This window comes from Malus domestica, chromosome 02, assembly GCF_042453785.1.
Source record: "Malus domestica chromosome 02, GDT2T_hap1".
NCBI classification, from domain to species: Eukaryota; Viridiplantae; Streptophyta; class Magnoliopsida; order Rosales; family Rosaceae; genus Malus; species Malus domestica.
This window is the reverse complement of record NC_091662.1, coordinates 8750467-8820760: the sequence shown is the minus strand read 5'-3', so window position 1 is coordinate 8820760 and position 70294 is coordinate 8750467. Positions and strand designations below refer to the sequence as shown.

The window sequence follows — 70294 nt, the reverse complement described above, 5'->3', positions numbered from 1 at the left end:
TTCTTCTTTCTATTTTTATACAAACGATATTATATGGAGCGGAAATTTAATTGAAAACTTTGAGTATAGTGAATGTTCTATTACTTAATACTACAGTCTACAATTATTTTTATTTACTTGTTCATAGGAAGTTTTATGTTTGAATATTGATAATGAACCACCCGTAGTTTAAATATATCATGTATATAATGAATAAATAAATTCTTTAATCACTTTTATGTGAGAAACCTTTATTTTGAATATGATACTATGATAGGTGTTGAGTTTTATTCACTTTATTCTCCACAATTTAATCTACATATGTTGTATAAAAAAATTAAAAGAAATTTAAAAAATCCTTAAAAATCAACTTGAATTAACAATTATCAAACACTTTTTCTTCTCCGTGGATTTTCCAGTCCACTTCATAGTGTAGCCCACAAAAATGGTTTTTTTTTTTTCATACCACCAATCAATGTGAATGTGACACAACAAAACATATTAAACTCTTCAATTAATGCAATATATGCTCGAATAGTTTGATGTGTAAATAAAACATGTAGGGCACTCACCTTACATTACATGGCCTCCTCCCTCCAATCCATCCACAATTGGCCCACGTCTTATTTTAAAGAAAGAATCCTCTGCACCTGGGTCCATCTATGGATCAATGTGAATGGATGGATATCATCAAGTTGTGCTGCTTTTTTTATTGTTTATTTTTTGGATAAATAATCAAGTTGTGCTATTTATTTATTTATTTATTTTTGGTGAATCATTACGTCGAGCTTGGTTGGCAGATTGACGTGATATCACAGTAAATTTAAAAAAAAAAAAACTTTAAACTTTTCATAGAATATTGGCTCTGGATTGGCTAGTGAGCTGACCAATCTTTGATTAAGTCCATAATTACCTTAAGTATTCATGTAATTCTTGAATTAGCAATGATGCCACACAAAATTATTTTGTTACTAAAGAAAGCTGATGTTACATTATAAAATTAATTGGTAATAAATAAGTAGCTTAATATTTTATAAGTCTTTACAATGTTTCTTCTTTCATCGATGTAAAATATTTTTTACTTTCACATCCTCACACGTCTCCTTTTATGTATGGTGAATATCTTATATTGATTTTTTATAAAAACAATAACATAAAAAATAATATGTAAGAGAAAAGAAGGAAAGGGAATGAAAATAAAAGAAGAGAGAATCATCCTTCTTAATCGACATGGAAAGGGACGACATCGACAAGAATGGAAAAGCTATGTGCTGGAAGCTGAGTTTACTGCTGAAAGCAGAGTTTGGTCAGTTTCGTACAACCTTTCTCCTGATGATGCATATGGCAGATTAGGGAATTTAAGATTAAATTGGAATACGTTGTTGTAATTTTCTAACGTGAGATTCTCGGTACCTTTTTTCATCAAATAATCACGCAACGAGAAAATGTGATAAAAGTGATAATAACATGAGATTCACATGTATCGAGTTAATTTTTTTCACCAATAAATAAACGCCATCTTTTACATATTATTTGTGACACGATCAATCGGACTGTAAGAAAAAAAACCCTTTACATCATGTATTCATGCATGCAACACTTTTTTGCTAATATATGGATGGAATGGAAAGGTATGTATTATAATTAAAAACCCCCACTTGCCTGCAGGATCCGATCCTCTTCCTCTAAAAAAGGAAAAGAGAAAAGATCTGATCATTGATGCCATTAGTTTAATCACCAAGTTGGTGTTCTTCTGGTCCGAATTGGTGGGTAATAAACTATATAATTATTTAATAAGTTGAAAATATAATATAAATTACAATTATCCACGCTTTTCCATGTCATTTTTCTGTTTTATTTTTTGTTTTTTTCACGGCTGCCAAAGGGGAAGACCTGATTCGTCAGCCAGCCAGCCAGCCAGAGAGCAGTGCACCAAACCGAAGAGGTAATCCCCGAGCCCAAAGCGTCTGTCCTCAGCAACTCACCTTTAATTACATCGATTCAAACAATAAATTTGTCCTTAATTCAGAAAAACACTGCCAACTTTTTTAATTAATTTGCTTAATGTTTTGTTTAACCGGGTATTTAAGACAAAACAAAACCCTTTGGTTACTATTATTTGCTCTCATCCTTTCACCAAATCAAAACTGCTGCTGATTTAAATAAAAGGAATTATTTAGGGAAATGGGGTTTTCTTGGTCAAGAACATAATCCAAAAAACCGTGTCCAAATCACCAACTCAGCATTCTCCATTGTTCTTAAAGCCCCAGTCTTCAAATTTCCATCTCTGCAGATTACGCATGTTAGTGTGTGGTTTAGAATATCGTTTTGTCAAAAAAATAAAAATAAAAAATAAAAAATAAAAGCCTTAAATCTTGAAAATCCAGAAAGGAAATACATTTAAGTCACCATCTTTCCAAATATTAGGTTGCCCAGATTGTTCAATCACAGACCAGCCGCCTCTGTTCTCTCTCTGAAGCTCAAGATTCGAAAAGATGGTGCCTTTCTCTCTGCTGGGTGTGAGCTTATGCCTTGTTGCTGGGTTGCTGGATACAGCCATGGGAGCAGGAAAGACCACCTCGTACTCGAGGGAGCTCGACCGTACACCCACCTGGGCTGTTGCTGGTGTCTGTGCTGTTATCATCATCATCTCATTGGTTTTGGAGAAGGTCCTGCACAAAGTTGGAATAGTAAGTTTAATTTCTCTGTAACTGCAGTTAAACAATTTACCCTTATTAATTTTAGTCCGTTTGACTGAGTAACTGGTTTTGTTCACCTAGCTGCCATGGTTAATTTTCTTCAAAATTTTGGATCGCAGCTCAAGTTTTCTGTGTGCTAGCATAGTTTGACTTTCTGCTATATCAAAGTAGATCAGTGATTTTTGCATGGTTTAGTTTGTTTCTTCCTCTGGAGTAGGAAATTTTGCCACAATTGACTATGCTTTCTGTTTTTTCTGGGAATATAAAATGAAATATTTATTACATTTTGTTTGAAAGAGAAAATTTAAAATTGCTAAGGAACTTGAAAAAACCGAAATTAAAATGATAGAATTTTATTTTTTAAAATTTGTGAATTTTCTTGTTTGGTTAATAGAAAAAAATTGTGGAATTTGAATACGGATTTTTTTTTTTTTTAACTCTTACTCATAGAAATTTGAAAACAATACCTATTTACATGGAATTTAAACTTGGGAATTTGAAGTCCCAAATTTCAAGTTTTTTATCCATACAGAAATTATAAATTAAGTTGTTTAGTGGAAAAGAAAGTGTGAAATGCTTGAATTTGAATGAAAGGGAAAAGGGTTCATATCAATATTTCTTAATATATTTAATCTTACATATTTATCTGCTTGATGGTGGTATCTTGTTCAATGTCATGGCTGCTTATGAATTTACAATTTTACATTTACTTTTCACATTCTTTCATTTTCGGTTTTGTTTCAGTACAAATGCTTACTTGAAACCAGGAACTTTATGTGTTAAGAACAATTTGCTAATTTGACAGTGTGGCTTTACGCTTCTTTTGATTTACTTCTTAATTAAAAAAACTTTCGATTCAGTGGCTTACAGATAGGCACAAGAGAGCGCTGTTTGAATCTCTTGAGAAGGTTAAAGCAGGTAACAATCATGGTTGTCCATGAAACTGATTCAATGGTTTCTGATTTGAAACTTTGCAAGAAGTATCAATTTATGGATAGACATTTGACTTTGTGAAATTGTTGCAGAGTTGATGATTCTAGGTTTTATTTCGCTGATCCTGACTTTCGGGCAGAGTTACATTGCCAAAATATGTATTCCACTCAATGTTGCAGACACTATGCTGCCATGTAGAGTAGATGATAAGGAGGAGGAGGAGGAGTCAACTAGTCACCGGAGACTCTTATGGTACGAACGCAGATCTTTAGCTGCTGCCTCTGATTATAAATGCAAGACTGTAAGTTCATCTTCTTCATCACCACTGAACTTCAGCAGTTTTATTTACAATTGAGAACTGGTCATAATTTGATTTTTGTTAACAGGGATACGAGCCACTTATAACAGTTAATGGATTGCACCAACTGCACATCCTCATATTCTTCTTAGCCGCCTTTCACGTGCTATACAGTCTTATCACGATGCTGCTCGGGAGGCTAAAGGTATAGCAATTAGCTGGATATCAGCATATGGATTCTCTTGTGCTCTTTTGAAACTAACGAACTTGAATCAGACTATGTTTCTTGTTAATCAATCTACCTTACTACGCTAAAAGTTTTATTAACTTTGCCTTGAATGGTATATTCCATATTTGCTGAATGCTTCTTTGTACAGATTCGAGGCTGGAAGCATTGGGAGGCAGAGACTTCAAGTGATGACTATGAGTTTTCCAACGGTATATCAATCCCTTGATGCATACATACCCTCGTCAAATACATATTCTAATATCATGCCTTGATAGCGAAGATCCATGTTGGAAGCTAAACTTGATTACGTTTACTTGGCAGATCCTTCGAGATTCAGACTTACTCACCAGATATCATTTGTTAGAGCACACACCAGTTTCTGGACTAAGATTCCTTTCTTCTTTTATTTCGTAAGGCATCTTCAACTCAATTTTTTATTTTTGCTTTTCTTTCCTTTTGACTTACCAAAATACCTCAGGTTGGTAATCTCAGGGTTTTTGGATTCGCTCTCATAGTATATGTTAAAACTGAGCTTCTTATAACATGTTTTGCAGGGATGCTTCTTTCGACAATTTTTTAGGTCTGTTAGTAAGGCTGACTACTTAACACTGCGCAATGGATTCATCACTGTGAGTTTCATCAGTTTTACAAAATTTCAGAACCATATTGAATGTGACATTTCAATTTATCGAAATGCCAAATGTACAGGTCCATTTAGGTGCAGGAAGTAAATTTAACTTCCAAAAATATATCAAGAGATCATTAGAGGATGACTTCAAGGTCGTCGTTGGGGTTAGGTAATATCAAATTTGTTATCTGCTTCTTATTCTATCACCAGCTATATTTTACTAGAAAATCTTACCTCGTTTAGTTTGTCCTGAATTATTTCTTCATGTCGTTGGCAGTCCTCTATTGTGGGCATCATTTGTGATCTTTTTGCTCCTTAATGTTAAAGGTTAGCTACTTCTTTCCGAGAAAATCCTTTTGCAGAATAGTATTATAACTTTATAGTTCAATTTAATCGACTGACTTTGCTGTATAATAATGTTCTTTCAGGATGGCAGGCACTCTTTTGGGCATCCTTGATCCCTCTCGTTGTAAGAAAGCGTCCTTCATTAGAAAATTAATCTGGTTTAGTTTGAAAACTGTAGTTTCTGACAGTTTGTGTAATTGCAGATAATTTTACTCGTTGGAACAAAACTTCAGGCCATCCTGACTAAGATGGCCATTGAAATTGCAGAAAGGCATGCTGTGGTTCAAGGGATTCCTCTAGTACAAGGATCTGACAAATATTTTTGGTTTGGTCGGCCTCAATTGATTCTTAATCTTATCCATTTCGCGCTGTTTCAGGTATTGGATTGCCTTGTCTTTGCAGATTCTAGATTCGGGATTTAATCTTTTGTTCGAATAGGATCATCTTAAATACTTTCTTGAATGAAGGTAGATAATGGCGTTATTGTTTGCTGGAAACTTTAGTAAAGAACATCCCGATCTTAAGAGTTGTTGATCTGGTGTTTAAAATGATCTATTACACTCTATGTTCAATTTTCAAACAAGTCTTCGTCTTTTTTTTAGTTGAGAGATTGAAAAGTTTCTGTTAAAACAGATCCTGCATGTTTGTGGCTGCATAATTTCAGTTCGGGTAGATGTTATGCACTTTAAACAGAAGAACACAAAAGTATTCATCCTAAATTGTTGCTACCAGATATCTGTGAACCGGTGTTAATAAGTAGTCAATATCTAAATCTTGTATCTGACCTGCATTCCGGCCAACCTCTGAATTTGTATGAATTTCTCGAGAGTTATGTGTTGATTTCTCTCATATTTTCTTCTACTGGTCGTCTAATCGGTATTCTGGTATGTGCAGAACGCATTCCAAATTATATACTTTTTCTGGATATGGGTAATGCTCTGTTCCCACTTACTTCATATTTCTTTCACTCTTTGAATTTTGAAGTGCACTTCATGTCGAATACTCAAATCTTGGATGAAACTTTGCTGCAGTATTCATTTGGGTTGAAATCTTGCTTCCATGCCAATTTCGAGCTCGCAATCGCAAAAGTAATTCTCGGGTAAGCCTTTTCTCCCTTGATTTTTTATGTTCTTGGCTGGCTCTAACTGGAGTCGTTTGCTATACTATTGATTGGTGAGGTCAAATTGGTAAGTATATATATATTTCGTTGGATTGATATGTAATTATATGCAAACAATTTTGCAGGGTTGGTGTTCTATGTTTGTGCAGCTACATTACACTTCCTCTGTATGCCCTTGTAACTCAGGTATTATTTTCGTATATTTTCTCAGTACTCGGTTTATCCAGGTGGTAAAGTCACTAGAAATTTTACAGGGAGGCATGGCATCGAGCCCTCCACCACCCCCGGGTGTCAAGATGCATAGTGTCAAGCACTAAAAATCTTAGTTCTCTTATTGAGTTTTTTTTTTCCCGGTCCAGTCTCTTGCTTTATACGATTGAACTTGATGTAAAATTGTTGTGGCGAACGTTTGCAGATGGGTTCACACATGAAAAGGTCCATCTTTGATGAACAAACATCCAAGGCCCTTAAGAAGTGGCACATGGCGGTGAAAAAGAAGACGCACGGAGGCAAGTCCCCTACCCGAACCCTAGGTGGTGAAAGCTCCACCATTTCAACGATGCGCTCCTCTACCTCAGGACACACGCTGCATCGCTTCAAAACAACTGGTCACTCAACTCGCTCAGCCACCTTTGAGGACCATGAGACATCTGATCCCGAAACTGATCCTCAGTCACCTTCATCAACAACACACTTGATTGTAAGAGTGGATCAAATTGAGCAACAAACCGAGCTAAATGAACCCCACGACGGGGAACAGACCAATATTCCAGATGATTTCTCGTTCATCCCACCTGCCCCGGGTAAAGAAACATGATACCAGGGAGAAATATTAGAATGATTTGAAATGCAGCTACCTGTAGTTGCATATTTTGTACATTAAATTTCTTGTTTCTACGTTACTAGATATGTTAGTCAACAATTCATTTTCTTTGTACTGGCCTGATTTTGCTCAATGATTTTGATATACTGATTTTCAAAACCCTTCCCAGTATGTTCCCAATAACGTCTCCAATTCACGATCCAATATTTCTTGTCGAGATTCTAAATTTGCTCGCGATTCTGGCTTTGATCCTTGTTGAAATGAGTACAAGGTACTCTTAAGCACGTTGGGTTTGCGAAACAAGGAAAATTCGAAAAATTTGAGACCTGAATGCGAATGGACACTTTTTTCAAGTGTTGAGTTGCAGATTTTTACATTAGGCACCAGTGAATCGAGGGAAGTGTTAAACCCAAGTCTCCTTGGGACTCAGCTTGCGGCCCAGTCTTATCTCCAGAGTACATGTCTGCTGCTCAACTAAACACAATATATTGGTTGAGTTTGAAGAGTAATGCTAATTGTATTTTGGTGTTTAATGTTGGAGATGAGAGGTTCAGTGCAATCCTACTTCCCGAATCATTTTCGGACTTTCAGCCTCTCGGCAGGCCTGCCCTTGGTCGGAGGTTTAGTTGAGGCGGAAGAATGTGTAGCTCTTCTAGGTTAAATCATGTTTGGGAGACGAGGGAAGAAGACTCTAAGTTGTTGGCCAACAACCACTGACGACAGAAAAATTGTGTAAATTAATCAAACAAGCCATAAGCATATATAAATTGCATTCGACGTTGACTGTGATTTTGGAGCTCCTAAAGATGATACTCGAACACTTCGAGAGATCGAAACTTTTTCTGCAATGAATAATGATTGTTCTTTGTACCACTTCTCTGTGGCACGCTAATAGTAAAAAATCTATCCCATTACCAAATTGTAATGGGTAAAGAAACAATTTCTATTATGACATTTGTACAGTAAAATGATGTCACCTTGTCATGGAATGAGGAATGAATTCTTCCATTTGAATTGGCAAAGATGTGTTTTCTGAGTTTACTTTTGATTTTGCAGAAATTTATAATAATATCATGTACTTGTTTTCCATGTTTGAATTCTTGTAGATCAGATGTGTATGTTAATAGGATTAGAGTGCGGATTCAATTGGGGAGTTTTACTCAAAAGTTACTGACAACACTTTTTTTACCTAAAGAGGGTTAATTAATTATTTGTAAATACGCTTATATTTTCATGCAAATATCAGGATGTTAAAAAATTTAATTACTAAAACCCTTAATTATACTCATTCTTTGAAATGGGGGGTTGTTGACCCTAGAAACTACAAAGCCTACGTGGCGCGCAGACCGAGTAATTAATGAGCTAACTACGTCCTTCGGTGAATGCGGGGCGTGCCAACTCGTCGGCCAAGCTCGGCCGAGGAGTAAATTTGTTGATGTTGCGTTGGGTCGCGCTACTAACTTCTGCGTCTTGCGATTGCGGCCGAGAAAGGAACACGTCTCGGCCTCTTGGGTTCTCGAACCTGAAGACAAGGTTACTATTCTTACGAAGTTCAGAATCAAATTCGGCTTTCAATGTGCTGAATGTAATAACTGTAACACCTCACTTCGCCGAGAAAGCTGATGAGATGACCTCGACCAATAAGGATTTAGAAACCCTTCTCGACCGAGACTTGGATAGGTAATCAATCGTTCTCGCCGCAGTGCTGTTGATGCCAACGGAAGATACTGCGAGACCGACTGACTCTACGGTGACAGAGCTATCTATGCCGACTTAAGATATCACCGGTTGCTTCCACAGTGCTGTTGATGCCAACGGAAGATGTGTCAGCGAAAAAGGAAAAAGAAAAATCACAAGTTGTGAGAGTTTGCGCAGGGCAATTTTGTATTGATTTGTGGGGGGCTCTCACAGTTGCTGAATGGCTTGTATTTATAGTAGCAGCACATCGAGCCCGAGTTCCAATCCTATTCGGACTAGGTCTCCTTCTCCGGATTAACATCCCCTCGATCAGTCCTATCTCCGCTAGGACTACGAATCTAGTCCTTAACTGAGCCGGATTCACTTTCTAGGTTATTGACCTCGTCGAGAGTCCCTATTGCACTAGGATTCGACCTCTTGCGTTATGACCTAGCCGACCTGGGTTTGGAGGCCCACATACTGAACGATCCGTGATATTCTTGCCGCAAGGCCTCCAGGGCCGAGAATGACCCTACACTCGGCCCAAACTGTTATTTTGGGCCCAAACAGGGGTAAAGTTTAAACGTCATCTTATATCGGAGAAACTCTTAAAATTAAGTTAAAAATGACAAATTTCGTCGATATTTCTGACATATTGGTTAAATATCGACAAACTGTCATATGATATTCCTTAAAGTTTCATATGAAATTTTCACATTTTTTAGTGTGTTTCCATCGTTTCCATACAAGGCAACCGATATCGATATTGATATATCCATCGATATTTTCACAAATTTGCATATTGATATTCCAACCCATACTCATATTTTAAACACTGATTATACCCAGTTATACTTCTTGAAATTAACAAGTTTCTGAATATGAGAGTTGAATACATGTATTATGTGTTTAACATACATACAGTGTATCCACTTTGGAAATTTGCTATCTATGATCTTGTATAACTCAGTTCAGTGTTTTAGGCATGCATGTGGTGTTCTGTACTGTAATAGACTATAATTAAGAGCCTTCTCAGTTGAACCAAAAAGGATTAAGAATGGGAATTTATTAACAGTTAATTAGAATTAGATGCCTCATTTTAGATTTTTCTAAATTAAACATCTTTAGATGCCTCATTTTAGATTTTTCTAAATTAAACATCTGTTACATTTCAACTTTTGATTAAAGTGCTTTTACTTTTAATTAAACTTTATATTCTAGGTATATTCTTAATTTAAGTATTTTATAAATTCTTTTAAATCCATTTCTATGTAAAAAAAAAAATGCACTCAATAATATTCATTAATTTATTGCTATTTTTATGGAATCTCATCCCTTCCTCAATTTAAGGATTCAATTATATCTATAGGGGTTCAAGATTAATTGGATGAAATATAGTTTTTCCAATTTCCAACACAACATTTTATATAGATTATAAAAAAAAACAAGAGTTCGTTTATAATTAAAATTGAGATGTAGACTAGACTGACTAATTTCATGCAACTGAAAATAAATTTGAATTTTTTAACAACTACTTATAGTAGAAACGTGAACTAAGAGTTTTCACATTTTTATTTTTATTTAAAATGAGTCCTTATTCCAATAATTAATTATTAAGAGTTGACAAAATATTTTTTACTGCAATGTTTTAATGTGAAAAGTTATCTTTTTTTTGGGTTACACAACTTACACATAACGTACCATAAGTTTTGTACGTACCAAAATAAGGATAATACAACGTACTAATAACTTGGTACGTACTAAATAAAGAATTGCATAACGTACCAAAAGCAATATTTATAACGTACCAAAATACTAATACGTACCCAGATTAAATTTATATAACGTACCAATAACGTACCAAATGATTGGTACGTTGTTTTTAATATATCTGTTTGGTACGTTATATTTAATAAATGTGCATGTTATATTTCATAATTGTATGTTAATAGGATGTTTATGTGTTTTTAGAATTTAAAACAACAAATTATTTGAATAAGAAAAATTCATTTTGAACGAATTATGATAAGATAAGATAGGAAGTTTGTGGTGATTTTAGAATATTTGTTATATTATTTTCTGAACTAGTTGGTTAATTAAATACAATAAAAATCATAATTTTTAATTAAAAATTAGTAGAAGAATGTTTGATCAAAAGTTTAAAAGTTATAGATGTTTGATTAAAAAAATTCAAATTTGAGGCATCTATATCAAAATGCCTCATTTATTAAAGCAAACGTAATTAGGTTAATTAACCTAATCACGTTTGCTTTATTTTATTAGTAGTATTAAGGGTGGATAACCGAACTTGAGACCTTATTTAATATTCAAGAAATTATTGAAAACTGTTTACAATCGATTACATAGATGATTTTCTCTATACAAACACAATACATTAGACTCTCTCTCTCTCTCCCTCTCTCTCTCTCTCTTCACCGCAATTTACAGATAACATTGATACAGTTTAATACCTACCCTGACAAGATGTTTGTTAGCTCCATCATCTTTTATGTTCAAAATCAACACAGGCCATAGTATAATCCATACAGCATACCAGGGGCGGACATCCACCCCTTAGAGTAGTCTAAATAACCTTTACATACGAAGAGTAGCCGTCCTCATATCTGTTGTGCTCCTAAAAGCTCTCAATCATTTCAGTAAAGTGTTGAGATTCTCGCAAGTCTCTTTTGGCCTGAGTCTTTGTATATGTAGTGGAAAACCTTGGAGTTTGAGATAACGACTCTAGGTGGAGTGGACCACATGAAGAAAAAGATTACTTGATCAAGTTCAAAACTATCTTTTGCTTACACGAAAATTCTAGTAAGTTCCCGTGTATGCTTTGTATACGGAAGGCAAGATTCGAAGTTTGGCTCTGCTGCCTTACCCACCTATTCCCTTGTGCACCCAACAGGTCAATTCGTTTTGATTGCATTGTTATGTCACACTATTCCCTAAAACCCAACTCCTAAATTGCCCTTGCATTACCCAACTTCTCCTTTTCACCCAACATATATCAAATTGTTTATTAGTTGGTTCTGTATGGCATTTTGGTTTTCAATTACATCTTGAGCTCGAGCAACCATGTCGTTTCATACATGGTCCAAACCTACACATAACACAAGCATATTGTCGTGTAACTTGTCATATCTTTAGTTGTATATAAGTTTATAACCATAAAGAAACCGCATGATTTAAAGGCTCCTTATGAGTTTCAAATTTATCTTTTCTTAATTAATTAGGCATGTTCAACCCAAATAAAAGGCACGTACGCATGGAACCTTCTAGCTGAAGAAACGTTGAGATCACGACTCAGTTTCTAAGACAAAAAAAAGAAAAGAAAACATATATGCATAGATTTGTACAACAAGAAAAGTAGTAGTGAAATAGATAGATATGAACAACCCACAAAGATAGATTAATTTGGTAGTAATTAAAACAGAGCTGAAATTAAGGACTTAAGTAATTCACCTTCAAGTTTTCCAGAAACAAAATCAATGACCGATAAAGTTGATCGAAAGAGAATACAAAATCAACAAGCAGCATGGAAGTCATGAGTAGGTCAATAAGGCCATGCAGTTTATAATTTGCCTATTGTGGTAACATGTCTCTTGTTGTATGGCATGCATGCCCTTGATGAAATCGTAAGTAGTATAATTTGGATCCGATTTTCCAACCTTCCTCTAGTCTTATGGTTGATTGCAAACCATTTGATTGCCTCAAAGTTCCAACTCCAACCATAAAGGTGAGGAGGGAGGTCGGAAAGTCGGATGATATTTTACATAAATAGTTACACACGTTGCATGAACCTGCACTACCTTTGTAGGCAAGACAAGATTTGAGTTGGGCGTAGCCTTACACACCTTCCCTTTACACCCAACACATTAAAATGTTCAATACGGTAATGCTTGCATTGCAATGTCTAAACCCTAAACCCAACTCAAAAACTGCCCTTGCGTTACCCATGCATCTTCCCCCTTTTCACCCAACACATCAAATTGATTTAGTTCGTTTTGACTGCATTTTGGTTTTAAGTTACATCGATGACATGAGCGTGTACGATCCAAACCGACATTTTGTCCTCAATATATACTTCATTCCTACCTTGAAACCTGCCCTATCACGAATCTATCTTTCTCACATAACCAGCCAAGTGAAAAGCTTGAAGAATTTGTCATAAGCTTCTTTTTCTTCAAAAACACTTTGCAATTGAGATACATAACTATATCAACTGCCAAATTTAAAGACAAGATTGGTTACTCATCTGGTGAAATAAATTTTATATATTTATGGGAATTGATCTCCGCACACATTTTTTTTCCTCTACATTATATATCTCATTTATTTTTTATTTACGAATTGAAGAAGGAAAATCAAGAAATAAAAATAAATAGAGATGAAGGGAAATGATCTTCATGTCTTCCATTATCTTTTTTCTGATGCTATTGGCATTAGACTATTAGTGGTGGGTGCAACACATGTGGAATGCGGTTGGAAGTGGGATTATCCTATTGTATTTAGCCTAATCAAGTGTCTAAATTCATACTAAATAGCTTATCAAAAGATTTCTTGACTAAAATAAATGCATGCATCAAGCTATAATGTCACGTTTTTCCTCGCTCTTTTTGCGGTTTACCAAAAGTCAACATTTTTAATGATTTCACAAATAATTAGTGGAGCAAGTGGTTGAACTTGGCGACTTGGTGCCCTACTCTTTCAACATGTGTGATTTACGATTATGTGTCACACGTACAATTAGTCGTCTCAGTGTTATTTTTCCTTTTAATGTAGAAAAAGATTTCAAACTCGAAATTCTTTGATAGTGAAAAAAAAGTGAAATAATGAATAATCCTCTAACGGTAACGATGTTTGAAATACGTTCTAAAAGTTAATTATGAGACAATACTTTATAATTTTTTTTAATAGTGTATTTTTTTCTTTTCCCACCCCACCCCACCCCACCCACACCAGGCCTTGAACCTGGGACCTAATCTACCCCACCCCTTACCCACATTTCACATATTAAACTAAGTTAATTAGTTTAATCTAAAGATAAATATTATTGTTTAAGGATGTCTCATTAAATGTTATATACTTAAATAATGTCTAAGGAGTCATTTAATACTACGGTTTAGTGTTATTTTTTTTCACTTGTAAGTGAGAGGTCTTGGGTTTAATTCTCATCAAAAGCAAATTTGAACCACATTATTGTTAGCCCATTGTAAGGCTAAGTCCACCTCCATCCTCTTTAGTGTAGATAAAAAATAAATAAGTCTAAGAAATATGTAATGGTGAGAATGTAATCTAAGAAAGTTAGATTCATGATACCTTTCTTTCTCGTATAGACATTATAAATGTTCCTAATCATAGTATTGCTAATTAGGCATTGACAATCCTATAAGATAAGTACATGCTATGTATTCTCTCTTCAAAGAGAGACTAGTCTTGAGTCAATGGTGTGAAAAAGACATCAATATGTAGGTGCTGGATAGAGAGTGAGTTCACTAAACGCAATCAACATGAGTTCTCGTACTCATGTTATATGAGAACTGACTAGTTAGGATAATGCATAGTAATTATTTGACCTAAGACATCACAATTGTCATGTGAATACGTCTTTGATTATTTGATGATGCGTCACAACCTCATGGTTTGTTGCGCTCATTGTTGGGATCAGTGATTTATTCATAGAGGCATGTGAGTGTACAACAAGGGATCTATAACGTTCAACTACTGAATAAGAATACTCTATGATATGATTCAAGAGTCTCTGGTCATAGCACATGAATAGGATTTAGGAAGTATGTTTGATATCACATTCACATGAATCATATAGATAAGAGAATCACATATGATAGTAAACATGAATAAACTACCAACCAAACAATGTGATCAAGAGTATTGACTGTATTGCATTATAATTCCAATTGAATCCAAGGAGCCAAGGAGTAAAGAACCAAAGGAATGAAGGCCTTGAGTGAATAATCTTTGCGTATGCAAAAGAGGTATTTACAAAGGTACAATGAAGACTCTTCCCTTTCCTTTTCAATTTAGATTAGGTCTTAGTTCATCACCTACTAGTCTTTAAATTTCATGGTTAAAAATTAGTTTATTGAGTTCATAGTAACTAATTTTCGCATTTAGTCTTGTAATGCATGAGATACTCAATGGACAAAACTTTCCTTCAAACGGTAGTTTTTTCACAATGTGTCATCCCATCATTTTCCTTTTTGGGGTTAATACCTCCCATTATTTTAAACATAGTGCTTCCTGAAAATAAGGGAAAATTGTGGCCATATGGTAACACATGAGGAAATAAACATGCAAAATTTGCGGTCGGTGCATTCTTAATCTGTATGAAAGTACTGCTTAAAATTATGATTAGTATTAATCACAAGTTTTTTCTTTGATCCTATAACTGGTGTCTAGTATTTTTAAGAAGAGAGACAAATCTTGTAAGTGTAGTTTTGTTTGCAATTTCCAAGTTGGCTTAGTTTAGTTCAGTAGGTTTGAAGGTTCGTTATGGAAAGGTGACTTGACTTTGCCCTAAGATGAGTTTAGTAGTTTTAATTATCCTTCCATAGGCCATAGCCTTTCCCATGGGCAACCTAATCAAGTGTCAATTTTCCAAAGCTAATTTTTTGGACAACTCCCATTTTTCAAAGTTATACCAACTAATACTATAGAAACTTATGTATTTCGGTTGCAGTGTCATTATCTTTCTAACTACCTTTTCATGAAAAAAAATTTCATTGTGTGGAGTATTCGGCTCGAAACACCAAGTGCCCTTTTTTTTAAAGTATCTAATCACTTGTATTATGACACTTGTTATAGTATGATGTTTTAACAGCACACTGAAAAACCTCTCCTCTTCATGCATTTGGTTAGATCGTGAAATAATAACAGAGAAAACTGTTAAATGCAACGGATATAGTAAAGTTATTTCGTTTTTTTTTTTATCAATAAAGTTACTTCCCCAGTCAAGAACATTTTTTACTCATTAATTCTCTAATTTTTTGGGCAAACTCACTCATTCTCTTAATGTCCTTGAAAAACTAGTGATTTGGGCATACTGACTGAGTGTAGATAATATCATAATTATGACTTTAAATCATCTTTGTATTTGTCCTTATCTATGATTAGAATATTCCATCGGTACAAACTACATATCCGCACCCATTCTTTTATTTTATTTTCTAGAGAGATATTTATCTTTTGGGGTGTGATATCCACCCATCCTATTTTATTTCTTACACATCTTTTTAATTTTTAGCTGTCAAATTGGTTGAATTGAAAAAGATCAACGGATAAAAATTATCAAAAAATATATAAAAAATAAGATAAGATATGTGGATAGCACATCATTCTCTTTTATTACTTATAAAATTACCACTGAAGGAGAGGGTATTGGATGCGGCATCTGAATTGCGTGTGATGTGAGAGAGTAGTGAGACCAAAAGTGGGTCAGGGTCATTATGACAAATTAGAGAGGGCGGGATACAAAGTTTTTTGTGTTTGAGTCCGCACAGATACGTGATCCGAATGTCCGATTTCAGAATTTCTCTTTCTTAAGGTCCACCCGTATAGTTTACCCTTCTATCTTTTACCTAGAGATACTGTTTGGGTTGCAAGTTAAGACGTTTTTAAAGTAGATTGGTTCAAACTTTAAAGGCTGATTGGTGCAAGTTATACTTTGACACTTCAATTTTCCTTTAATACAAAAGAGGGGTATCTTAAGACACATCCTTGTTCAGACTTTAATACAAAAAGCAGATTACTTGGATTTAGCATAAATAACATTTTTATTTACGGTCTTGTCTCGATGGTTTTTTTTATGTATAATCTTATTGTGATGGTTAATTTATCTTTCTCGTGAAGTAACTGCAAATTCGTAATTAAATAAGAATTTGAAACAAAAACAGTGTAAGACCCAAATGATTAAAGATGTTAATAATTGTTGAAAATGTAAAAGAACAGGGAAGTGAAGCAGAAAGATGAGATTAAAATTGGATTAATTAGAAGAAAAGCATGGTTTGTCAATTGGTTAATGCAGAAAATGATAGTGGCTAAATCTAGAAAATCCACTGCCACCTGGGCCGATCCTTTCCGCCTACCTCTCTCTCTCTCCTCTTTCTCTCTCTTAAACCCTTATCTTCTCCAAAGTCCAAACATTTTCACTTCAGAAGTTTCGGACCAAACTGCCACTCCTCTACTCTCCCAGCTCTCAAGCTCAAAGTATAAAAACCCTTCGGACCCCCCCCCCAAAAGTCCAACCTTTCTTTCTTTCCATTGAATCTTTCCACCTCTGGTTTCTGAAAACGATATTAGATAATCGATATACCGCCGTATGATCAGCCATGCCTCGCTCTCAGAGATTTCTAGGCAGCAGCACCCCCGCCACCAACTTCTCAACCGTATCGGCAGCTCCACCTCCTGAGGCCGTGGCTCTGGAGTCGGATTTAGTTGTCATACTAGCAGCGCTGCTCTGCGCCGTCATATGCGTGGTGGGTCTTCTCGCCGTCGCCCGCTGCGCCTGGCTCCGCCGCGGCCCCGGCGGCAGAGCCGCTATCGGCTCGGCTTCTTCATCCGCCAACAAGGGCCTCAAGAAGAAGGTCCTCCAGTCCCTCCCGAAGTTCACGTACGGATCCGGCGGCGCCGAGCCGCCGCCAAAGCTGGGTTCGGAGTGCGCCATCTGCTTAGGGGAGTTCGCGGAGGGGCACGAGATCAGGATTCTGCCGCAGTGCGGGCACGTGTTCCACGTTGGATGCATCGACACGTGGCTTGGGTCTCACTCCTCGTGCCCTTCGTGTCGGCAGATCTTGGTGGTTGCTCGGTGTCACAAGTGCGGCGGGTTTCCGGCTCCAATATCTGAATCTGAGGCGGAGCTCAAGGCTCGCCAGGACCACACCAACCATTCAGCTCCTCCTCCGGCGGCGGCTGCACCCACTACTGCCATTAGTATTAGTTCTTCTAATACGGCTCCAACTACAAATTTTCTCCCTTAAAATTTGTTAATTAGGCAAACCAACGTTTTTAATTTTTCTTTAATTAACTCACCCTTTGTTTTCCTTTTTCTGAATTTGTATTTCCTACCAGTCTTTTATGTACAGAGAGAATCAATGGATCATCATGTTTATTCATCTCAAATTTTATTTTCCCCAATTGGCACCAATGCAATGCAGTAGTTGAATGTTTAAGTTCTTCCCTATGTTTATCAAAAAGGGTGAATATTAGGGGAAAAAAAGAGAGTGAGTGCAACCAAGAAACTACTTGGGATTTGACACAATGTGCATATGTTTTTGTTTGTGTTTTTGTTTAGCTACTTTTAATTAAGTGTCAAATTGTAATTTGCAAGTCGATGAAACTAACTTTTTATATAATTGATGCAGGTGAATATTTGCCAACAATTAGAACTTGTATAAAATCTGTATCGTTCAGTAACATATATTATTGTAGCCAGATTCCTAAAATGCTAAAATTTTCATTTTTTTGGGTAAAATTAGTGGAACACGACACGTGTTACTTGGTTAGTGAATTTCAATTTTTTTTTTCAATTGTAATAAGACAAACAATGTTGTTATACTTGATTAGTTAGTTAATTAACATTTCAAATGCATAAATCTCCCACTTGTCTTTCCCTAAGTTAATATATTACAAAAAGAGAGGTTCCTTCCTTCCATGGTTCCAAACCAATACCCAATTATGCTATGTGGCTATTTTATAAAGAGGAATGCTAAGAATACTCTTAAAAGTAAGACTTTTTATAGACTCTATTACCTCATAGTTTAACCTCAATTCTCGTAACAACATTATAAAACATATGGTGACAAAGAGTTCATGAAAAGTCTCATTTTAAGAGAGTCATCCCAACGTTGCTCTTTTATATATGTATATACGATCTTTCCATGTTGCTTAAAGTGGGCAAAGGGTCAATGGGGTCATAGATGCTTGGAAATTTTGGAGTGGAAATTGAAATAAAATTGAGGCCTAACTTAGAGAGGTCAGATGGTTGGACTTTGAAGCACAACCATTGCTCACTTGTGAGTTGGGATTTTTAATTGATTTTGTTCCTACTTTTGTTGAACTTTGTGGAGCACTCTTTGCAAGTTTGAGTGCCATTGAACCTAAACCTTCTCAAAGCTTCAAAAAAATGCTGAATTTTGTAAAAGTAGAGCCAACAGAATCACGACAGGTTTTAGTGATTGCTAGAATTTCTTCAAGCACAAGCATGGTCACTCAATGGAGAAAATATACTCTTCAAAGTTCAAACCCCTTTTGATTTTCTGGTGAAAACTTTTAGTTGCATTTCCTCTTTAACATGACAATACTTGTATTCAGCCTATGACGGAATCGTTCTTTCTACAAAAAATTAATCAAATTGGTGATCACTTCCCTAAACTGTAATAAAATCATGATTTTGATAACAAGTAACATTCTCATATTGAACGTCAGTTTGTTGATGCATATAAATGACTAAACAATCTCTAATTTGATTAAGCTTTTGCTAGAGATGAGGAAATAAATGGATTTTATTACAATAGTTTACAACAACAACACAACCTTATCCCACTAAGTAAAGTCGGCTCTATGAATCTTAGAACGTCACTGCGCTCGGTTTTGCGCCATGTCCTCCATGTCTTTTTTTAGAGTCTCTTTCCAGGGTCTTCCTCTATCCCTTTTGTCCTAATTTATGTCTAAAAATTCGTATCTTCTAACCATAACATCTATAGGTCATACTACAACAGTTTACACAATAAAAATGCTTCCCACTAAGTGAAGTCGGCTTTATGAATTTTAGAATGTCATTGCACTCGGTTTTGTGCCATGTCCTCCATGTCTTTTTTAGAGTCTCTTTCCAGGTCTTTCGCTATCCCTTTTGTCCTAATTTTTGTCTAAAAAATCGTATCTTCTAAGCATAGCATCTATAGGTCTTACTACAACAGTTTACACAATAAAAATACAGTAACCACAACTGGGTGGATAAACATGCCCACTCGTAGAGTGAACGCAAATCTTGTCATTCTAACACTGATTGACTCCTTACAGTTGCCGTTTTCTATAAATCACAAATTAACATGTACATAATAACTTATAAAACATAAAAAATTAAGATGAATACCCATTTGTCAAATTGTAATTTGTCAATAAAAAGAAAGGTTTCTGGCATGTAAAGGAGCCAAAAAAGTTAATTTCTTTTTGTGCTAAAAACTTCTGAGCTGTATTTCCACTATCCTACCTGGTAATCTTCTCTAGTTGAATGTACAGTAAATAAAATCATAAAAAAGAAAAGGCAGCCGTTGCAATTCCCTCGTTCATTTATTTTAAATTAAAATAAAAAAGCAAATGACAAGACCTGGATTTATCTCATCCTCTAAACATGATGAACTTTAGAAAGTGCCGATATTCATCCTACTCAAAAGCACATCAATTTCTCTACTTTCTGCTGCCCTTTCAAGTAACTTACTGAAAATAAAAAGAGGAAAATGATAATTTAATTCAAAGTATAAAGAAAAAAAATGCTCCCAGGGACTGCAGGCCGTATAATCCAAGGTTATCTTTTTAAAGTAAAGATAAGCGTTATCAAACTACGAACAAACCAAATATAAAACTATAAATAATACTTTATCAATTGAAAATATAGAAAGCTATAAAATTGTTAAGGAGGCTAAATAATCTGTAGAGGCCACTTGCCATACTTATTCACAAATAGTTGGCCGTATAATTTGAGGTTTATCTTTTTAGAATAAAGATAGGCATTGCAAGTTGAAAACTAGACTACAAACAAACCGAATATAAAACTATGAATAACACTTTATTAACTGAAAATATAGAAAGCTACAGAATTATCAAGGAGGCTATATCTTGCCAGACTTATTCATAAGTGAATAACAAGCCTTTTTATTTTATTTTATTTTATAATAAACTAAACTCTAATCTCTAAACGAAAACCTAATTATAATGGGTTGGGCCCAAATCCTAAACTTTTTACTCTTTAGCACTGCGAAATTGCACCTTGAGAAAAGTGTTTTCACATAACTAAGAATGTTTCTTTCTTAATAACTTGTCACGGTCTAGTGGTATTCCTTTTCACTTGAAAGTGAGGTATTAGGTTCGAATCTCGTAGATGACGAATTCGATACCAAATTAGGCTATCTATTATGTAGCTTTGTTGAACTCCCTCTTCCCTTAATGTAAAAATATCAATGTACTAAAAAAAAAAAACCATTATTAAGTGCTTTAGATTGAAAATAATACTGAAGATTGTACATAATCACTTACCTACCTAAGTATCTCACTGGTCATGGTCAATTAGATAATAAAAAAACGTTTATTTCTTGATAGTTCATAAGTGCTTTAGATTTTAAAAATGTTACTGATGTTTGTACATAATCACTTACCTACCTAAGTATCCACATACTTCATTTTACTTCTCACACACATTTTGATGATTTCTGTCTGTTGATCTTCTTTAATTCATTCGATTTGACAGCCAAAAATTAAAAAAGTGTGTGAGAAGTAAAATGGGATGTGTGGATATCACACCCCCTTCTAAAAATATCAGAAAAATGTTTTCAAGCTTTCGATTACTTACCTAACCCAAATATCTCACTGGTCATAAAAAAAAAAACCTTAAAAAGCAACTTATATTCCTGATTCCCGTACTCTCTGTCACATCATATTTTTGAAATAATATTTATAATGTTAGTACGAGAATTAACTTTAAACTGTGAGATGACAAAGTGTTTATAGAAATGAGAGATTTTTTATTGTACCCGGAACACGAGGTGATACACCACTTGTCATTAAACAAGTAGTAAGATACTTAACACACCCCGACCTAAATCAAGGCGTGTTGGCCGTCACGTGATGGTGACGTAGCCATGTGCGCAGTGCGGAAGTGACAGTGATATGAAAATGTGAGAAATCAAAAACCAATTTGCTAATGCACACTAGACAGTAAATAAGTGCGAGAAGAAGTGTTAGAGTGTAGATACACATAATTAGAGTGTAAGTACCAAAGTGCAGTCCAACAGGCTAAATACTAATTATACAGGATATGAAAGAAACCCTACATTGATGGATGTCTGTTAGAACCGTCGTAGAATCCTCGTGAGCCACCAACACGAACTTCTAACTAGAACCTGGAGGGGCGCAAAACAGAAAACGTGAGTGGGCAAAACAAAGCTTTTCAAAACAATTTCTCTTTTCAAAAGTAATAACCCCTCACCGTAAAACCCGTGTAGTTTCCCATAAAATAATAATAAATATGTATATAGAAATCATGCTCGAGAGTAGTGAAAATCAAATATATGCCATGTCAAGTGTCTCAGCATGGAAATAAGTAAGCCAAATGAAATAAATCAATGTAAAATGATATGCCAGTAGGAGTTACCTAACGTGACCTGTATGGTTGAACCTATAGCTCATCAGGTATGCCTGCACACAAGTCGGAACCACCTATTGTGGTCAGTAAGACAGAGCTGGGTGTAAATAAGTACGCTCAAGTGCTATGATCACGTGAAGGTTGTGCGAATAATTGCGGGTCACCTACGAGTCGGAACCACCTAATGTGGTATGTACGACAGGGTTGTACACCAAACTTGGATCCAAGGTGAGCGTGCGGTGCGGGAGGTGAATATCACGTGAAAGACTGTGCCTTGGCCACGGGCGGGAGCACTAGCACCGGATGCAGGATAATGAGCTCTAAATGTATCTACGTATAACCACAAACAATGCATCCACTATTATCAATATATACTCACCTGAAGCTTACCTGGGCGTCCGCAGCATCAAGCAACAATATGCATATCTATACTAATGCATACTCTAAAGCAAAACGCAATTGACATGACATTTAAAATCGTAAATCCATTTAAAATAAATTTCTAGGAAAATGCAAAGCATATATTATGTATATATATAGAAAACCAAAAGCCTACTCACTGGTATGTAGCTGGATCGTAACCCCTAAGTCTCGCCTGGCTACGCTCATCCTCCGGGAACGTCTCGCCTATATGTGAAACCATTAATGTAATGTTAATTTAAGCACATAATCAAAATCGTATAATAACTTTTCATACGTTGCTCAATTGGGGTGTTTGAATATACTATCCTGTCCTACTCAACACCACGAGCATCCAATTTTCCGTTGACCCACACGCCCTCACGTGCCTGGCACACTGACGGAATCTTTAACGCCGCTAGGGAATATTTCGTTAAATAGTAGCATATACCGTTAACTTAACTTGACGCAATTGTATATTCCATCAAAGTTGACGGAATATTCCCCTTCCTTCTCCGGTGGTTCGTCGAATTCCGGCGCTGATCGCTGCTGCATTGCCGGTTTATGGAGAAATCTTTAAACCTTAATATTTTCTTCATTTTTCAACCAAATTTCACAAACTATATATCAATTTGAAGCCCTGAACGAGTAGAACATGATCTTACCTCTCAGAGGTCCTAAAACTAACGAAATATGTCAGAATATATCTTGAATATTCAGGTCAACCTGCAACTCAAGGAACTGGCCTATCCGGTGTCCAAAACCTTCCAAAAATTGTTCCCAGGTCTATATGGAGTAGTTTTAAGACTCCCTTAAGCTTTAAAACTCCGTGAAATAACCACGATCATGACGGAGCAACAGAGCACCACGCCGGAGCTCTTAGGTTCTCGGGTGCCTGTGATCCATTCTTTTGTCCAATGGTATGGATGGGTTCATGAAGTCACCAGGAACACGTTGGTGCAAAGCTCAAGCTCGATCGATGAAGTTTGGATGGTTTTGAGAGTTGAAGGCTTGGATCGTATGGACAAGGGAGAAGAGTCGAGAAGAGAGAAGAGAGAAAGAGAAGGTTTGCACGTGGGAATGTATGTGTTGTTATGGGATTGGGTAGAAATAAAAGAAACAAAGCATTGATTGGGCCATGGAATTAGGGCCTAACAATTTGTCCAAGGTTGTAGGAAAAGAAAAGAAAATAATTGGTAGGTTAAGTGTAAAACCAAAACTTATTCATCTACACCTATTTGTTCATAACATTTCCGTTACGAACTCGATTTGATCCTAATTTGCGTCGATGCTCTCGTGACATTGAGTATGATTTAATTATGTCAACGGGAAAATAATTTAAAACCATATACGTACATCCACGTCACTACGACTCGAGGGTATAATCGTCATTTCCACACATTCGAGGATAAAATATATATTAATTCAGGACGGGTCGTCACAATACTTGTGTTAAAAAAGTAACAAAACTTGAAAAATAAAACTACCCTCAGCTTATATAATGACATGTAGTGTACCATTAGGGCACGTTTGTTACACCTCCTTAGGAGGGATTGGCTTGGACTACCTTAAGTAGGACTATAATCCTACGTTTGGTAGGTTGTGGGACTAAAATAAATGGGACTCGCCTCGACTACGAGTCCTTGTGAGGCGTGCTAGCCGGTCTTCACGAGTCCCCCCAAAAACCACGGGATTAGCTAGGAACTTCGCTTCGTTATGCTTGATTCACCTCATCGACCTCGATTTCGACGGCATCTCTCTTCGTCCTGCTTGATTCACCTCCCTGCGAGCCCTTCTATGAGTTCTGGGCTTCTTCCTCCTCCCTGCGAGGGTTCTTCCACCACCAACATCAACCACAAAAAATCCCCCATCTCAAATTTCCCACCACCAACCATCACCCACAAAAAATCCCCAATCCCATATTTCCTGCCGCCACCATCGCCATGGACGAGCCATCCGAGAAGCTCCAGAACCTCAAGTCGTTGAATTCTCTGCCAGCAGCAGGTGGAGTCGCTGGTGCAGGGCAAGGCAGATTTGGAGTTCGAGGAAGATTTGGGTGGACAAAAAAAAAAAGAGAGGAAGATGAAATGGTAGAGAAAGAGGAGAGGGGAGGGATGCAATGGGCGGAAAAAAAAAGAGAGAGGAAGATGTTCTAGAAAGGAGATGAAATGGCAGAGAAAAGGAGAGGGGAGAGCTGGCGGACAAAACAATGAGAGAAGATAAAAGGAAAATGATAATTTAATAATAAAATATTAGTATATATAGATTAAATTAATGATAAAATATTGTAAATATAAATTTAATAATAAAATATATTAGTCTTGCTTTTTAATCCGACACTGCACCAAACGCTTCACTAAATCAGTCCAGCTTAGTCTAGTCTAAGCCAGTCCAGCTTAGTCCCTGAAGCTAGTCCAGTCCGAGATAGTCCGGTGCAACAAACGCACCCTTATTGTTCTGGACACTATAAAAATTTTCTCTATAGAAACTCCCACTTTTAAGAGGTTCTCTTAGGACTGGTTTGGTATTGCTATGCTTTGAAAAAAAAACTAATTATGCTGTACTGTGAGAATAAGCTCATTTTGCTGCTTCACGTTTTCATCTTTTTTTCATCTAAAACTGTGAAAATAAGTTGTTTTTAAGTGTTTACCAAATACGTTTTTGAGCTCAGTTTTTTTTTATATCCACTTTTTATAAAAGTACCTCAATACTAAACTAGTACTTAGCATTCCTTTTGAAAATAGTATTGAAGATTGTACACAATCACCTACCTACCAAAATATCTCACTGGTCAATTAGATAATCAAGAACATTTATTTCTTAATGATTTCTTAATAGTTTATAATGCTTTAGATTTTAAAAGTGTTACTGAAGTTTGTACATAATCACTTCCCTCCTTACCTAAATATCTCACCGGTCACTGGGACCGATTCAAAAGTGCTTCTAAAAATATCAGAAGTAGCGTTTTCAGATGACTAATAACGCTCTTTTCGATTACTTACCTATCCAAAACATCTCAGTAGTTGACCAGCAAAATATCTCACTGGTCAAATAAAAAAACCTTAAAAAGCAACTTATATTCCTGGTATCCATGAACAAAAGAGCACTGAGCACCAACTTGTTCAAATGAGTTTATCCTCTGTGCAGCTTATGTGGTTATGTCAATAGATTAAGTTGATCCGCTCCTCAAGTCACTCTCGGTACATATATCAGTCAAAAGCCTAATTGGCCGAACCCTATTATTCTCCCACTTTCCCCTAACCACTTCTAAACTACTGCCTAGTAACAACTTGACATCTCATCCGGCTTCAAACTTTATTCTCGAATGTGATCAATTACATACCACTATCTCTTATCTCTTCATAATTATGTATAAACGGTTTCTTCCGACATAAAGATCACATTGACGAAAGAATTAGATGTAGTCTGCATGCAACTATGTGTTATTTGTCTCTTGAACATATATGACTGGTGATAAGATAAATTTTTTAGGTCATAAAACTCATAAACTAAAGAAGATTCTCGAATGTGCTAGTTATATACGACTATGTTTATCTCTCTAATTGTCGTATATAACCAGTGATAGAGTAAATTTTTTCCAGCATAAATCGCATTCACTAGAGAAAATTCTCGAATGTCGTTTGTTGCATACAGCTATTTGTTATCTCTCCCATGATTACATAGATATGATTAGGGCAGATTTTCTCAGTGCACAATACCTTTCCGGTTGTCATGAACTACCAAACGCGGCAGTCAAATTTGGCAACTCTCTTATGTTCACAGTATCCTACCATCTTTTTTATCCCAATTAATAATACCACCAGCACTCCTACCACTGATGTGAGTTGTGATTGGTTATTTTCCGCAGGGTAAAAGTCCCATGGGAGTAAATTTTTTCAAGTAAAAATTCTCTTTTTTGGGGTAGTTTCTAATTACTAAGATTGATTTGCATCCGTCATTGGAGGAAATTTGTAATTGTATGTTGGTTTACATATCAAAGTTTTGCAACATCATAACTAATTGCGCTCATACAAAATCGATTCTTCCCTTCGATTTTCAAATGCAATCCCAACATTTCCATTGTTTCATTAAAACACAAGTTTCTTGCAAACTCGGTTCGCGCAGGTTAATTGGTATCGACTATTCTGAACCTACTTATCCGAACTGGTTTGTCCTCGCGTATCTGAAAGTCCAGCAAGACCATTTGCAGAAACCCATTCTTCCGTGTCGTCAAATGGGACTTCATACTCAAATTCATAATCAGATTCTTCATCTGACAAGTCTCGCAGAAAGGATTCAAATTTCAAACATTTAGAATCCTACTTAATGGTAAAATATAGATTATAAACCAAATGTAAGCGGGTATAGTATAAAACCTTCTCCACTTTCAGGTAATGATGGTTCGGCAATCTTATCGCCTGATTTCAAAATCATTCCAGGCCACATGTGTGCGCAAGGAGCTCCAAAAAGTCGTCATCAACTGACAAACCTGTAAAACAGTACCTTTAATTAGCTCAATTTGGTGAAGACGATGACTGACTACTCGGCACCAGGGCTCAGCTTAGGCCTGCAGTTAAAAAACAATTTCTTTTCTTTTTTTTTCCTTCAAACTTTTAAAAGACATTGTAAATTTCTTTTCAAACAAACTTAAAAACAATCTACATTGGTGGAATGAAAGATTGGACCTCAAGTGTAGATAAGTGACGTTTAGGATACGTAAAATTAGTGAGCTTTCCTTTGTAAATAAAATTAGTGACTTAAAAACAATCTACATTGGTGGAATGAAAGATTGGACCTCAAGTGTAGATAAGTGACGTTTAGGATACGTAAAATTAGTGAGCTTTCCTTTGTAAAGAAAATTAGTGAGTCATATACTATTTGTCAAGAGCTGAATAACATCTGATGGGCTAGTATGCAGGTTTGTAGAACAATAATGTCACGCACGAGTAATTTAATTAGTTTCACGAGCTCAATAAGACTATTTTTAAACTTCAATCAGTATCTGGGATAATTTTAAAGGGATTTCGCGAGTTTGTAAGAAGTGAAAAAATAGTCAAATGAGAATAGCTGTGACTTGCATACATAACAGTTCCCAAGTTGACAATGTTGGCAACTACTAGAAGAGTGAGGGACTATAAGGATTGGTAATGTGGAGAACAGGAGTGACCTAAATACCAAGAAAGGCAAAAAAAAAAAACGCTTATTTTTCGCAAATATGCACACATATAGAACTGGTTACAAATTTTTAGTCTAAATAGAACTGGAGGAAAACTGAATAGACCATAAAGGACACTGAACCGTGTTTTATGTACATTTGGATGGTGTTCCCAAGTCTTAATTTTTGTTTAAAAGTTAGTAACCGTTTCTATGAAATTGAAGGTTTTTGAAATATAAATACCTTCTGCCAGTTATATCCATTAGCCACATGGGCGTAGCAATGCAAGGAAGCATTAAGAAAGTTGTAATGGCACTTAAGAAGAGAGATGCATGTTGGAATCAACCCTATGTTAAATAGAAGAACAGCGATGCTGGCTTGCTCATAAACCTGGGGAGTGTAGTAGAGAACTCCATTTATGCCGACAATCTGCGCAGCTGAAAAGAAAAGACATAAGAAGGTTGACAAACAAGAAAGTTTCTGAAAGATTTTTGATAATTTAATAAAATTCCAAGCGCTTTTATAACTCAAAGAACTGTTTAACCTCTTCTACCAAACCTGCTCAAGAATTTGAAGTCCAATTCCAACTATTACTGAACGCTTCACTCCCGGTTAAAGATCTCTCCATGTTGGCCCTATAATAACAGCTTCCGATGGAGGAACCTTCTCTGCACGGAGAGAGCGCAGACTTGTCAGTTCCTTGAGTGAAACATCAGGCTGACTAACCAGACCAGCATGAATGAGTTTACTTTCTTATCTTACACCAGAAATTGAAACAACCGACGCAGGCCGACACCCAAGTGCACTATACTGATGCAAATACACTTATTGAACTCCTCCTTCCTTCTTCCCGTCTTCGCCTACTCGGTCAGAATACTTATAAGCCAGCTGCCAACCTCCACCAGTGTCCATACTACTACTGATAGCCTCGCTAGCTTCTACATTTCCTTTCATCAAGATTGTATTGCATCTCACACCTAAAGCACTGCCGCCAGACCTAGGCTTTCCCATGCTTCTTGTTTGGCACGAGATTAGTGGACTTCTCAAGCTTTCATCACAATAAGCCCCGGCTGCTTCAGATTCGTGATCCTCATCATCTGTCTGGCTCTCTATGTCCCAATGTGCGTTTTTATTATGATACTCCCCTGCATTCAAAATGCTTCCAAGATTTGGATAAAACATGCTGCCTTTACTTCCTCTTTCGGACATCTTCTCGTGGACACTGCCTTTACTTCCTCTTTCGGACATCTTCTCGTGTACACTGCTAAGGAGAGTGACCAGATCCACAAGAGGTCTACTTTCGTTCAACGCGCGCCCGTGGTGAGATATAAAACTCTGTCCAGTTGCAGGTTTGGCAATGTATGATAAGCCCTTTTCGGGACCATATTGCCGTATTTAATTTCCCTGATTTTCAGTAAGCACACTGGGGGGACAATTGATGAACTCTTCCAATGATGTTTCCTTGCCTGTGCGAAGACCCTCAACTAGTGAAGCCAACTCACCTGTGGATCATAGAAGCCAAAAAGTTACCTCGAAAATGTCAATGGCATGGAATAAACGGGCCCTATAAATTTCAAAGCTCCTTTTTTAGCCTCCTGCACCCCGTTTCTGGGAGCAAAGAAAATAAACGGGCAAATCTAATGGACTCTGTCCCAGCAGCAACAGAGAAAACAAGGGACCCATAAATGGCAAAAGGCAGGAGACAGAGTATTTGTCCAAAACCAAAAATGTGTCAAGACACAGTTGGCTGCAATTTTGACCCATACTCCATCCCAGAATCTGCAAGGAATTAATATATAGGGACAGAGACCTGTGAAATTATGGCCATGTTTTCTACATTGTTGTCTCCTCTTGATATTAAAATCGTACTAAATCTTATTAATCAACACCAAAACAAAATTTCCACCTATTCGTTAATTGGAAATGCTCATAAAAAACTCTTGATTAAACAGTACTCCAACAAGTTTTCCATCTCTGCGTGTAAACTTGATTAACAGAGAGAGGAGAACGTGCTCTACATGTTCATCCAAACAATGTAGTTCTTTGATCTTCCTGCAGAAATTTTGTACTCATAATCTCCATTTCTCCTTGTAGGTTTATATATCTGAACAAAACCAAGTTTTAAGATAATTAATCTTGAAATTTGTACTCATAATCTCATTTCTCCTTGTATGTTTTCCTTCCATTGTTGTTTGTTTTGATTAATTAGAATTTGGTTTTATTAGTGAAGGGCTGTGGCCTACTCACTCACAGTCAAAGGTACTTTAGGATACAAATGTGGTTTCTGTTTTTCTAATAATTAGCCAGTAGCCACCTACAGATATGAAATCTTTGTTTCTCCAGATTGAAAACTGTTTAAATTCTTGGGTAAATTATATGTTACCACCTTAACTTTGGTTCTTATACCAATTACCTCATCTTTTGAACATTGCAATGTTTTAAGTTAACTTACGAATTTGTTGCAATCTTAAACCTCCGTTAAAATATCCATCAATTTGTTTGTTAATTTTAATTTAATTTAGAACTAAAAATTCTTTAATTGTTGATATTAAATTAATTTTATAACCTAGATATGTAAGGGAGCGGGCATGTGTCTGTCATGTCAGCATTTAACATAAAAATTGACAAATATATGATATTACAACGAATTTGTAAACTGATGAATAATAGAGCAATATTTAAAAGATGAGATATGAGATTATTATGCGACCTAAAAGTGAGGAGGTAAAATGTAATTTACCCTAATTTTTTTAGGTATTTAATTTAAATTAATTAATTTTATTATATTAATCTAAAAAGGTACCACAAATTCACTATACAAAAAAATAAAAAAATTATTTTGTTATACTAAAACTGAAATGTACGTACCCAAACTCCTAATGAAGAAAAAATTGTGAATCATCTGAAGTGGATTGTGAATCATCTGAAGTGGATGGCTGCTCTTGCTCCTCCTCAATATCGAAAGGAACATTACGATCAATCTGCCTGCGTTTCGGATGATCATCCGCCGGGTTCGAAGATAAGGAAAGCCATTGTCGTTGCCGATCATATTCCTCGTGGACGGTATCTGAGGATCCAAGTGGACGAGGCCTCTTCCCAAGACTACTTGTTGGTCCCAAAGACATGGGAAGCCATTCGTCTTGTTTGCGCAATAGTGGGTGCACCCCGCAACTTCTAATGCGTGCGCCCTTGTAGAAAAGAAATTCAACATTGCAAATATCCCCCTGCTTCTTTTCTAAATCCACTAACTTGAGCCCCACATGAGCTGCCTCCAAGTTAGCATAAGGCCATCCATTGTGTGTAGAGCCTTCTGTTCCGTTGATGATAACATAATAATTATCAAAATTAGAATTATTCGGTGGTTCTAAAACAACAGATAGAATCAATCCTAATAACGTCTCCCCCGCTTGTAAATTTAGAGGAATTTTAAAACTACTGCCTCCAATAAAGTCTCTTCTCCCCCAGCCAACTCGTAGATGTTGAAAGGTTGTGCGATGGCTAGAGGTACAGTTGAACAATTTTGGAACTTCATTGCCGGGATAAATAACATCCAAGATAGAGCGCCGAAAAAATCCCTGCAATAGTGAATAATATGTAGATAACTAATTACAAACAACTGTCATTTGATCGCTCTCATAAGGAACAACAAATTATATATTTTAATTTCAAGAGTAATTAAGAAGAGAGACAAACCTCATTCAACAAATTATTTTCCAACTTTGCCACCCCATGGCCACATAGTCTAAAGCAATTTAACAGGTGCAGAACTTGAAGCTCCGGGGGCAGTTTTGAAATTTTCCCCAATGATGTGCAATCATCCAGATATAACTCGATTAGTTTTGGTGGAAGGGCTTGTGGAGTTTCCCGAAGCCTCTTGCAACCATTCAAACAAAGTGTTTCCAAGTGGACAAATTTGCTAATGCAATCCGGAAGACTAACAAAATTGTTTCTTGAGAGATCAAGATGTGTTAATGTGGACCAGCAATCAAGAGGCAAAAGGAAATTACTTTCTGATAAATTGCATCCTTCGAGATGAAGAGAATGTAGGTTGGGAAGAGCAAATGTGTTATAGTTGTCCTGTGAGGTCTTTAAGTCATTTGAAAGCAGTTGAGATTTGGTACTGCTGGATGAAACTTCATCAAACTTCATCTTGTTCTTCCCAAATGTCATCAGTTTTGGGCATTGACCGAAAGAAACCTGAATGAGATGTGGCAACCCATAAAGATGATGTAATGATGTACCTACAAGGCTCTCACATTCATTTGCTAACAATTCGGCAAGCCCAGTAAGATATGCAATTGATGAAGGCAATTCTCTTATGCCACTTTTTTGTATATCCAAATACGTTAGAGATTCCATCTCATCCTCTATTTCTGGAAAACTCTCGAGCCTCGTGCAACCATGAAGATAAAGGCTTTTAAGGGATCTCAATCTAAGTTTTGGTGCAAACCTTGTAAGCCTAGAGCACCCCTTAAGATTTAATGTAACAAGTTTATCAAGGAATCCAATAGAATCATCAACCTCAACCAAATTTGTGCAGCCATGAAGATCCAAAAATTCTATGTTTGGACTTCCGGATAAGTCGGGGATTTTTTCCAGAAATTTGCACCCACGTAAATTCATATATGTAAGATTTGCCAAATTCTGTAAAACAAAAATTAAAAAAAAAACAAAACAAGAAGTCACATACTTTAAATAGAATAATTAATGATGAAAAAACTTTGGAAATTTTCTCTTTTTTTGAAAATAAAATATATATACATTTAAATTAGGAATCATCCAAATTAATTTTAAAATGTACATGTACCTTAAATCCCTTCAATTTTCTAATGTCACTGTATGACATATTATATGTCACAAGATGTCTTGGAAGATATTGCAAATTGAAAGTAACCGTATGCTTTTGAAGAATATTGGATCCCCAAATTCGAAACTTATCTCCACCCAAATCAATCCACCTTAAATAGTTGGGCATATAATCAACGCATCCAGAAAAAAGTGCATTACGGCTTATAAAAATTTCAAGATTTACCATCTTGAAGAAGCTTTTGGAATTCAAAGGTATCAAATCTGGTTTGGGCCACTTTACCACAATGCCTTTAATTTTCTTGGTTCCCTAAGATGGAAAAAGAAACAATGTTAACAAACAAGTCGTATAACAAACAATTCAAAAGGGTTGTTTTAAAATCTTTTTTTTTCTTTTCAAAATCATGCCAATTAAACCAAATGCAAGAATATATATATTCTACTTACTCTGTTTTCAGTTAGAACACGGTACACATCTTCATGATGCCACAATCTGCTCCGCTTGCCTGGTTCAATGGGTGATTCTTCACTAACTATACGCTTACCCATTTTTTCTAGTAAGTCATGCATCAAAATCGTATTATCTTCAATAGTTATGATGGCTTTCTCAACGAGTACTTCAATACAATCTGAAGGTACATGGAGCTTCGAACTTCTTAATATTTGTAACATATAGCCTTTCTTTTCACCCTTGAAGAAGCATGCAATGTCTAGAAAAACTTGTTGCAGGACATTATCCAAGGTATCATAACTTTTTCGAAGTATGTTTTGAATACCTCTATAAGGTTCTCCATCATAAGAATCGTAATTATCCAATATAGCTTGCCAACGATCTATACTTTTATTACGCAGATGAGAACCTATAAGATTAAGAGCTAACGGAAGGCCTTCAGCATAGGCTATTGCACGTTGTGCGAGTTCCAAATAATTGTCCGGAGGTTCATTTCTTCGGAAGGCATTCAAACTAAAAAGCTCAAGGGCTTTTCCGTCCTTTAACTTTTCGACCTCGTGTATCAACCCAACACCATAAGATTCCAGCAAACCTCTATCTTTTGTGGTTATGATCACTCTACTACCCTTGGCGAACCAATCGACTTCAACCAAGTTGTTTAACTGCTCCAGTTCATCCACATCATCAAGAATTAAGAGAATCTTCTTTCGCCTCAACAGTTTCTTTATAAGACTGATTCCTTGATAAGCATCGTCAATTTTCAACTTTTTACCACATTGAACTTTAGAAAGAAGAGTCTTTTGTAGTTGGATTACGCCTTCACGTGATGCCGATCTTTCGCTAACATCTGCCAGGAAACAACTAACTTCAAACTTATGAGCAATTGCATTATAAATAGCTTTTGCAATTGTTGTCTTGCCTATTCCAGATGTCCCCCAAATCCCAACCACAAAAGGATCATTTCCTCCGACACCTAAAAGCCCTTTCACCTTTTGAACGCAAGATTGTATTCCAACTGGGTATTTGGCCACATTCAAATATGTGCGTTGCAGTACTTTGACTAAGATCTCCATAACAATCTTATCGATAAATGTAGCTTCATACCTACCAGTTTAATTAAAAAATTTAACACATTTAGTCAATCAACTTTTTTGCTATATATCTTTGAAAAGAAAAAGGAAAGTAAAAAAGATGAAGAGAGGATTACACAAAAGAGAAGTGCTAGCAACAACCGCTAGAACACTCACTTCCTCGTTCGCTAGCTTTGGTGAACGACAAAGCGTATAATCTATATTATTATTAAAAGAAGAGTCTTTGTCAACCAAAAACACACAAAAAGACAACTTTACCCTTACTTTCATAATTTGAGTTTATAAACAAGGTCTAGGAATTGTGGATATTCATGTCAAACAATCAAAATAATCATTGTGGATAATCATTAAACAATTAAAAAAAAAGAAATAAAAGTCCAAAACCAATGATAACTTCCCCACTTCCACCTCCAAAGCAATTGTGGATATTCATGTCAAACAATCAAAATAATAATTGTGGATAATCATTAAACAATTAAAAAAAAGAAATAAAAGTCCAAAACCAATGATAACTTCCCCAATTCCACCTCCAAAGCAATTCTTCTCTTCACGGTAACTTCCGCCCTTCCCCCTCAACCTCAACCCTTAACCCAAAATTTCACCCTTTCTCTTTTTGTAAAATAATTTCTATTGCAATTTGTTATTTTATGAAATTTTTATTTTAATTGATTGTTATTCATTTACTGTTCTTAAGATTAGTAGAAGACAATTTGTGGATGAGAGTAGGGAAACTCTCATATTTTAGTGATTAATTCAAAGGTGAGAATCTGTAGTATGTTTGTCATCAATTAATTCAAAGGTGAGAATCTGAATTTGTTTCCTTCATAAACAATATATGAAATTCTTTTTCTATTTCTCTCCTAATTTCAGTCAACTATGCTAAACAAAATGAAAACAAGCCCATCAGATTAACGAAGTCCAATCCTACTCATTGTTCCTTATTGTAGATAGTGTTGTAAGTACATTTTCCACATGTAAATAGTATGGCATATCATATATTCATTTAAAACTTTCTACATGTTTTGTACAGTTTGAAAACCCGCAGCACCGCGCGGGCACTCTTGCTAGTGACAGACTATTACACGAAAGAATCATATAATTAAACAAATTACAAGGAGTGAAGAAATGTACGTACTCTCCCTCTTTGACCGTATGTCCTGACAAATTTGCTACTTCTTTTAGAGCACTCCTCCATAAGAGGATCTTCTCCTCGTCCTTGTATTTGCACTTAAGTCCTGTAAATGCGCTAGCGAAACTACTCGTTTGATTTCGTACATGGGACGGATCCACCTTGTAGAAAACTAGCCAAACTATTTGCTGTCTTGACCTTCTACATTCGAGGATATGTACGAGCTCATTCAAGCACCATCTTGACGATACATAGTTTTCAGAGATTACAATGATTGAAATTTTTGACTCTTCAATTGCTTTTAGAAAAGCTGGTGATATTTCTTCTCCTCTTATAAGATGGCGATCAATGAAGGTGTCGATTCCGTTACTGTGCAAGGCCTTGTATAAATGATCTGTAAAAGTAAAGCGTGTATCCTCACCTCTAAAACTCAAAAATACATCATATGTCCATGAAGGAGGCAAGGAAGAAGAAGAGGCAAGTTGAATGGCCATAAGAGAATTAAAGACAAGTAAACTAAAGAAAAGAGCCTCTCAAAGAATTGGAATATGCAGTATGGTATGGAGTGTGGACAATGGACTCTCTCTTGTTATATATATCAGGCCTTATGCATGCTTTTCTTCATGTGAAGGAAGCAGCAGTTTCCTACCACCTTCAATGTGAATGTGATCAAGTTGAAAGAGATGAAATTTCGTGGCAATTTCATTGACGATTAAAAATTTTAAAATTGTTACTTGACTGTCTTTAATTTAAAGAAGAGGAAGTTTTGTTGCAAACTCCTACCGACTACCTTTGATGTAACAATCCACCATTATAATATTTTAAAATAATCACAGACAACTGAAAAATATAAAAATATTACATATAAAGTGGCCATACCAAGTGGGGGTCTTTAATTTAAGGAAGATTGTGTCTTTTTCCATTATGGAGTTTCTTTTTTTTTTTTTTTGGCGAACAGGAATCAATAACAACCGGGCAAAGATGCCAAAGATACACAGAAGCCTACCCCGAGGCAAAAGCAAGCAACAAACAACTAAGGAGAAGCAGTACAAAGAGGTACAACCGACATCGCACCAAATGCTAAAAATGTCACTCCTCATACTGCTAGGAAGAAATTAATGGGGACAAGGAAGACCATCATTACACAGAACATGAACAAGAGAGGATGGGGGTCTGTTGACCCAAACATTATCACATACCTCCCTACTTTGCCGCAACGCCAGACGATCCGCAGCCATATTTGCCGATCTTGGAGTCCAAGACCAGCGGCAGTCAATAAAAGCCTCCCCCATTCTTTTGCATCGCGCCAGAATTGGAAAAGCTTCCCAACTACCCCTCGTATCCGAGTCTCGAATACAGGATATTGATTCCTGAGAATCTGATTCCACGATGACAAAATTCCATCCCATACTTCTTCCAAGCTCACACCCATGCAGCACTGCCAAGGCTTCTGCCACAGCCACAGACGAGGCCGTGACCCTCCTCCTGATCGCTGCCATAAACCTGCCCTCATCGTCCCGAGCCACCACCCCCACAAAACCAGAAGCTCCACTCCTTAACCAGCTCGCATCCACATTAATTTTTATAAAACCCACACAAGGAGGAGACCACTGCATATCAGAAACCAAACCATTGACAGAAATAGGCAAACTACATACCGTAGCCTGAGTATATTCCTTAAAAGCAGCCACAGATTGGGTGATGACTGCGATGATCTGTCGAGGAACTATAGGTTGTTGATTGAACAGAAACTTGCATCTCGCCTTCCATATAAACCAACAAGTTCGATTGATCACTATAGTTTGTCTGTATTCAATTATTTGTTGATATTGTAATCACCTGTGGCCTTTCTTCACCAGGAATGAAATAATAATTCCGACCCAGTTACCCACTTTCGAAGGCCACATCTTTGTTTTGTATTTTTTTTCGACGGACTTAATTAATTAATTGTTAGCTAAGCTGAATAAATGAGCAACACATGATTGGAGGTAGATTTTCTGTCCTCTCACTTTCCGTGTCCTCCTGTTTGTGTGGTCACGGTTAAGTCACATCAACATTTTATATTACTATTCGTTTTTGGCTTATCATCCTTATAAAAAAAATAATATAAAATATTAACAGGGTTTAACCGTGACCACACAAATAGGGGGCATGGGAAGTGAGAGGGCAGAGAATCTGCCTCCCACATGATTTACCTCTCTCTCATCCTTCGTTATCTAGAGGAAGTTCAAATGTCGTTCGATCTTTCTGGATACAGCCAAACCGCCTTGAAACTTCATTGCCTGGAATCATAATTTGCAATCCAGAGCACTCACAAGCAATACTTTGTAGAATAAACATTGGAGGTCCTAGCGTTGAAGGTCCAAGTTTCCTAGATAGAAATAGAACGAGAACCACTAAAAAAGAAAATTTAGTTTATTCACTACGACATTTCTTGGAACATTTGATGGACTTATTATCATCAACCAAATCATATTGAACACATGTGAACAGATTAATCCACACACTCAAAGTTCAATACTTGGTTGACTTGAACCTTGTATTTAACACCCACAACCTCTGCACTAGTAGAATTTGTTGACGAAGAATGCGGCTGCCATTAAGCTTTTTCTTATTTCCCATGCAGATCTTAGCTTGCTTGTAGGACTTTCCCCAAATTTCTCTAAATATGATCGGCTATGCTGGTGTACTGTCCAGTACAGCATTTAAAAATTTCTCATCACCACCCTTCTGCCTTGTATGCAAATCTGTTTGAGTATTCATGTATTCCTGCTGCTTAGCGGGTTGCCTTGGAGCCTCAAATAAATTGAAATTTAGTGATTGCTTTGGAGCTTTTTCAGTCGCATCCCTTAGCGGCAGATTAATGTGCACTTTTGCATGTGTCCGCATAGAATTTTGATTTTGTTGATCCGTCATGGTCTGCTGCTGCCTTTGGGTCATAACAGGTTCAAGGTCAGTAGGCGCTGTTTCTCCCATTGGGCCTTCAATTTCAGATTCTTCCATTGTAGTATCGTTGGTTCCCCCCCCCCCCCCATCTCAATGTTTGATCTGCAGAGCACTCATTTGAACCCTGTAGGTTTGCAATTGGTTGATTAGGGAAATTTGAATTGGAATCGTTTTCTTGTTCTTCCAATTGATACGTGAGCTACTCGATTTGCTGTGCCAGATTGTCGATTGAATTTATTTTCTGCAACTTAGGGGTACCCTCCATGAACAACCTAGTGGACTCCTCCAACTTAGCAATCTGGTCCTCCAAAGAAAGTTTTTGTGGCACACAGGGCTGCTGAAAAGCCTGTTGATTGCTTACCCACATAGAAGTAGGATGCTCTGTCCACCGATTGTAAAAGTTTGAATATGAATCGTTCTCATTTTCTATGAATTGATACGAAAGCTGCCCATCTTGCTCTTCAATTATCTTTGCTGATGGTTTGGTATTCGGCATGCTATCAACAAATTGCTTGACACACTCTGCCAATTCAGCAAGTTTGTCATCTAGAGTAGATCTTTGTGGCACGGTTGGCTGTTCAAGGGGCTCTTATATTGTAAAGTTTTGAGTATGGATCGCACCTAGGCCTTTGAGAGTTCCTCATATTGATATAATTCCATGAAGGCAACCCTCCTGTTGGTTGTAGATTCTAGCCCATCGTTTAACTGTTCTCAAAACCAACAAAACATAACCTATAAAAATAAAAATAAAATCAACAAGTAAAAAGATATTTACAAAAATAATTAACTAAGAATATGATAAACACAAATTATTTGAAACGATCGTCGGCAACAACACCAATTTCTTGATAGGATTTTTATCACCTACAAAAGTAGGGATAAAAACACTTAAAAATACTTGCAAGAGTACAAAATTATCGTAGTATAGCAGCTCAAGCAAGGTCGTTTTCCGCAGCGATTGAATGAATAATTTGTATTTAAACTAATTCTTAGTTAATTATTTAGAACAAATTCTGCAGTCACCATTAACAATCCTATGTAATTTTACCCATTACTTATGAATTTCTACATACATGCTTTGAAGGTTAGGTTTTCCTAATACATATTTTCCTTGTGATGTTCAAGCGAAAACATATATCTAACATGCAATCCGTCTGTGATGTCCAGATCAAATATAAACATGTAAGACTCATTAAACTTTGTGAAAACCCTTCGAAAAACCATGCAACCCTTAAGAGCGTGATGTTCACCTTAAGTGAACTTACAATTACTAATCACAAGAAGCCCTCCTCAATTTCAGAGTGATGTTCCAACAGAAATTGCATCAAATTGCTTGTCTAAATACCCTAATGATCACGAATCACTAAAACAATTAGATAGTTTAATCGCCGTGATTAATAATTCAAAGCAAGCATGTATCTATTCATAGGGAAATTAATAAAATCACATATTCATGCTAAGGCTTGTGGCTTCACCCTAGCAAAAGAGCTAGTTACGAACAATCATAATAAAAACTAAAGAAAATATATTAACTAGAAAAAAGAATGAAAACACCTTGTAGGTAAAAAGTTTGAAGTTCTCCAAAATAATGCGTACGTTCTCCCCCCAGAACCCTAATGGCTAAAAAATCCTTATTTATACTACTCCCAATTTAAACCCTCATAGAAAAGGTTTCTAAAAACTAGGAAATAAAATAATAAAACGATAACTAGGAATTACATTCCTATTCTGACTATGAAATCTGCCCAGCAAAGAGATAACCACGTTTTTGGACCTTCAGGGCTCCAAAACAAGCCCAAATCGACTTGAATTAAAGGACCTCATCTTCAAGTTCCAAGAAAAGTCCAAGTCCAAAATCTATCATCTTCCAACCCAGAAGTCGCAAATAAGCTCTGCAGCCCCATCTGCCAGCACTGCGCGTTGGACATAAATTAATTCGTCACGATCAAATGCTTCAGGATAAAATTATGAAATTTTGATATAGCCTTCTTGACAGATTCACGAACCCGCTCCAATTGGAATCACTCAAAAATTCCACTGTTTGATTACTTTATGCTCATAACAAGTTCGCATGTCCTACATTAAAAACACATAACAAAGCATCAAAATCTCACCAAAATAATAACCAAAATATACCAAGAATAGGGAGTAATATATAGTATAAAATTGACTCATCAACTAAGATTGATTTGCATCCATCATTGGAGGAAATTTGTAATTTGTACGTTGGTTTTCATATCAAAGTTTTGAAACATCATCACTAATTGCGCTCATACAGGAATCGATTCTTCCCTTCGATTTTCGAATGCAATCCCAACATTTCCATGGTTTCATTAAAAGCACAATTTTCTTACAAACTCGGTTCGGGCACGGTTAATTGGTATCGACTATTCTGAACCTACTTATACAGTAAAAGAGAAGAAGAAGACTGCCGATTCTCCTTTCCTTGCCACCTTGTGGAAAAAAGTCCAAGAAGGAAATTCAGGGATGTGTAACACTTATTGACACATATTCCAGGACATCATAACAGTTTCTGTTATGCTTAGTGTAACTAATAGTTATCTTAGTGTAATTAGTTATACTTGATTAGGTGCTAATTATGATTAGCAGATATATATATATACACAGTTGTAAAGCCTCATAAATTCAATGAAACAGAATATTTCATAACTCTCATATGGTATCAGAGCCTTTGCTTAACCGCCTCTTCGCGATCCTCTCCACCTCTTCGCGATTTTCATCGATCTTCAAGATCCTCTCCACCTCTTCGTGATCTCTGTGGTTTTCTTCAGCTCTTGATCGATTCTTCCCCTTTTCGATCTTTCATCTCTGTTTCTCTGTCTCTCCGATGGCATCTTCGACGTCTTCTCCAGCGAATCCAGACATTCTTGCCCCAAATTCCTCTTCGATGAACCCTAACCCTAATTTCCCAATTTCATCTATTTCTTCAATCACAATCCAAAACATTAGTTGTATGGTTCCCACGAAGCTCAAACGAGACAATTATCTCATCTGGAAGGCGCTCTTTGCTCCAATCTTTCGCCGTTACAAGCTCACTGGCATTCTTGACGGTACTGAAGTATGTCCACCGCCGTTTCTTCTTGATAGTTCTGGCCACAGCACCGGTGCTCCGAATCCAGCCTTTGAAGCTTGGTATGAAAAGGATCAAAACATCCTCATTTGGTTAAATTCCACTTTATCTGAAGAAATCATCCCTTTTACTGTCGGTGTATCTTCATCTCGCGAACTGTGGATCAATCTTGAACAACGCTTTGGTGGTGTCTCCGCTGTGCACATTCACCAACTCCGCACTCGCCTTCACTCTGTTCAGAAAGGTGATCTTTCAATCTCTGCCTACATTCAACAAATCAAAGGAATTTCAGATGCTTTAATGGCGGCTGGAGCGCCAATTTCTGATCCTGATCTTATTGCTGTTACGCTCAATGGCCTCTCTGATGAGTACGAATCCTTCATTGACTCTATAATGTTGCGAATTTCCTCCACCTCTCTTGATGAACTTCATGGCTTATTGATCAACAAAGAACTCTTTATGGATCGAAAGAAGAAGTCTATTGTTCCTTCTGTTACAGAACCATTTCATGCCTACGCTGCTCAGTCTCAGCGTTCTCAGGCTCCACTTCTTCCAACGCCTCAATTTAATGCCTTTCCTCAAGCATTTGTTGCTCCATACTCCAACTATAATTCTTCTAAGAATTATCGAGGCAGCCATCGTGGTCACACTCGTGGCAATAATCGTGGCAACAATCGCAGTTTTACCAATTATCGTGGGACTAATAATTTCCGAGGCAACTCCTACACTCCAAGTCGCTCTTCAGGAGGCTCCAATCGACAGTACTCTGGTAGCCGAGTTCCCTGTCAAATCTGTCACTCTCATGATCATGAAGCAATTGACTGCTTTGAACGCATGAATCATGCCTTTGCTGGAAAAATTCCACCTGCAAAATTGGCAGCAATGTGTGCTCACACCACTGCTAAATCTACCTCTCCTACCTGGATTTTGGATTCTGGAGCTACCTCGCATATCACGAATGATATCTCTGCTATTCATTCTCCTATGCCTTATCATGGTGACGACAAAGTCTATATTGGTGATGGTCAAGGTATGCCCATTCACCACACTGGTACTTCTGTTCTTAACACTCCATCTGCCGCATTTAAGTTGAACAATGTTCTCCATGTTCCTCATATGAAGTTTAATCTCCTCTCTGCATATCAATTTTTAAAGGATAATTACTGTCAATTAATCCTTGATTCTGATGGTTCTACAATCAAGGACCGTTCTACGGGGAGGATGCTTTTTCAGGGGCCAGTTAGCTCTGGCTTTTATCCTGTGCAAGGTACTTCACCTGCTTCTGTTTGTGCTCCAGTTTCTACCTCATCCTATGCTAATATTAGTACTCCAGCTTCCTTACAACTTTGGCATAAGCGGCTTGGACATCCCTCTTCTGCAATCTTCCGGAAGATCTTAAGTAGAAATAAGCTTGCTTACACTGGCAAACCATCTGTATCTTTCTTTTGTCAAGATTGTGCAATTGGTAAAAATCATAAGTTGCCATTTTCTGTAAGCACTAGCAGTACTACTCACAGTTTAGAACTTGTTCATTGTGATGTTTGGGGCCCTGCTCCTATCTCCTCTGTCAGTGGATATAAATTCTATGTACTGTTTGTTGATGAGTTTACCAAATACAGTTGGCTATTTCCTTTGAAGTTCAAATCTGAGGTCTTCTCCATATTTGTGCATTTTAAATCTTATGTTGAGACCTTGACTGGAAACAAAATCAAGACTTTACGGTCTGATTCAGGGGGTGAGTTTACAAGTTCTCAGTTTCGTTCTTTTCTTCTCCAACATGGTATTTTGCATCAGTTCAGCTGTCCTCACACCCCAGAGCAAAATGGGTGTGTTGAGAGGAAACATCGGCATTTAACTGAGACCACTCGAACAATGCTTGCTGCTTCTAAAGTTCCTCACAAATTTTGGGTTGAAGCTTTCTCCACTACAGTTTATCTAGTTAACAGATTGCCAATTTCTGGTTTGGATAAATCACCATGGGAGCTTCTTTTTCACAAACCACCAGATTACTCACGGTTAAAGGTTTTTGGATGCAGTTGCTATCCTTGGCTTAAACCTTATGTTTCTTCTAAGCTTGATGGCAAAAGTACACCATGTGCCTTTCTTGGCTATAGCCTGCAGCATAAGGGGTATAGGTGTTTAGATATGCACACATCTCGGGTCTATATTTCCAGACATGTCTTGTTTAATGAGAGTAATTTTCCATTTCAGCACAAGCCTCTTCCATCCTCTACCCAATCCTCCTTTCCTGTTCCAGATTCAACCTTTCTTTTACCCTTTCCCATTACTTCATCTAGTACTGCCCCTCCTGCACCTTCTCATATATCCTCTTCTTCACCACTTGCCTCTTCCTCAGTTTCTCCACCCACTGTACCTTCTCATATATCCTCTTCTTTACCTCTTGCCTCTCCTTTGATTTCTCCATCATTACCCCCTTCACCTCCCCACAATAATCACCCAATGATAACTAGATCCAAAGCTGGCATATTTAAACCAAAGGCTTTAACAGCAACCAAACATCCTGTTGACCTTGCTCAATTTGTTCCTACTACATATTCCCAAGCCTCTAAGCATGCTCCTTGGAAACAAGCTATGTTAGAGGAATTTCAAGCTCTCCAATCTACTGGTACATGGACTCTTGTTCCCTCTTCTCCCCATCAGAATTTAATTGGTTGTAAATGGGTTTTTAGAATAAAGAGGAATCCTGATGGCTCTGTGGACAGATACAAGGCTCGATTAGTGGCCAAAGGCTTCCATCAACAAGAAGGTGTGGATTTTACGGACACATTTAGCCCTGTTGCAAAGCCAGTGACCATTCGGATCTTGCTCACATTGGCTGTTCAGTTTGACTGGTTCTTGAATCAACTGGACATTAGCAATGCTTTTCTTCATGGTTCCCTCAAAGAAGAAGTATTCATGCAGCAACCTCCAGGCTTTATTGACTCTTCTAAGTCTACGTATGTTTGCAAGTTAAACAAATCACTCTATGGGCTTAAGCAAGCTCCTAGAGCTTGGTATGACAAACTGTTTCATGCACTGTTATCCCTTGGCTTCTCTAACTCACAATCTGATTGTTCCCTCTTTGTTACCTTCTCTCCTGCCTTGGTGATAATTTTGGTTTATGTGGATGATATATTGGTCACGGGTCCCAATCCTTCAGTCTGCAAGGATATTATCACTCAACTTGGTGCACTGTTTCCAGTTAAGGACTTAGGTCCTCTTCATTACTTCTTAGGCCTGGAAGTCCACAGATCTTCAGAGGGTATTTTTCTTTCTCAAGGGAAATATGCGCTTGATTTATTACTCAAAGCAAAGATGGAAGGCTGCAAACCGTGCTCAACACCACTTGGCAGTCAGAAATTAGATCATGTTGGCTCCCCTTTATCTGATCCTCATGAATACAGGTCTATTGTTGGTGCTCTTCAGTATTTGACCTGGACACGGCCCGACTTATCCTTTGCAGTTAATCAAGTCTGCCAATTCCTTCATTGTCCACGAGATCTGCATTATCAAGCTGTCAAAAGGATCCTCAGATTTCTTAAGGGTTCTGTGACTCAAGGATTATGGTTTCGAAAGAGTGCTCTACATCTCACTGCTTTCTCTGATGCTGACTGGGCTGGCTGTGTTTATGACCGGCGTTCAACCAGTGGCTACTGTGTATTTGGGCAGCAATCTTATCAGTTGGAGTGCAAAGAAGCAAAGCACAGTTGCTCGCTCTTCCACAGAAGCTGAATATCGTTCTCTAGCACATACTGCAGCAGAAATTACATGGATTTGTAAGATTTTCAGAGACATTGGTTTTCCTTTATCCAAAGTTCCTGTTGTTTGGTGTGACAATGTTTCTGCCATCTCTCTCTCATCGAATCCAGTTTTTCATGCTCGCACCAAACATGTTGAAATAGATTATCACTATATTCGGGAGTTGGTCCTATCCCATCTTCTTCATGTCAAGTATGTGCCTACTCAACATCAAATTGCCGATATTCATACAAAGGCTCTTTCTAAAGCTCGGTTCAGTGCTTTGCAGTCCAAGCTTTCCCTCGGATTACCTCCTGTCTGCTTGAGGGGGTGTATTGACACATATTCCAGGACATCATAACAGTTTCTGTTATGCTTAGTGTAACTAATAGTTATCTTAGTGTAATTAGTTATACTTGATTAGGTGCTAATTATGATTAGCAGATATATATATATACACAGTTGTAAAGCCTCATAAATTCAATGAAACAGAATATTTCATAACTCTCATAACACTCACATCTCTCTTAGATACTCATGGCCTTTACTCGCCGATACTTTCCACTTCACCATCACTGCCACCCCCAAACATGGTAGCCATTTTCATGGCCAGCTTTGCAGCCATATCTCTTCTCTGACAATCCGGCAGCAATCTTGAACTGTCGCGCATGTTCCCAATCTCAGACATCAACTGTTCCAAATCTTCAAATTCAAAATTCGTACCCTCATCCGGTTCTGGGGCTTGGTCATGGTCTGTGTCCTGTTCAGGTTCTTCTGCACTGGATACTCCTTTGCTAATACTATCATCCAACGCGGCTGTCAAGTTCGAGGCATGGGGAACCTCCTTATTAGAACTGGGTCCATTCTCTTGTTTGCATTCTAGGACAAGATTACTTTGAGCAGCCAGTCCTCGCATATCTGAAGGTCCAGCAAAACCATTTGCAGAAACCCATTCTTCCGTGTCATCAAATGGATCAGCTGAACCTGCAGAGAGGACTTCATACTCAAATTCATAATCAGATTCTTTATCTGACAAGTCTAGCACAAAGGATTCAAGATTCAGACATTTAGAATCCTACTTAATAGTAAAATATATATTATAAACCAAATATAAGCGGCATAGTATAAAACCTACTCCTCTTTCAGGTAATGACGGTTCAGCAATCTTATCGCCTGATTTCAGAATCATTCCAGGCCACATATGTGCGGAAAGAGCACCAAAAAGTCATTCAATACCTTGCGAGTCGCCATCAACTGACAAACCTGTAAAACAGTACCTTAAACTTAAAAGATATCCAACAAAGCAGGAAATTTGTGTGCCGTACGATCGACGTGCTGATTTATCACGATATCACTTTTATTCATTTTCTCAGGCTAACCAACTCTTTCTAATATTGAAGCCGACACATGAACTTAGGTAATAGTCTGCCATGTCCTATTCAGGCATACACGACGTGAAGGTCCTACTTCTCCCTAGACTTCTCCAGCGTACAAGGACTCATGATACAAAGGCATGTCCTTAAAAATTGTTGATTGTGGTCATCCTTTACCTTGTGAAATAGACCCTGAAATAAAGTTTCCTACACCTTCAAATGTCCCAATGGGTAAAAATTCATCAAATCCTGAGTGACGAACTATCTTCAATCATCCTAATTGCACGACGTTTCTACCTTCGAACAGGGTACTTTTTATTTTTCACCTTCGTATAAAACTTGCCATAAACAAGAAGTCAGAAAGAAGGGCTACCTTACATTTGTCAAAATCAGCATTTGAAGCACAAGCTTCAACAAACTCAATGTTATGCTCATTGCACCATTCCAAACATGTGTGCCTAGCCTCCCAATATGGCTCATCATCCCCCAATAAACTGCTTCCTTCAGTCTCGGAGATTCCATACGCAGTGAACCCTGGACCGTCATCAGCAAATGGGTCTCCAAGCTTCTGCAGTCGTCTTCTATATTCGGTATGAACTGGGTGACCCGGAACAAGATCAACCTTATTCCCTATGCACACTAGTCTATCGAACTTTTGAAGATCAGTTTGAGATACCCATTTCTGAAGCGCAGACAGAGACGACAACTGCAGCATAACGCGAGCAAATTGATATAAGACACATTGAAAATCATGCTAAACAAGTAAACAAAGGGACAAAGAGTGAGTGGCAAGAGACCGAAACTCAGTTGTGTTGAAAACCAATATTAAGGCAGCCAACTGCTCATACGTTGGGAGGGACTATCAAAAATTCGTCATGGTGATGAGCCATCCATACTGAAACACCAGCTGTGTAGTACTTTGTAGAGATATTCCATCTTTCTTTTTTTTTCACCACAAAAATCATCAAAATTCACATTTCAAAAGAATTCAAAACGAATTGTTTGTTCCCAAAATTCCTAAGAGTTGAATTCTTTGATCCCAAAATTCAAAATTTTATATACCCATCAACTACCAGCTGAGATGACGATGAAGAATCAGAAGCATCGTCTAAATCCAAACCTAGTAATCCTACAAATCAATAGGTCATGAATTTAGTATCAGTCAAAGGAGAGAGAAAGAGAGAGAGAGAGAGCTTACGGGAAATGAGAGAGCGTTAGCCGACGCTGGGGGAGCCGAGGGAAGAAGATGCCGGGCCGCTTCTCCAGAGAGTCCTCCGTCCTTCGATTGGGTTTCCATTTCTCTAATTACTTTCGGAGAGACTGATAAAGTTTGGATCTTTGCAGCTCTAAAACCCTAATTCTTCTAACTCAATTTGGTGAAGGCTGAAGACGATGACTGACCTTCTCAGCAGTCTTTTTTATTGCTAAGCGGCAACAGGGCTCTGCCTTAGACCTGCAGTTAAAAACAGTTTCTTTTCTTTTCTTTTATTTTCGTTCTTCAAAATTTTAAAAAAATATTATAAAAATAATAGTGTTACATTTATCATATATTTGTATATAATTTTTCTAATAGATGTACGGCTTGTAAACACGAATTTGTATTAGACACGAATTTGTAAAAAAATATGTCAGAAAAGTAATTTGATTTTGATTAGTTTCACAACTAACAAAAATTAGACTGTACTTCAGTAAGAACTTTCATGATCTATATTGAGTTATTTGGTATATGATCATCATAATTAGTAAGAGCGTCTCTAACAATATTCGTATCAAAATATGTCTACTTGAACAGGAAAAGATAAGTGCAACTACCAAACATATTGATAAAAATCATTTGGAAATCCAAGGGTGGTAGACTTTTTTAAAACTTCAATCAGTATTTTGGAATATGCTTAAAGGGGTATTTCAAGTTTATAAGAAGTGGTGCAAATAGTCAAACAAAACATGTCACTTATGATCTTATGACCCAAAATAATTGATTTTTTGGTACCAAATATACTTCTGCAACATTAAGTGAGGTACCGTTTGGTACGTAGGACAGGACGGAACGGAGTGGAACGAAGCGTTCCGTCCCACGTTTGGTGCGCCTAAAACGGGTGGAACGCGTTGTTCCACGGGACGAATTTTGGGTGAATTTTCGTTCCGCCTCATCCCATGGAACAACTCGTCCCACATCTGTGGAACACAAAATTATAACCTCTCTGTCTCCTTCTTCTTCCTCATTGTTTCCATCCAATGACATCTTTGCTCCCTCTTTGTTCCATCCCGTCCTGTCCCGTCTAGTCCTATTCCGTTCCGTCCTGTCTGCATACCAAACGATACCTGAGGGATAGTGATGATTACAAAATCACTTTCTAAAAATGCAATCCAGTCATCAGCACTTTTTCCAACTCAAATCATGTCCTCATAATCTCAGTCTAAGACTATCTCCAAATGAGATGTCAAATCTTAAGTGAAATATCATGTAATCAAACTTGAAGTAAAAGTAAGCTCCAACCTATATATCAATCTTATGTGGATTGACATATGAGTTTTCCTATGTCAAATTTAACATATGAGAAAATGTGATGTCAAATCATTTTTTATTATTTTATTATGTGGATCCCATTAATGCACCAATTATAGATCTTCGAAATATATTTTAATTGATTTTTTTTAATATGGGTCCTACAAACATCATTTATAACAAAAAAACATATCGGTGGGAAGTAGAGAAAATCTGACATTGTCACGTCAACCATCAAATTAACATTTAAAATTTATCTTTTGACATCTCCTTTAGAGATGCTCTAAAGCCAAACCAAACTTTCAAACCCCCTAAACAATCAAATCAGTCATCATTGGAATCCAACACATGCATCAGCAGCAGCTAACTTCAAGAGGCATGCCTTTAGTTTCAGGCACCTTCAAGTAAACAAATATCCAGGAACGATGCACCCGACAACATAGATTCCCAAGATGCCAGCAAATCCAACGGAGGAGAGCATGACAGGAAATGCGTAAGTGATGATGATGTCTCCAATCCAGAATGTGAGGGCACAGATGGCAATGCAGAGGCCGTGGATGCTCCGATGCTCGTTGGGATGATCTATGCGCAGAGAATGTTCGGGGTTACTCCAAATGCCATGACAAAGCAGCAAGCACGGCGGTGGAGATTGTTGCATTCAGAACAGTTCCCAAGTTGACAATGTTGGCAACTACAAGAAGAGTGAGGGACAATATAATGTGGAGAGCAGCAGCGACCTGCATACCAAGAAAGGCAAAAAGGAAAGCTTATTTTCCGCAAATATGCAGATAAAATCGGTTACAAATTTTTAGTCTAAATTGAAACTGGAGGGACACTAAATAAACCATAAGGGACACTAAACTGTAATTTATCGTTTGTATAGTGTACCCTAATTATAATTTTGATTAAAAGTTAGTAATTGGTTCTAGGAAACCGAATGTGTTCGAAATTATCTTCTGCCAGTTATATCCATTAAGAAAGTTGTAATGACACTTACGAAGAGAGAAGCAGATGTCGGATTCAACCCTATGTTAGATAGAAGAACGGCGACGCCGGCCTGCTCATACACCTGAGGAGTGCAGAAAAAAAGTTACATGGGTTTAAATAAAATTTCCCTTTTTAACTTTTTCTACCAAACCTGTTGAAGAATTTGAAGTCCAATTCCAACAACTAATGCACGCAGCACGCTTCACTCCCAGCTTCCGATGGTGGAACACAAAGAGAGCGCAGACTTATCGGTTCCTTGGCAGAAACAGTAGGCTGACTAACTAGTAACTAGAGCAGCAGTATAATGAGTTCACTTTCTTGGCTTACACCAGAAATTTAAACAACCGACGCAGGCCGAGACCTGTGAGATTATGAGGGTCGAGATCAATCAAGTTGATTCAAGCGGCTATGTTTTTTACATTGTTATCTCCTCTTGATATTAAAATTCTACTAAATCTTATTAATCAACACCAAATCAAATTTTCCACCTATTCATTCATTGAAAAAGCAGAAGTAAATGCTAATAAAAAAATAGTTGCAAACCTTGACTCTTGATTAAACAGTAGTCCTACAAGTCTTCCATCTCTGCGTGTAAACTTGATTAACAGAGAGAGAAGCATGTGGTTTACATGTTCATCCAAACAATGTAGTTCTTTGATCTTCGTGTAGAAATTTTGTACTTATATGAACAAAACCAAGTTTTTAGGTAATTAATCTTGAATTTTGTACTTAGAATCTCATTTCTCCTTGTATATTTTCCTTCCATAATTGTTTGTTTTGATTAATTAGAATTTGATTTTATCAGTGAAAGGTACTTCAAGATACAAATGTGGTTTATGTTTTTCTAATAACTAAGGTCATCTCCAACCGAAGGTTGGCCAGAGGGCTCGTTTTAGCCCTCTGGCCTTCCAAGATATTAATATTTTAATGAACAGTACATGACCATATTTGCCTTCATCTCCAACCAGAGGCCAAAGGACCAGAGAGCTCGTTTTAGTCATGTCACAAAAAAACCATCTCCAACCAAGGGCCAAAGGGCTATAGTATGGAATGTGAAGAATTAAAATAAAATAAGATAAGATAGTATGGAATGATGAAAAATATGTGAGAAATGGTGTAGGAAAAAAATTAGAAATTTAAACAAAAAAATCGTCCAAAAAAAATTGGGATGTTAAAAAAAAAAAAAAAGAACTGGGACAAAAAAAATTCCTAATCCTTAAACCTAAAGTGGGCTGAAAAAACAAAAAAAAGAAGACAAAATGGGCTAGCAAGTGGGCTGGTTGGCTGGTTGAAGATGGCCAGCTGGTTGGCCCTCTGGCCTAGTCCTCGATTAGAGATGGTTTTCGGGTTATTTTCGGCCTTCTGATTCTCTGGACCCGATTGGAGATGGCCTAACCACCTACAGATATGAAATCTTTGTTTCTAAAGATATGAAATCATTGATTATGCAGATTGAAAATTGTTCAAATTTTTTCCTGTATTTAATTTAAATTAATTAATTTTTATTATATTAATTTAAAAAAGATATCACAATAAAGAATAATAAAAAAATCGCTAAAACTGAAATGTACGTACCCAAGAAACTATGGACGGTTGCTCTTGCTCCTCCTCAATATCAGAAAGAACATTGTGATCAATTTGCGTGCGTTTGGGATGATCATCCGCTGGGTTCGAAGATAAGGAAGGCCATTGTTGTTGCCAATCATATTCATCATCGATGATATCTGAGGATCCAAGACTACTCGTTGGTCCCAAAGACAAGGGAAGTCGTTCATCTTCTTTGCGGAATAAGGGGTGCACCCCGCAGATTTTAATGCCTGCCCCTTCGGGGAATTGAATTTTAACTTTACAAATATCTCCCTGCTTCTTTTCTAAATCCACTAACATGAGCCCCACATGAGCTTTCTCCATGAATTTCCCATCCAACTCAAATTCTTTATAATCACTTGCTTTGTTGATGAGAATACGAATAACGTAACGATATCCCAATTCTGATAAAGGCAGTGGTGGAAAAACACAAGATAGAGCCAATCCTAATAACATCTCCCTCTCCTGTAAATTTAGAGGAATTTCAAAACTAAATTCACTACCTCCAACATATGCTTGTTGCCATGCATTATATATTCCACCTTCAATCCTAGTGGCTGTTAGATGTTTAGAGGTATAGCTGAACCGTTTTGGAATTTCATCGCCTGGATATGTAACTTGCAATTGAGAGCACCGATGAGATTCCTGCAATAGTGAATAATATGTAAATAACTAATTACAAACAATCGTGATCTGTTCTCCCTCCCAAGTATCAACAAATTATATATTTTAATTTCAAGAGAAATTAAGAGGGGAGAGACGAACCTGATTCAAGTTCAACAAATTATTTTCCAACTTTGCCACCTCATCACCACTTATTCTAAAGCAATTAGTCAACTCCAGACACCTAAGCCTCGAGGGCAACTTTGGAATTTTCTCCAATGATGTGCAATAATCCAGATATAAATCTCTTAGATTTGGTGGAAGGGCATGTGGAATTTCCCGAAGCCTCTTGCAACCAGTCAAACAAAGTGCTTCCAAGTTAACAAATTTGCTAATGCATTCAGGTAGACTAACAAAATTGTTTCCCCCCATATAAACTCTTATTGATTTGGACAAGCAATGAAAAGGCACGTGGAAATCACTTTCTGATAAATTGCATCCATTAAGAAAAAGATAGCCTACGTTGGGAAGGGCTAATGGGATACCGTTGTCATGTGAAGTATCTAAGCAAGTTGAAAACTTCCCAAATGTCACCAGTTTTGGGCATCGACTCATTTCAATATAATGGAGACGTTGCAACCCATAAATGTGATGTAATGATGTACCTGTAAGGTTCTCACAACCCATTGCCCACAAGTGCTTAAGCCCAGTAAGATATGCAATTGATGAAGGCAATTCTCTTATGCCACTTTTTGTTATGTTCAAAACCCGTAGGGATTCCATCTCGACCTCTATTTCTGGGAAACTCTTGAGCCTTGTACAACCACCAAAATAAAGTCTTTGAAGGGATCTCAATCTAAGTCTCCTCGCAAATCTCTCAAGCCTAGAGCACCCAACAAGACTTAATGTAACAAGTTTATCAAGGAATCCAACAGAATCATCAACTTCAACTAAACGTTTACACTCATCTAGAATCAACTCCCTTAGGTTTGGACTTCCGGATAAGTTGGGAATTTTTTCTAAGAATTCGGAACCACTTAAATTCAAAGATGTAAGGTTTGCCAAATTCTGTGAAATCAAAATCAAATGAAACAAAAATCACAAACTTTAAATAGAATAATTAATGATGAAAAGCTTTGGCAAATTTCGTTTTCCAAAAATAAGATATACAATTAAATTAGTAATTGTCCAAATTAATTTATAATACATATACATACCTGAAATACCTTCAATTGTCTGATGTCACTGTTTGGCATAATAAACGTGACAAAATTCCTTAGATGACAATTGGATTGCAAATTGAATGTAAGTATATGCTTTTGAAGAATATTGGATCTCCAGTAATGAAGCCCACCGAATTCAATCCACCTCAAATCGTCGGGTAAATACTCAACGCATCCAGAAAAGTGTGCATTACGAATTATAAAAATTTCAAGATTTACCATCTTGGAAAAGCTTTTTGTATTCAAGGGTATCACATCTGGCACGGGCAACTTCACCACAATGCCTTTAATTTTCTTTGTTCCCTAAGATGGAAAAATAAATAGTGTTAACAAACAAATCATATAACAAAGAAATCAAAAGGATTTTAATTTTTTTTGTGTTTCCAAAATCATGCCAATTAAATCAAATGCAAGAACATATATTCTACTTACTCTGTTTTTAGTTAGAACACGGTACACATCTTTAGGAAGCCACAATCTGCTCCGCTCGCCTGGTTCAGTGGGCGATTCTTCCCAAACTATATGCTTACCCATTTGTTCTAGCAAGTCATGCATCAAAATCCTATTATCTTCAATAGTTATAATGGCATTCTCAACGAGAACATCAATACAATGTTGACGTACTTTGAGGTTTGATCCTTTTAATATCTGTAACACTTTGTCTTTAACTTCACCCTTGAAGAAGCATGCAATGTCTAGGAAAAGTTGTTGTTGGACATATTCCAAGGTATCATAACTTTTCCGAAGTACTCTTTGAATCCCTCTATGAGGTTCTTCATTGTAACTATCCAAAATATCTTGCCAACGAACTATATTTTTACCACGCAAATGAGAACCTATAAGATTAAGAGCTAACGGGAGGCCTTGAGCATAGGCTATTGCACGTCGTGCGAGTCCCAAATAAACATCTGGAGGTTTTTCTTTTCCGAAGGCATTCCAACTAAAAAGCTCAATAGCTTTGTTGTCTTCTAACTTTTGGACCTTGTATATCAGCTCAACTTTACAAGATTCTAGCAATCCTTTATTTTTTGTGGTTATGATCACTCTGCTACCCTCACCTAACTGATGGACTTCAACCAAGTTGTCTAACTGCTCAAAATCATCCACATCATCAAGAATTAAGAGAATCTTCTTTCCCCTCAACAGTTTCTTTATAAGAATGTTTCCTCTATGAAGATTGACAGCTTTCCACTCTGAACCACCAATCTCACTCAGAAGAGTGTTTTGTAGTTGGAGTAGGCCTCCGTATTGTATTGACGTTTCTCGAACATCTGCCAGGAAACAACTACCTTCAAACTCATAAGCAATTGCATTATAAACAGCTTTTGCAACTGTTGTCTTGCCGATTCCAGATGACCCCCAAATCCCAACCACACACGGATCATTTCCACTGACACCTAAAAGCTCTTTCACCTTTTCTACACAAGACTCCATTCCAACTGGGTAATTGGCTACCTTCAAATGCGTGCATTGTTGTACGGGGACGAAGATCTCCTCCACGATCTTACTGATAAATGTAGCTTCATACCTACCAGTTTATATAACAAAATTGACACATTTAGCTAATCAACTTTTTCTGCTATATTTCTTTGAAAAAAGAAAAAAAGGTAAAAAGAAGAAGAGAATGAATAGATAAAAAAGATTGAAAAAAAACAGAGGTATGGATAATCACTGATGCAGTCAAGCATGAGCCGCTTGCAACTAAATACAGAATCATGTAAGATAATAATTGACCCATTAATAAAAATGATTTACCCCTATTTCATTATTCACAATTTCACATTGCCGTTTATTACTCTGTAAAATCCTAACATCTTTCCATACTTAGGACATTGACTGTTTTTTATTTCCTTTTGTTAAAATAATAATAATAAGACATGGACCTTTTTTTTGCATTTAAATGTTATGTTGTTGTTCGGATGAAAAAAGATGTTTTGGATGGATATGTATCATTTCTTTCATAAAAGTACTAATTTACCTAACATCATTAGTAATCGGTAAATTATAAAACAACACCACAGGTACATTATTAATCAAAATAAGTAATATGTAAATTAATTTTTCAAAAACGTAGGTAAATTGATTTTTCAAACAAAATTAGGAAACCAAAAAATATTAATAAATTTAAAATTTGAACAACAAAAAATGGGTACACTCGGGTAATTAATCCAGCCAATTCGAAATTTAACACAATTAATAATGACCATTTAACTTGCAATAGGTTTAACACAATAAATGGATATAAATATGCAAGAGAATCAAATTGTTATTAGGGGTATTTTAGGAAACCGAAAGATATAAAATCTAACTTGTTAAGCTTAATTAGTCAAGCACAAAAACTAGGTTGGGTTTTACGTAAAGAAAATTGAATTTCAGATGAAATCATCTTTTCAGATTAAAGGCAGTATAAGGGAAAGAAATATACGTACTCTCCCTCTTTGAAAGTATATCCTGACAAACTTGCTGCATCTGTAAGAGCACTCCTCCATGTGAGGATCTTCTCCTTGTTGTCTTCAAATTTGAACTTTTCTGTAAACGCGTCACCAAAACTACTCGTTTGCTTTCGTACATCGGACGGATCCACTTTGTAAAAAACTGGCAAAACAATTTGCTTCCTTGACTTTCTACATTCAAGGATATGTACAAGCTCATCCAAGCACCATCTTGACGATGCATAGTTTTCAGAGAATACAATGATCGAAATTCTCGACTCTTCAATTGCTTCGAGAAGAGCCGGAAATATTTCTTCTCCTCTTTTAAGCTGGTGATCAATGAACGTGGTGATTGCCTTGTCGTCCAACGCCTTGTAAAAGTGATCTGTAAAATTGGTTCGTGTATCCTCTCCTCTAAAGCTCAAAAAGACATCGTACTCCCACGAAGGAGGACTGCTGAAGGAAGAAGAAGAGACAAGTTGATTGTTCATTGGAGAAATCCAGGTAAATGGAAGAGCCTTTCAAAGAATTGAGTATGGATGCTGGACTGGTACTCGCACCAAGAATTCGCTCTTGTCGTATATATCAGGCCTTTCGCATGATTTTCTGCCCATGTAGGAAGCAGCAGTTTCCTACCACCTTCAATGTGAACGTGATAAAAAGATTCCTTCCGGACAATTTTCTGGGTAGCGATTTTGACACAACTTTTTTTTACCAGCCCCAGGTTACTATTGTCAGTCTTTGTTAGGACTTTTATATTAGACAGATGGGAACAGCTAAAACGATTCCTTTCGGACAATTTTTGTATGAAAACAATTTTCCCTTTTTTTTTTCAGTGCTGAGGAAAAATACAAGAGAAGTAATGAAATACAATTGCATATAAAGAAAAAAGGGACCCCATTTCAGCTACGAGCTGCAAATTGTAATTAGTGTTTGAGAGAGAGAACGATACGACACCCAAAAAGAGTATTAATTATAAATCAAATCGAGTAGTAAATATAAAGGCTTAGTTACCAAAATGTCCTCGGAACTAGCACGAAAGTATCACTTTATCCCTCGTCGTCTTCACTTGTATCAATCACAGTACCCCTATCCTATCAACTTCGTTTGCTGACTATTACCTTTTGCTCCACGATATCAACATGATAGGAAGAGGATCCGGATCCTCTTTGTGGGAGTTTGGTACGCGATCAATTTTTTTAGGAATTGGATCCGTTTTGGATGTTAATGTCTGGAGCCTATAGATCCTTTAATTTGGACCGTTGATTGATGTGCAAATCAAATCAAGACCGTTAGTTGTGTGCGATGGGTCAGGAAAATGAATTAATGAAGACGGTTGAATTCAATTTGTACGTCTCAAATTAAAGGATCCATAGGCTCCAAACACTAATTGACAAAATACAGATGATTAATTGACAATATATCAAGTATTCTATACTCAAAAATTAAAATGCACGGCAACATGCAATTGACTTTCAAAAATGTAACAAAAGTATTACGTATTGTAGAGTGACTTTCTTCACACCGTTTCCTTCTTTTGTACTTAATTTTTATTTTTATTTCAACCTATTAATTTTCCTTTTTGATTTTTTTAATTCAAGAATAAAAAAAAAAGGGAGGTGTGCATTCAAACTTGGTTCCACGGTCGTCTTTGAACTACCGAAGACTAATTACTAATACTATTATCAGTCTTTGTCAGGGTCCCATTCCCTATCTCATCCCTTCACGCTTCCATTTAGGATGGGGAATAGCTAATACCATTCTTTTTGGATAATTTTCATTTTCGTAACGAGAAAAAAAATAAAAAAATAAAAACAAGAGAAAAGCAGAGGAATATGCAGTGCGTTGAAAAAAGGATGGAGGTGCAGAGTTTATCTTTATTTTTTTACAAAACGATAACATCAGTGAGTAAATGTTAGGAAAATTCTGGTTTCACCAACAATAGGTGGTTTCTAAGTTACCAAAGTAATAATGCATTTTTTCCTTAACCACACCCCCACATTATTTATATCCGGTTTGTGTCATTTTGAACCATATAAATAATGTCACATACATGAAGAAAGGTGAGTCATTTAAGGTGATTTTTTCTATCACAAATGAGAAAATAATTTATACTAAAAAGTCAATCTTGATACTATTCACTTTATCCTTTATTTTGTCCTTATCATGAAAACTCAAAAATTTCAAACAATTTTCATTTTTTTTTTGTTTGTTATTGAAGCACATGTTCTTTTCACCCCATGACACATAAACGATGTCAAGCTACTATGACCGTATGACAAATCAATTATGTACATACAAAGGTTAAAATGCATGAAAATACACAATTAACTTGAAAGACTGCAACAAAAGCATTTAAGATTTTTTTTGTTCGTACTCTTTTTATCATTTTTATCTATTTTAATATTAATGAGTTCAATTGTTAAACATTAAAAAAAGAGGGATCGATAAAGATTCAACACATACCAAAGTGCATTCATTTCTACCGTCAATTCTCTTTTAGTTTACCCAAGAAGGATGTGATCGGAACAGCCAAAAAGAAGGGCTACCTTCGATCTATCTTCAATCATCCTAATTGCACGACGTTTCTACCCTCGAGCAGCATACTTTTTATTTTTCACGTTCGTATAAAACTTGCCATAAACTACAAGTCAGAAAGAAGGGCTACCTTACATCTGTCAAAATCAGCATTTGAAGCACAACCTTCGACGAACTCAATGTTATGCTCAGTGCACCATTCCAAACATGTGTGCCTTGCCTCCCAAAATGGTTCGTCATCCCCCAATAAACCTGCTTCCTTCAGTCTCGGAGATTCCCTACGCAGTGAACCCTGGACCGGCATCAGCAAACGGGTCTCCAAGCTTCTGCAGTCGTCTTCTATATTCGGCATGAACCGGGTGACCCGGAACACGATCAACCTTATTCCCTACGCATACTAGTATATCGAACTTTTGAAGATCAGTTTGAGATACCCATTTCTTAAGCGCAGACAGAGACGACAACTGCAGCATAATGAGAGCAAATTGATATAAGACACATTGAAAATCATGATAAACAAGTAAACAAAGTGACAAAGAGTGAGTGGCAAGAGACCAAAACCTCAGTTGTGTCGAAAACCAAGATCAAGGCAGCCAACTGCTCATACATTGGGAGGGCCTCTGCAAAAAATTCGTCATGGAGATGAGCCATCCATACCAAAACACCAGCTGTGTAGTAATTTGTAGAGATATTCCATCTATTTCTTTACAACAAAAATCATCAAAATACACATTTCAAAAGAATTCAAAACGAATTGTTTGTTCCCAAAATTTCTAAGAGTTGAATTCTTTGATCCCAAAATTCAAATTTTACATACCCATCAACTACCAGCTGAGATGACGATGAATAATCAGAAGCATCGTCAAAAATTCAAATCCAGTAAGCCTAGAAATCAAGAGGTCATGAATTTAGCATCGACCAAAGGAGAGAGAAAGATAGAGAGCATACGGGAAATGAGAGAGCGTTCGACGACGCCGGGGGAGCCGAGGAAGAAGATGCCGGGCCGCTTCTCCAGAGAGTCTCCGTCCTTTGATTGGGTTTCCATTTCTCTAATTACTTTCGGAGAGACTGATAAAGTTTGGATCTTTGGAGCTCTAAAACCCTAATTCTTCTAACTCAATTTGGTGAAGACTTTTCTATTGCTAGGCGGCAACAGGGCTCTGCTTTAGGCCTGCAGTTAAAAACAGTTCCTTTTTTTTTTTTTTCAAAATTTTAAAACATATTATAAAAATAGTAATGCTACATTTATCATCTATTTACATATAATTTTTCTAATAGAAGTACGGCTCGCAAATATATATACGTCTTATCTCTATTAGAAAGATAGTACAAATATTTGTATAAATAAATAGTTAAAGTAGGCAGGTCAAATTAATATTAAGTGAGGCAAATAGTCGAACAAAACATGTCACTTATGAGCTTATGACCCAAGAGAATTGATTTTTTGGTACCAAAGATACTGGTGCAGAATTAAGTGAGGGATAGTGATGATTACAAAATCACTTTCTAAAAATGCAATCCAGTCATCAGCACTTTTTCCAACTCAAATCCTGTCCTCGTAATCCCAGTCTAAAGCCAAACCAAACTTTCAAATCCTCTGAACAATCAAATCAGTTATCATTGGAATCCAACAGATGCATCAGCAGCAGCTAACTTCAAGAGGCATGTCTTTAGTTTCAGGCACCTTCAAGTAAACAAATATCCAGGAACAATGCACCGGACAACATAGATTCCCAAGATGCCAGCAAATCCAACGGAGAAGAGCATGACAGGAAATGCGTAAGTGATGATGATGTCTCCAATCCAGAATGTGAGGGCTCAGATGGCAATGCAGAGGTCGTGGATGCTCGTAGGGATGATCTCAGCGCAGAGAATGTTCGGGGTTACTCCAAATGCCATGACGAAGCAGCAGGCACGGCGGTGGAAATTGTTGCATTCAGAACAGTTCCCAAGTTGACAATGTTGGCAACTACAAGAAGAGTGAGGGACAATGTAATGTGGAGAGCAGCAGCGACCGGCATACCAAGAAAGGCAAAAAGGAAAGCTTATTTTTTGCAAATATGCATATAGATAGAACCGGTTACAAACTTTTAGTCTAAAATGGAAATGGAGTGACACTAAACTTTATTTTATCGTTTGGATAATTTACCCTAGTTATAATTTTGATTAAAAGTTAGTAATCGGTTCTAGGAAACCGAAGGTGTTCGAAATTATCTTCTGCCAGCTATATCCATTAAGACAATTGTAATGGCACTTACGAAGAGAGATGCAAATGTTGGATTCAACCCTATGTTAGATAGAAGAATGGCGACGCGGGCCTGCTCATACACCTGAGGAGTGTAGAAAAAAAGTTACATGGTTTTAAATAAAATTTTCCTTTTAACTTTTTCTACCAAACCTGTTGAAGAATTTGAAGTCCAATTCCAACAACTAATGCACGCTTCACTCCCAGCTTCCCATGGTGGAACATAAAGAGACCGCAGGCTTGTCAGAAAAAGCAGGCTGACTAACTAGAGCAGCAACATTAATGAGTTCACTTTCTTGGCTTACACCAGAAATTTAAACAACCGAAGCAGGCCGAGACCCGTGAGATCATGAGGGTCGAGATCAATCAAGTTGATTCAAGGGGCTATGTTTTCTACATTGTTATCTCCTCTTGATATTAAAATTCTACTAAATCTTATAATCAACACCGAATCAAATTTCCACCTATTCATTAATTAAAAAAGCAGAAGTAAATGCTAATAAAAAAATAGTTGCAAACCTGGGACTCTTGATTAAACAGTAGTCCTACAAGACTTCCATCTCTGCGTGTAAACTTAATTAACAGAGAGAGAAGCATGTGGTTTACATGTTCATCCAAACGATGTAGTTCTTTGATCTTCGTGTAGAAATTTTGTACTTATACGAACAAAACCAAGTTTTTAGGTAATTAATCTTGAATTTTGTACTTATAATCTCATTTCCCCTTGTATATTTTCCTTCCATAATTGTTTGTTTTGATTAATTAGAATTTGATTTTATCAGTAAAAGGTACATCAAGACACAAATGTGGTTTCTGTTTTTCTAAGAACTAAGGCCATCTCCAACCGAAGGGTCCAGAGGGCCAGAGGGCCGAAAATAGCCCTAAAACCGTCTCCAACCGAGGGCTCTGGAATCTGGGAGGGCCCCACGGAATTTCAAAGGGCCAAAGGGCTGGCTGCTTTCGGCCAGCCAGCCCCGGGCTGGCTATTTTTTTTTTTATAGTTTCCCTATTGCTGTCAGATATAACCGACAACATTAAAGAAGAATTTTTTAATACTGTGGGTTATAACCGACAGTAATAGGTATTCATAGGCAAATTTTTTTATTTATTTACTATTAGTGTCAATTATAACCGACACTAATAGTTTGGAATTTTTTTTAATATAACGGCTAGCTGACTCAGCTAGCCGTTGGGTTTCATTTGATATATATTTTTTTTTACATTTTTATTATTATTTTTTATTTACAAAAATTTTCATATAACTTCTATTTTTTCCTATAACTTTCTATAACTTCTATTTTTTCCTATAACTTCTATTTCACAAAAAATTTCATACAACTTCAATTTTTTCCTTTAACTTCTATTTCACAAAATTTATTTCATATTTTTTTTAAATTCCATTTTTTTCCTGTAACTTCTATTTCACAAAATTTGTTTCATATTTTTTTTAAATTCTATTTTTTTTCCTATAACTTTTATTTCACAAAACTTGTTTCATATTTTTTTTTAAACTCCATTTTTTTCTATAACTTCTATTTCACAAAATTTGTTTCATATTTTTTTTAAATTCTATTTTTTTCCTATAACTTCCTAAGCCATTATACAACATTAAATTAAATTAAGTAACATGAAACAACATTAAATTAAATTTGTCACTTAGCCGTTGGATTTGAATTTAAGTTGTAGTTTTTAAATAATAAATTATGTTTGGCCCTATGACCCTCGGTTGGAGACGGAGGCAAATATGGTCATGTACTGTTCATTAAAATATTAATATCTTGAAGAATCTTGGAGGGCCAGATGGTTAAAACGAACCCTCTGACCAGCTATCGGTTGGAGATGGCCTAACCACCTGCAGATATGAAATCTTTGTTTCTAAAGATATGAAATCTTTGATTATGCAGATTGCAAACTGTTCAAATTTTTTCCTTTATTTAATTTAAATTAATTAATTATTATTATATTAATTTAAAAAAGATATCACAATAAAGAATAATAAAAAAATGGCTAAAACTGAAATGTACGTACCCAAACTCCTAGTAAATCAGAAATGGTGGACGGTTGCTCTTGCTCCTCCTCAATATCAGAAGGAACATTGTGATCAATCTGTGTGTGTGTCGGATGATCATCCGCTGGGTTCAAAGATAAGGAAGGCCATTGTTGTTGCCGATCATATTCATCATTGACGATATCTGAGGATCCAAGGCTACTCGTTGGTTCCAAAGACGAGGGAAGCCGTTCATCTCCTTTGCGCAATAGGGGCTGCACCCCGCAGCTTTTAATGCTCGAGTAGTTGGGATATTGAACTTTAACTTTACAAATATCTCCACTAACATGAGCCCCACATGGGCTTTCTCCCTGGTTCTCTAAATCCACTAACACTAGCCCCACATGAGCCTCCTTGCCTTCCACTATCCACCTAAATTGTTGATAATCACTTGCTTCGTTGATGTAAAGACGAAGATTGTAGTAATAACAAATCCCTCCAGTCAATTGTGGTGGAAAAACACAAGATAGAGCCAATCCTAATAACGTCTCCCTCTCCTGTAAATTTAGAGAAATTTCAAAACTAAATTCACCACCTCCAACATAATCATGTTGCCTTGTACCTTTTCCTACACTTTCAATCCTAGTGGCTGTTAGATGTTTAGAGGTATAGCTAAACCGCTTTGGAATTTCATCGCCTGGATACGTAACTTGCAATTGAGAGCACCGAAGAAATTCCTGCAATAGTGAATAATACGTAAATAACTACAAACAATCATGATCTGTTCTCCCTCCCAAGTATCAACAAATTAAATATTTTAATTTCAAGAGAAATTAAGAGAGGAGAGACGAACCTGATTCCAGTTCAACAAATTATTTTCCAACTTTGCCACCTCATCGCCACTTAGTCCAAAGCAATTAGTCAACTGCAGACACCTAAGCCCCGAGGGCAACTTTGGAATTTTCTCCAATGATGTGCAATCATTCAGATATAATTCCCTTAGATTTGGTGGAAGGGCATGTGGAATTTCCCGAAGCCTCTTGCAACCAGTCAACCAAAGTATTTCCAAGTTGACAAATTTGCTAATGCATTCCGGAAGACTAACAAAATTGTTTCCCGACAGACCAAGTTCTATTAATGTGGACCAGCAATGAAGACTGGATGGTTCATATTGAAGAGGCACAAGGAAATCACTTTCTGATAAATTGCATTCAACAAGATAAAGCTTGCATGCGTTGAAAATGGCTAATGGGATACCGTTGTAATGTGAAGTGTCTAAGCGAGTTGAAAACTTCCCAAATGTCACCAGTTTTGGGCATCTAATCATTTCAATACGGTAGAGATGTTGCAACCCATAACTGTGATGTAAGGATGTACCTGTAAGGTTCTCACAATAACTTGCCGACAAAAATTTAAGCCCGGTAAGATATGCAATTGATGAAGGCAATTCTCTTATGCCACTTTTTGATATGTCCAAATCATATAGAGATTCCATCTCGGCCTCTATTTCTGGGAAACTCTTGAGCCTTGTACAACCATAAAGAGTAAGTCTACGAAGGGATCTCAATCTAAGTCTCGTCGCAAATCTCTCAAGCCTAGAGCACCCATTAAGACTTAATCTATTAAGTTTATCAAGGAATCCAACAGAATCATCAACTTCAACTAAACGGTTACACTCATTTAGAATCAACTTCTTTAGGTTTGGACTTCCGGATAAGTTGGGAATTTTTTCTAAGAATTGGGAACCACTTAAATTCAAAGATGTAAGCATTGCCAAATTCTGTGAAATCAAAATCAAAAGAAAAAAAAATCACAAACTTTAAATAGAATAATTAACAATGAAAAGCTTTGGCAAATTTCTTTTTCCAAAAATAAAATATACAATTAAATTAGTAATTGTCCAAATTCATTTATAATAAGTATACATACCTGAAACACCTTCAATTGTTTGATGTCACTGTTTGGCATAATAAACGTGACAAGATTTCTGATATGACAATTGGATTGCAAATTGAATGTAAGTATATGCTTTTGAAGAATATTGGATCCCCAGTAATGAAGCCCACCGAATTCAATCCACCTCAAATCGTCGGGTAAATCCTCAACGCATTCAGAAAAGTGTGCATTACGAATTATAAAAAATTCAAGATTTACCATCTTGGAAAAGCTTTTTGTATTCAAGGGTATCACATCTGGCACGGGCAACTTCACCACAATGCCTTTAATTTTCTTTGTTCCCTAAGATGGAAAAATAAATAGTGTTAACAAACAAATCATATAACAAAGAAATCAAAAGGATTTTAATTTTTTTTGTGTTTCCAAAATCATGCCAATTAAATCAAATGCAAGAACATATATTCTACTTACTCTGTTTTCAGTTAGAACACGGTACACATCTTTAGGAAGCCACAATCTGCTCCGCTTGTCTGGTTCAGTGGGCGATTCTTCCCAAACTATATGCTTACCCATTTGTTCTAGCAAGTCATGCATCAAAATCCTATTATGTTCAATAGTTATAATGGCATTCTCAACGAGAACATCAATACAATGTTGACGTACTTTGAGATTTGATCCTTTTAATATCTGTAACACTTTGTCTTTATCTTCACCCTTGAAGAAGCATGCAATGTCTAGGAAAAGTTGTTGTTGGACATATTCCAAGGTATCATAACTTTTCCGAAGTACTCTTTGAATCCCTCTATGAGGTTCTTCATCGTAACTATCCAAAATATCTTGCCAACGAACTATATTTTTACCACGCAGATGAGAACCTATAAGATTAAGAGCTAACGGGAGGCCTTGAGCATAGGCTATTGCACGTCGTGCGAGTCCCAAATAATCATCTGGAGGTTTTTCTTTTCCGAAGGCATTCCAACTAAAAAGCTCAATAGCTTTGTTGTCTTCTAACTTTTGGACCTTGTATATCAGCTCAACTTTACAAGATTCCAGCAATCCTTTATTTTTTGTGGTTATGATCACTCTGCTACCCTCACCTAACTGATGGACTTCAACCAAGTTGTCTAACTGCTCAAAATCATCCACATCATCAAGAATTAAGAGAATCTTCTTTCCCCTCAACAGTTTCTTTATAAGGATGTTTCCTCTATGAAGATTGACAGCTTTCCACTCTGAACCACCAATCTCACTCAGAAGAGTGTTTTGTAGTTGGAGTAGGCCTCTGTATTGTATTGACGTTTCTCGAACATCTGCCAGGAAACAACTACCTTCAAACTCATAAGCAATTGCATTATAAACAGCTTTTGCAACTGTTGTCTTGCCGATTCCAAATGACCCCCAAATCCCAACCACACACGGATCATTTCCCCTGACACCTAAAAGCTCTTTCACCTTTTCTACACAAGACTCCATTCCAACTGGGTAATTGGCTACCTTCAAATGCGTGCATTGTTGTACGGGGACGAAGATCTCCTCCACGATCTTACTGATAAATGTAGCTTCATACCTACCAGTTTATATAAAAAAATTGACACATTTAGTCAATCAACTTTTTATGCTATATTTCTTTGAAAAAAGAAAAAAAGGTAAAAAGAAGAAGAGAATGAAAAGATAAAAAAGATTGAAAAAAAACAGAGGTATGGATAATCACTGATACAGTCAAGCATGTGCCGCTTGCAACTAAATACAGAATCATGTAAGATAATAATTGACCCATTAATAAAAATGATTTACCCCTATTCCATTATTCACAATTTCACATTGCCGTTTATTACTCTGTAAAATCCTAACATCTTTCCATAAGACATGGACCTTTTTTTTTGCATTTAAATGTTATGTTGTTGTTCGGATGAAAAAAGATGTTTTGTATGGATATGTATCATTTCTTTCCTAAAAGTACTAATTTACCTAACATCATTAGTAATCGGTAAATTATAAAACAACACCATAGGTACATTATTAATCAAAATCAGTAATTTGTAAGTTAATTTTTCAAAAACGTAGGTAAATTGATTTTTCAAACAAAATTAGGAAACCAAAAAATATTAATAAATTTAAAATTTGAACAACAAAAAATGGGTACACTCGGGTAATTAATCCAGCCAATTCGAAATTTAACACAATGAGTACTAGTGACCAGTTAAACTTGCAATAGGTTTAACACAATAAATGGATATAAATATGCTAGAGAATCAAATTGTTATTAGGGGTATTTTAGGAAACCAAAAGATATAAAATGTAACTTGTTAAGCTTAATTAGTCAAGCACAAAAACTAGGTTGGGTTTTATGTAAAGAAAATTGAATTTCAGGTAAAGTCATCTTTTCAGATTAAAGGCAGTATAAGGGGAAGAAATATACGTACTCTCCCTCTTTGAAAGTATATCCTGATAAATTTGCTGCGTCTGTAAGAGCACTCCTCCATGTGAGGATCTTCTCCTTGTTGTCTTCGAATTTGAACTTTTCTGTAAACGCGTCACCAAACTACTCGTTTGCTTTCGTACATCGGACGGATCCACTTTGTAAAAAACTGGCAAAACAATTTGCTTCCTTGACTTTCTACATTCAAGGATACGTACGAGCTCTTCCAAGCACCATCTTGAAGATGCATAGTTTTTAGATAATATAATGATCGAAATTCTCGACTCATCAATTGCTTCGAGAAGAGCCTGAGATATTCCTTCTCCTCTTTTAAGTTGGTGATCAATGAACGTGGTGATTGCCTTGCCGTCCAACGCCTTGTAAAAATGATCTGTAAAATTGGTTCGTGTATCCTCTCCTCTAAAGCTCAAAAAGACATCGTACTTCCACAAAGGAGGACTGCTGAAGGAAGAAGAAGAGACAAGTTGATTGTTCATTGGAGAAATCTAGGTAAGGGCCTTTCAAAGAATTGAGTATGGATGCTGGACTGGTACTTGCACCAAGAATTCGTTCTTGTTATATATCAGGCCTTTCGCATGATTTTCTGCCTTCAATGTGAAGCAGCAGTTTCCTACCACCTTCAATGTGAACGTGATAAAGTTAAAGCAAAGCAACCTTCCTCGGAACTTCCATTCATCAAACTAGACAGATGGGAACAGCTATAAAAAGATTCTTTCCGGACAATTTTCTGGGTAGCGATTTTGACTCAACTTTTTTTTACCAGCCCCACGTTGCTCTTGTCGGTCTTTGTTAGGACTTTTATATTAGTCGGGAACAACTAAAACGATTCCATTCGGACAATTTTTGTCGCTAGTGATTTCAATCTAAATACAACAAAACAAAAGTGTGATAAAATGAGAAATGATGTATGAAAGCAATTTTCTTTTTTTTTTTTCAGTGCTGAAGAAAAAGACAAAAGAAGTAATGAAATACAATTGCATATAAAGAAAAAAGAGACCCATTTCAGCTACTATTTGTAAATCATAATTAAGGAAAATTAATAAAAAATACTTGAAAACTTTGAGTTTTAACTATAAAAAAAAAACTAAAGTGAATAATACCATAATTAACTTTTTAGTGTAAAAATATAATTTTTTATTAAAATAAATAATACATGAAGCTTTTTGTTAAAGTTCTCTTATAATTAATCTTTGAGAGAGAGAATGATACGACACCAAAAAAGAGTACTAAATATGGCTTAGTTACCAAAATGTCCTCGGAACTAGCACGAAAGTATCACTTTATCCCTCGTCGTCTTTGCACTTGTATCAATCACAGTACCCCTATCCTATCAACTTCGTTTGCTGACTGTTACCTTTTGCTCCACGATATCGACATGATAGGAAGAGGATTCTCTCCGGATCTTCTTTGTGGGAGTTTGGTACATTCATTATTCATTATACGATCAAATTTTTTAGGAATTGGATTCGTTATGGAGCTTATAGATCCTTTAATTTGGACCATTGATTGATGTGCAAATCAAATCAGGACTGTTAGTTGTACGGTCCAGATTAAAGGATCCATAGGTACCAGACACTAATTGACAAAATACGGATGATTAATTGACAATATATCAAGTATTCTATACTCAAAAATTAAAATGCACGGCAACATGCAATTGACTTTCAAAAATGTAACAAAAGTATTACGTATTGTAGAGGGACTTTCTTCACACCGTTTCCTTCTTTTGTACTTTTTTTATATTTTTATTTCAACCTATTAATTTTCCTTTTTGATTTTTTTAATTCAAGAATAAAAAAAAGGGGAGGAGTGCATTCAAACTTGGTTCCACGGTCGTCTTTGAACTACCGAAGACTAATTACTAATACTATTACCAGTCTTTGTCAGGGTCCCATTCCTTATCTCATCCCTGTAAGAGTATGAGTATGATTCTTATAAGTCTTGGGATAATTGATATTATAAAGAAGTCTAAATCTGATAAGGAATGCAGTCTTGAGAGAAGTTCCAATTGGTTTTGGAAAAGAACTTTGTGTTGGAACTTTATAAAGTCTCATGAATCTTTATGGTTTGTATGTCTTTGAATCCTAGTCCAATTCTGATAGGGAATGGACGAAGGAGCACTATATATTTATGGTTCAAACCACTGCTCTTGCGATATTAGCTTATGTTGTTCTAAGTCCTATTGATTAGAAAAGCTATTGTGATCGTAAAAGAGGAGAAGGTTTTGAACACAGAGGCTGTTATGGTTTCTTCAAGTTCAAATTATGCAGGTATGTTCTCGGCAATCCTTGTTCTTGTTCATAAGTTTTGTCACTTGACTTGTTTCAGAACATTGGTAATTCAATTGGCATATCATCGATCTGTGTTAAAGTTCTTACATGTGGTATCAGAGCCTAGTTGATTATTGTCATTGAGTTCGAAATTTACACAAGAATCTGATGGAAAAGCTATGAACACTTAAACGTTCCAAACCTAGAAAACGTATAACCTTGTTTAAATTGAATATTGGCAAAACTCATAACCTTGTACGAAATTTTCTGGGTTTGCACCTTTTTTCTCTTCTTGGTTTGAAGTTGTGATGATCCAAACATGCTTTGCTTCTAGATCTTCTCGTTCACAACCATCTTTGTTTAAGATTTGGATTTGCGATAATATATATTTTTCTTTTGTTCCCAAAGGTATGTTTATAATTCAAAACTCCTGATGTATTATATCAAGTTTATCGAATTTTGATCCTTGATACATACAAAACTCCTGATGTAATATATACAATACTGCAATCTTTATACATGATTGATGCTAAGATTGATACGATCCTGAAACCATTCATAAAAGGGTATGTATTTTGAAATCTTATTGCAATTTCTTGAATTTTGTTTAACATTTAGATTGAGTTAAATGGAATTGGTGTCAAGATTAGTTACTTATTCTGAAACCGTGTTTCTCAATCTGGGGTTGAGAGAACTTTTTCATGTTTGCTTATTTGGTGATAAGTATAGTAATTTATCAGTATACATCTCTCATAAACATCGTAATTCTGATTTTCAAAATTCTTGTTTCCGCTGTGTTGATTATGATGGCAATCCGCATGGGAATTTGGAGTGATGACAATCCGCATGGACGATTCTCGAGCACTGATGGATAAGTAATTTCGTTAATTTGGAGTCGAGGAATTGCAATTGGTTGACGAATACGAGTCCAATGATGCATTCATGTAACTCACTTCACTGTTTCATGCGTGATTAATTGTTCTCCTATATGCATGATTATAGTGTGATGAGTTGGAGCATAATGATTAGGTCTTTTGCTATTTCGAGTATGCTTGTTTATTTATATAAATTGTAAAGGCATGATTAAACTCGAAATCCCTATAGATGCCAACTTGTGATTTATGTGAGATGTCTGGAATCATACTTTGCTGCATAAACAAATTTGTCTAGATATACTTTTCCATTTTTCATTAAAGAGTCTGTGTATATGCATTGTTTCATGTATGAATCTCAATACATTTAATTGCGGGGAGCAGCACAAGTGCACATCTTATTGTCAATTCCTGATT

At 36.5% G+C, this 70294-nt stretch overlaps 7 protein-coding genes and 1 long non-coding RNA gene across 21 annotated transcripts; 2 read left to right on the top strand and 6 right to left on the bottom strand.

Moving 5' to 3' along the window:
- The first annotated feature begins 1998 nt into the window (after window positions 1-1998).
- On the top strand, window positions 1999-7213 carry LOC114820014 (MLO-like protein 8). Its single transcript, XM_029089859.2, has 15 exons — window positions 1999-2669; window positions 3539-3596; window positions 3704-3912; window positions 3998-4114; window positions 4287-4347; window positions 4460-4548; window positions 4693-4767; window positions 4847-4935; window positions 5044-5093; window positions 5195-5235; window positions 5315-5488; window positions 6006-6041; window positions 6143-6210; window positions 6357-6417; window positions 6647-7213. Exons 1-15 carry the CDS (start codon window positions 2475-2477, stop codon window positions 7046-7048), a joined length of 1725 nt encoding a protein of 574 aa, XP_028945692.1. The 5' UTR covers window positions 1999-2474; the 3' UTR covers window positions 7049-7213.
- Window positions 7214-16788: 9575 nt separating this feature from the next.
- LOC103454481 (RING-H2 finger protein ATL80-like) lies at window positions 16789-17875 on the top strand. The gene has a single exon (XM_008394070.4). It carries the CDS (start codon window positions 17086-17088, stop codon window positions 17731-17733), a length of 648 nt encoding a protein of 215 aa, XP_008392292.2. The 5' UTR covers window positions 16789-17085; the 3' UTR covers window positions 17734-17875.
- Window positions 17876-26540: 8665 nt separating this feature from the next.
- On the bottom strand, window positions 26541-40517 carry LOC139189268 (uncharacterized). The gene is made up of 2 exons (XR_011572975.1): window positions 40488-40517; window positions 26541-26662 (listed from the first exon to the last, which is right to left on the bottom strand). It is a non-coding gene; the product is annotated as an uncharacterized lncRNA (long non-coding RNA).
- On the bottom strand, window positions 26573-35763 carry LOC103426769 (TMV resistance protein N-like). The gene is made up of 9 exons (XM_070807718.1): window positions 35150-35763; window positions 32920-34027; window positions 32474-32782; window positions 31360-32310; window positions 30535-31241; window positions 28225-29168; window positions 27910-28095; window positions 26888-27000; window positions 26573-26784 (listed from the first exon to the last, which is right to left on the bottom strand). Exons 1-5 carry the CDS (start codon window positions 35635-35637, stop codon window positions 30543-30545), a joined length of 3555 nt encoding a protein of 1184 aa, XP_070663819.1. The 5' UTR covers window positions 35638-35763; the 3' UTR covers window positions 26573-26784; window positions 26888-27000; window positions 27910-28095; window positions 28225-29168; window positions 30535-30542.
- A 4838-nt stretch (window positions 40518-45355) lies between the features above and the next one.
- On the bottom strand, window positions 45356-48292 carry LOC139187435 (uncharacterized). 9 transcript variants are annotated; one of them, XM_070807817.1, is made up of 5 exons: window positions 47490-48241; window positions 47354-47420; window positions 46670-47227; window positions 46054-46181; window positions 45356-45956 (listed from the first exon to the last, which is right to left on the bottom strand). In XM_070807817.1, the coding sequence occupies exons 3-4, from the start codon at window positions 47004-47006 to the stop codon at window positions 46144-46146; spliced, it is 375 nt and encodes a 124-aa protein (XP_070663918.1). In that variant the 5' UTR covers window positions 47007-47227; window positions 47354-47420; window positions 47490-48241; the 3' UTR covers window positions 45356-45956; window positions 46054-46143. The 9 variants fall into 9 exon arrangements, with proteins under 9 accessions (XP_070663918.1, XP_070663921.1, XP_070663907.1 ...); XM_070807820.1 differs by having other exon boundaries at window positions 45356-45902; XM_070807809.1 differs by having other exon boundaries at window positions 45832-45956; window positions 46665-47227.
- LOC114822752 (uncharacterized) lies at window positions 45463-46039 on the bottom strand. Its single transcript, XM_029097843.1, has 2 exons — window positions 46024-46039; window positions 45463-45956 (listed from the first exon to the last, which is right to left on the bottom strand). The coding sequence occupies exons 1-2, from the start codon at window positions 46037-46039 to the stop codon at window positions 45463-45465; spliced, it is 510 nt and encodes a 169-aa protein (XP_028953676.1).
- Window positions 48293-49000: 708 nt separating the features above from the next.
- LOC103418236 (TMV resistance protein N-like) lies at window positions 49001-56283 on the bottom strand. Of its 3 annotated transcripts, XM_029089781.2 has the most exons (8): window positions 55627-56283; window positions 53630-54725; window positions 53192-53500; window positions 52137-53042; window positions 51360-52016; window positions 49936-50145; window positions 49795-49866; window positions 49001-49534 (listed from the first exon to the last, which is right to left on the bottom strand). In XM_029089781.2, the coding sequence occupies exons 1-6, from the start codon at window positions 56118-56120 to the stop codon at window positions 50095-50097; spliced, it is 3513 nt and encodes a 1170-aa protein (XP_028945614.1). In that variant the 5' UTR covers window positions 56121-56283; the 3' UTR covers window positions 49001-49534; window positions 49795-49866; window positions 49936-50094. The 3 variants fall into 3 exon arrangements, with proteins under 3 accessions (XP_028945614.1, XP_028945608.1, XP_028945612.1); XM_029089775.2 differs by having other exon boundaries at window positions 49795-50145; XM_029089779.2 differs by having other exon boundaries at window positions 49111-49488; window positions 49795-50145.
- Window positions 56284-58186: 1903 nt separating this feature from the next.
- On the bottom strand, window positions 58187-67266 carry LOC103421347 (TMV resistance protein N-like). Of its 4 annotated transcripts, XR_011572931.1 has the most exons (8): window positions 66719-67266; window positions 64767-65862; window positions 64329-64637; window positions 63253-64179; window positions 62441-63136; window positions 58729-58787; window positions 58555-58631; window positions 58451-58514 (listed from the first exon to the last, which is right to left on the bottom strand). XR_011572931.1 is itself a non-coding variant. In XM_070807733.1 (7 exons), the coding sequence occupies exons 2-6, from the start codon at window positions 65766-65768 to the stop codon at window positions 58752-58754; spliced, it is 2970 nt and encodes a 989-aa protein (XP_070663834.1). In that variant the 5' UTR covers window positions 65769-65862; window positions 66719-67266; the 3' UTR covers window positions 58187-58631; window positions 58729-58751. The 4 variants fall into 4 exon arrangements, 3 of the variants coding, with proteins under 3 accessions (XP_070663834.1, XP_070663843.1, XP_028945626.2); XM_070807733.1 differs by having other exon boundaries at window positions 58187-58631; XM_070807742.1 differs by lacking the exons at window positions 58451-58514; window positions 58555-58631; window positions 58729-58787 and adding an exon at window positions 59197-59338.
- Window positions 67267-70294: the final 3028 nt, after the last annotated feature.

Bases quoted from the DNA above. Each gene is read 5' to 3' on its own strand.
- LOC114820014 (XM_029089859.2), top strand. From the start codon at position 2,475: ATGGTGCCTTTCTCTCTGCTGGGTGTGAGCTTATGCCTTGTTGCTGGG. The intron at 2,670-3,538 runs GTAAGTTTAATT...CTTTCGATTCAG, and splicing joins TCCTGCACAAAGTTGGAATA to TGGCTTACAGATAGGCACAA. The intron at 4,348-4,459 runs GTATATCAATCC...TTTACTTGGCAG, and splicing joins TGACTATGAGTTTTCCAACG to ATCCTTCGAGATTCAGACTT.
- LOC103454481 (XM_008394070.4), top strand. From the start codon at position 17,086: ATGCCTCGCTCTCAGAGATTTCTAGGCAGCAGCACCCCCGCCACCAAC.
- LOC103426769 (XM_070807718.1), bottom strand. From the start codon at position 35,637: ATGGCCATTCAACTTGCCTCTTCTTCTTCCTTGCCTCCTTCATGGACA. The intron at 34,028-35,149 runs GTACGTACATTT...TTAAACTGGTAG, and splicing joins CATACGGTCAAAGAGGGAGA to GTATGAAGCTACATTTATCG. The intron at 31,242-31,359 runs GTTTGTCTCTCT...TCACTATTGCAG, and splicing joins AAAATAATTTGTTGAATGAG to GGATTTTTTCGGCGCTCTAT.
- LOC139187435 (XM_029089814.2), bottom strand. From the start codon at position 47,588: ATGGAAACCCAATCGAAGGACGGAGGACTCTCTGGAGAAGCGGCCCGG. The intron at 46,998-47,489 runs GTAAGCTCTCTC...GTTATGCTGCAG, and splicing joins CTAACGCTCTCTCATTTCCC to TTGTCGTCTCTGTCTGCGCT. The intron at 46,182-46,664 runs GTAGCCCTTCTT...ACTGTTTTACAG, and splicing joins CTGATTTTGACAAATGTAAG to GTTTGTCAGTTGATGGCGAC.
- LOC103418236 (XM_029089775.2), bottom strand. From the start codon at position 56,120: ATGAACAATCAACTTGTCTCTTCTTCTTCCTTCAGCAGTCCTCCTTCG. The intron at 53,501-53,629 runs GTAAGTAGAATA...TTTCCATCTTAG, and splicing joins GTGTTCTAACTAAAAACAGA to GGAACAAAGAAAATTAAAGG. The intron at 50,146-51,359 runs GTACGTACATTT...ATAATCTCACAG, and splicing joins AACCGTCCATAGTTTCTTGG to GTCTCGGCCTGCGTCGGTTG.
- LOC103421347 (XM_070807733.1), bottom strand. From the start codon at position 65,768: ATGGAGTCTTGTGTAGAAAAGGTGAAAGAGCTTTTAGGTGTCAGGGGA. The intron at 63,137-63,252 runs GTTCGTCTCTCC...TCACTATTGCAG, and splicing joins ATTTGTTGAACTGGAATCAG to GAATTTCTTCGGTGCTCTCA. The intron at 58,788-62,440 runs GTACGTACATTT...AATTTTTTGCAG, and splicing joins CTGATTTACTAGGAGTTTGG to AGGCCCTCCCAATGTATGAG.